Here is a 72,089-nt window from a genome sequence, read left to right as displayed (position 1 = left end):
GTATTTTGGCTCGATTATTTCAATCTCTCAATGATCAAAACACTTTTCATATTTCAAACCTTTACATATTTGAAATTGAAGACAACCTTTATGGTTAGGACTCTTCAAAATAAAATGGTCATGCAATTAGCAAGTGATTTCAAAAATAGACATTACCTTTATGACCATACTTTAATTTTTTGAGCCTAAGAATTGTAATTTTTTGACAATCAAAATATCTTGACAAAAGAAATTCATGGCTAAATAAAACATCGTCTACACGGCTGAACCGATTTCAAATTATAAAACATGACATGCATGACAAGAACCAATTTTCAAAACATCACATATAATACAACATTTACGGTTGTATGAGCTTACAACATACTTCACATTACATAGTGATTACGTTATATTACATCACAATACATCACAAAAGCATATTTTTGAAAAGATACACCTAAGAAAATATAAGAATCTACTCCAACAAAGCCGTGGCCAAAGATCTCCACTAGAGGGGAAACACCATTGAAAGACACATGATCTCATCCCTTTGATCAAAGGATAAAGTTCAAACATCATCAACGCAATATTCTCCTTAGATTAGCTATCCTCATCATCACAAACAGTACATGATTCAGCGGCACCACAAATATAATATAGCAGCCTACGTCTGGAACAATGGTCCTTTTATGGCAACACTAATCTTGCATCCAATTATGAAGCCAAAATGTTTCTTTACAATGCCTTTAAGCACCCTTGAAGGTCAGTCTTTCTTAAGGGCAACATCAGCAAATTTTTCATGCACCGCTGAGAAGTAAGAGACCCTAGTCAAATATCTAGTGGTAACAACAAAAGAGCAGATGAACAGTATCGAGCCATAATTCCTTATAGCAGTATGAGGAATTTCAGATCATGCCTAGAGATGCATTATTCTAAAGAACATCATGAAAATATGGTAGGATCACAGCTCGACTTCTTCAGAAACAATCTCTCCAGCCGCAACGACATCAACAAGCCCCTGTCAATTGCCATTATATTTTCAACAACAAAACCTGAAGTGAAAAATACATCAATAGTAAATATACATGATGAGAAAGAAGAAAGGGGCATAGAATTACCGAAGTATGTATCCGTATCCTCAAATCCATCATCATACTTCCTTGGCTATGTCTTGTTATTATCACCAAGCTACTAGAACCATAAGGGCAGAGAAATGCAAGGCCATGAATGAAGACAAGGAATAGAAGAAAAAGGAAAGAAAGGATGTAAGAAGATAAGGAGTTCTTGAAGAAACCTCTTCCATAGGTTCATAAATCTTCATCCTACCAGCAATGGTCTTCCCCTAAATTGCTTCATTATGATAGTTGGACCTATGGAACTAGTAGTTGGGTTAACAAAAGTATCATTTTGATCTAAATAACCATCATCGGATGGTCTAGATTCATCACGATTAGGATTCTCGCTAGATTAGACTTGGGGGCTTCCATCACAGTGTTATTCTCATAATCCACTCATCTGGATATCTTCTCCATGAACCAAACAACTATTAGATTTAGCATCTCTGGACTCCAGCGGCACATCAAATTATGCAATACAATCTTATAGCAAAACAATATCACATCACCAATGATATTGGCTTCATGAAGGGGTCAATAGAACACTTTATTGTCAATCTTTCAAGCTTAGTCAATTGGGCCAATCACTAATGGGCCTATAAGGACCCATAAATCAAATGGGGGCTAACAGAAGCTCTTGCCGCTGGATACAAAACATCAGTAGCGGCTAGAGCCCATACAAATTCGTCACTAGATTATCTCTTCGTAGCACCCACTTTAGAGGTGCACTAATTGGATTATCCTTCTCAATTACTATTGAAGGACTCGTATCACCTTGCCAGCGGCTCCAATTCCACCAACAACTAAAATCTCTTTATCAATACAAATGCAAAAGAAAAACTCAATCAAGAAGAGTTGAATCAGAAAAGAAGGATGAAAGAAGTTTGGAATGAGATAAAAGGGTTTGTTCCCTTAGTCTTAGAAAAGAGGAAGAAGCTCTCTCTTTCAAGTTCACCACCTCTCTCCCTCTTTCAACCCACGCAACACAAGCTTATGGACTCATTCAAACTCACATGTCGAACCAAAGGCAGGCTGATCACACATACTCAGGGGGCTAAAAGGTTGAGGTACATTTTTTTCACTCATGCCAAATGCTCTAATCCTATTTAATCACTTCTATTTATTCACCAAAAATACCAAGATATCACCCATATATCATTTTGGGCCTCCATGAATATTTCTCATTGGCCCACAAATATTTCCTATCTCATTATCTATAATAGGCCACCATTTTTCAAAAAAAAAAAAAAAACTCGCACGTGTGATCCTGATATTTTTCTTTCAAAAAAATATAGTATAATTTGATCACACGTGACTCGGGGGGCTAAATGTTAGGGTACTTTTTTTTTTACACCTTATTCTATTTGAGTACCACCTATTTATACCACTAACAAGTTATTGGGTTTTCCCAAATATTTTTGCTCTATTATTCCATTAATCACAAATATTTCATATCTCATTATCTAAATTGGGTCATGATATAAACTATCACAAAAAGCCCAAAAACTCATATTTTATCCAATTTTATTATCATTATTTAGCTAAGCCCAAAGCCGGCCTTATGAACCCAATACACACATCATATTTTATATGATTTCCTTGTCTCCGAATGCCCCTTAGTGTTGGCTACTTCCCCCTTTTTATAGTGTCATTCTAGGGTTTGGGACACCACTGATTTCCCTCCTTTTGACCCCTGGGTACTAGAGCCCTTGCCATGCCAGCCATTCTAATGGCTGGCCCTTTCCTTGTTTCTCATAGTAATTTTCTTTTAGTACTGCTTCCCTAAAAGTCACTAGCTAGATTTCCATTTCGGGACGTCCTTGGAGAGCTGGCCTTACTCCTCCCTTCTTTCAAGGTTTCACTCATTTTAGATTCAACTTTTGGCTGTCCTCCTTTTTTGTTGTTTTTCCTGAGTGAGTCAAATCTATCTCTGTTAGGTTGAAGGTTTCTTTGGCTACTTCCCCCTTATGGTTCTTCTGCCTAGGTTTCTCGAGGTATTTGCCTTTTGTTCCAGAGTTGTTGTTCTCCAAGCCTTCTAGTTCTTCACTGCATCGCTAGGTGCTTGAGAATGACGTATCTGTCCTTTGTTCTTTGTGTTTCTGGGTCCCCCTTTTGAGCCGTCCCAATCTTGTTCTGGTGGTGTTGCATGTCCCGAGGATCCCGAGCTCTTATTAGTCTCTGGGGATCTCGGCCCTGTTTTTCCCACTGGGCTCTCTTGGATCTTCTCATCTCGGCAAGTTGGGCCTTTCCTTTCTTTCCTTTGTTTTATGGGCCCTAATGCCTGCTTCAATTCTTTAGCTTTACCCTCTGTCCTTCTTCTCATTATTTTTCATAGGGTTGGCCCATTGTGCTATTTCTTTGGGCCTTGGTGTTGCGATTTTTTTTTAGACCTTAGCACACTTCACAAAAATTAATAAAATTACATCAAAATTTCTCAAAATTACATTTAAATCCCGAAACTCTTCCAAATTTACATATTAACCCCAAATTCCAAAAATTATTTTTCAACCCAAAACTCCAAAAATTTGCCAAAAATCACATTTTGACCCTCCAACTTTCATAAAATCACACTTAACCCAAAACTTTCCCAAACTTACATTGTAACCTTAGACTTTTTTAAAATTATATCTTGACCCAAAACTTTCAAAATTACATCATAATCCTAATCTTTCTCAAAATTACATCTTGACCCTAAAACTTTTCCAAATTACACATTTAATACAAACTTTTGTAAAATTACATTTCAACCATTAAAAAATTTCAAAACTTGCACAAAAATCCCTAGAATCCTAAAAATCACACTCAACCCCAAATTTTTTTCTAAAATTATAAGAAGGCCCTTAAAGTTCCAAAATTTCATAAAATTCTCTAAACTTCTAAGAATTGCAAAACCAATCCCATCTTCCTAATGATTACTATTGTAATACCCCCACATACTTTTATTTGAGGTTATCATTAAATTTTATTTTATATATAATTGATGGGCCATAGGTTTTCTTTTTATTAGTAACTGCAGCCCACTACCCTACTAAGCCTACATCTCTAATACGAACTATAGGGTAGAGGAAGAGATAACCAGGGTTTTCATAGAAAGGGTTTTATCAAAGAGGCTAAGAGGATTTTCCTTGGAGTTTAAAGCACATACAAGTGAAGAGGCAATCAGATTGTTGAATTGATAATTTATTAGATTACAATTTTACACTGCTTCAATTGTGTTGGAATCCTAGGTTGTCACTGTTCGGACCCTAGAACAAAAGCCGAAATTGTTAAATCCATGTATAAGGCTAGCGTCACTTTAAGGTCTATAGGAACTTTTGGGTTGTTGATCTATGCGGTAAGGTTAATTATGATTTGCTAGAGAATTTGCACCCGACCTCACACATGTTTCACTAGCTAGCTCTCATTTTGTCAAAGTCCTATTTTCTCTTATTGATAGCCTTGATAGTCTATGCCTAGGTGTTGACTATTTCCCTAACACAATGAACCATTAGGGTGCAACACGTATACAACTCTTTCAAAGCATAAGGGCATACTTGTTTCTTTTATCCAAATTTTAATTTCAACTCAAAATGCTTAGATATTAAATAAATTAGGGTCAATGATATTAAGTTCATGAACAAGTCATATTAGTTTTGGCCCATGGTTTTCATTGGGATTATATATTAAATCCTAGGTTTGCCCATAGTGTGCATTTTTGATAAATTCAAGGAAACATATTCTTGGGTAGAGATGCTTTGCATTAGTGTTATCTTTTAGTTCAGCAAAGTATAATTTTAGTGAGTCAATTTGTATAATTCAATAAGATTTATATTTTGTGGAGGATATTAAGTAATTTCTATGATTGACTATAGGTTTTATTTAAGAGAGTTTTGATGCTTTTTGGAGGTTGTTTTGACTAGACTTTCTGAGTGATGCAAGTGAAGTAAGTAATTATGCATAATATGCACAAGCTTTGTTCTTTAGGTTCTTAGCAGTTAAGATTTTCAAAAGTTATATTTTTTTAAGCTTACATTTTTAAAAGTTTATCAAAAAGCATTTTTACATCATTGAAAGAGAAACTTTGGCCTTTTGTTTTAAAAATAATTTTTTAAAGAGAAATTTCGAATTTTAAATAACGTTTTGAATGTCTAAATCTCATTTAAAAGATGATTTCTAAACTAAACTATTTTCCGAAAATAATTGAGTTTCAAAGTAAGTTTTCTAAAAAGGTTCTTGTTCTTTAAATTTGTTGAAACCAAGTGATTTCAAAGTCATATTTCTATTCTCCAAATGGTATTTAAAACGTTTCTTTTAGCAAATTGAATTTTCAGATTTACTCAAGAATTGTAATATATTTATATAAACTCCTCAGTTTCTTATTCATTCCCTAAGAGAGTTAAGCATCCTTTGATTCGGTTTCAATTCAACATTGTGATATTCAATATGTCTCTATATCTGGAATAGTTATTAATATTAAGAAAATTATTCTATTTTGTATATATTTTGTTTTGTGATATGTGACTTAAAATAAATGATTTTAGAATTAATTAGATATATGTGTAAATCCGCTTATAGGATTGTATGTGAGAATATATGTGTTGATCCCTCACCAGCAGGGGTTAGATGTTGGTATCCGCTCACAAGATTGTATGTGAGAATATGTGAATATGTGACAAAGCTAGTGGCAATTCCAACCTATAAGATACATTGCCCACTCTATCCATGATCTCAAAAGGACCAATATACCTTTGACAGAACTTGACTTTCTTCCCAAACCTCATCACACCCTTTGATGGAGACACCTTTAAGAATACATGATCCCCAACTTGAAACTCTAAGTCTCGCCTTCTATTATTTGCATAACTCTTTTGCCTACTCTACGCAGCTAGGAGTCTTTCACGAATTAACTAAATCTTCTCCATAGTTAATTGAACTAGTTCTGGACCAAGCAACTTCCTTTCACCCACTTCTTTCCAACAATGTGGTGACCTACACTTCCGGCCATACAATGCCTCAAAAGGAGTCATCTCTATGCTGGAATGGTAACTGTTATTATAAGCAAACTCAATTAAAGGCAAGTGAGTCTCCCAAGTACCTTTCAAGTCTAACACACAAGCTCTTAGCATGTTTTCAAGTGTCTATATCGTTCTTTCTGACTGCCCATCAATTTGAGGATGAAAAGTTGTACTAAAATCTAACTTGGTTCCCATAGCCTTGTGTAAACTGTTCTAGAACTTAGAGGTGAAACGTGTTAAGATTAGTGCCCTTAAATCCTATTGAATGATGTTATGTATGTTATTATTTATGATATTATGTATGACTTAATGTTGTGTTTAATAAAGTTGTTTTATTATTATCTAAAAATAATGGTAACATGAATATTGGGACATTATCATATAGTCCATGAGATGCATAGTATGTGATTTATGTGAAAAGTCACAGAAGATATAAATCACAAGTTCTTTGTAAACTTAGAATTGTAGTTCGTAGTTGGTGATGAAATTGGGCATTTCATCTGTGAAAACTATAACATATATCAACTAAGATAATTTTTCTTGATCATAGAAATGTAGATTTCTAGTTGATATGTTAATATGTTTTAAGAGTTAAAATATACTGAACTGGACCGGTGTGAGATTTATTAATCTCCTAACGACTGTCAAGTGAATAATAAACTCACGACTTACATTTACATGAACTCTTAATCCTGAGATGATAATGGACATGATCATGAGATGTAGGTTGCTTTGATATATCATGAGTGGGGTTTAAAGAAATGATCAAAAGCTCAGTATGTTGGGCAACCACATTTAATGTTGATGGAATTCATAGTCTCTTAACGGAGATACAAAATATTCCCTTGAGATAAGTTTAATGGGTTTGTTATTCAGAATGTTAGGCCTAACTACTTTAGTAAATAGTTACTAGAGTATATGTTTATGAAATTGGATTTTATAAATATATGATGAATAACTTAAAGGATTAAACCCGGTACTCAATGATAAGATGTAGTAATTTACAAAGTGGCAGTTTACATTCATGACTTTGTATTACTACGAAAATTTTATGAAGGGGTTGCATGTACAATAAAGTCTTGGGATATAATTTATAGATGAGGCCTAGAGTACAACTATATTTATATAGTGGTATTAAATATAGTTAATGGTAACTTTGGACTTGTCAAGAGTTGACAGAAAAAGCCCAAGGCCCATTGAGCTATTGTCTTATTAGTCCCTTTTTGGTCCCACTCCAAGCCACACACTTAAACCCAATTGAAAAGACCCAAAAGACTAGCCCAACTAGATAATCAGTTAAGTGCAAAGGGAAAAAGATACAGAATTTTTCTGTAGAGAATTGTAAGGACATTATTGCGAAGTGGTGTAAGAAGTGTTAGACATTTTTTGACATTCTCCCTTTGGAACTAATTGAGAGACCACACATCTTGGGTGTTAGTAGAATTGGAGTGAAGATTAAAAGTGTTCCTAAGTGCTTCTGATCTTCGGTTTTGAAATTCACCGCTCCAAGGTACACTCTCTTGTTCACAAATTCTGAAACTTATATAGTACATGTTAACTTTTATGAATAAAGTAGATTTGTTATTTTTCCACTGTGTACATGCATATTTCCATCAAAACGAGGGTCTCTATCAGAAACTATAGAGACAGGAACTCCATGCGATCTCACTATTTCCATAACATATAATTGAGTCAATCTATCCAATGAAACGTAGTTTTCATTGGTAAAAAATGGGAAGACTTGGCCAATCTATCCACTATTACCCATATAGCTTCATGACCCTTAACTGACTTAGGCAATCCAGTCACAAAGTCCATGGAGATATGTTCCTACTTCCACTCTAGAATACTGAGAGGTTGAAGTAATCCTGTAGGCCTTTGATGTTCAACTTTAACTTGCTGACAAATTAGACACCAGGATACAAAATCTGTAATCTCTCTTTTCATATTATTCCACCAATACACTTCTCTTAGATCTTGATACATTTTTTGTGCTACTTGGGTGAACAGTGTATGCAGATTTATGAGCCTCCTCCATAATTTCCCTTTTTAACTCAGCATTATTGGGAACACATAATCGATTTTTGAATCGTAAAACACCATCACCATGAATTTCAAACTCAACTCAATTACCTTCCTTCACCTCTTCCATAATCTTTACCAAATTACGATCAGATCCTTGAGCAATCTTCACCTTTTCAACTAAGGTAGGCTGCACTCGGAAATGAGCAAGGAGTACCCTTGACTCATTAAATTGGAAAGTATTGTACAATCATAGTCTTTCAACAACTCAATCCATCTCCTTTGCCACATATTCAATTCTTTTTGAGAGAACAAATATTTCAAACTTTTATGGTTAGTGTAAATCTCACACATCTCCCCATATAAGTAGTGCCTCCATATCTTTAATGCAAAGACCACTGCTGCTAACTCCAAGTCATGAGTAGGGTAATTCTGTTCATACATTTTTAGCTGCCTAGAAACATATGCTATCACCTTTCCATGTTGCATAACCACACAATCAAAACCTTTTTGTGAAGCATCATTGTAAATTACAAACCCTCCTGAGCCCGTTGGCAATGTCAAAACTGGAGCAAAAACCAATCGGTCTTTCAATTCTTGGAAGCTCTTTTCACATTCATCTTTCCACAAGATTTTAGCATTCTTTTGGGTCAACCTAGTCCAGGGACCCGCTATACGTGAAAAACCTTCAGCCAACCTCTTATAATAACCTACAAGACCCAAGAAACTACAAACTTCAGATACATTTGTTGGTCTAGGCCAAGTTACCACAGCTTCCACCTTTTTAGAATCCACAAAAATGCCATCCTTAGATATTACATGCCCCAAAAACCTTACCTCATCTAACCAAAACTCACACTTCTTAAACTTGGCATATAATTTTTGCTCCCTCAAGACCTGCAACACCATCCTCAAATGTTCTACATGCTCCTCTTAAGTTTTAGAATATTATAAAATATCATCAATAAAAACAATAACAAACCGATCCAAATAAGGCTTGAACACACGGTTCATTAAATCCATGAAGGCAGCAGGGGCATTTTTCTCTACAAAAAGAACAGGAGCACCCCAAGGAGGTACACTGGGTCGAATAAATCCCTTTTTCTAAAAGCTCTTGCAATTGAAATTTAAGCTCCTTTAACTCTACAGGTGCCATACAATATGGTGCCATAGAAATAGGTGCAGTTTTTGGCACTAAATCAATGGCAAATTCTATCTCTCTATCAAATGGTAACCCAGGATGATCCTTAGGAAATACATCAACAAATTCCCTCACAATAGGAATGTCATCAATCTTATTCCCTTCCTTCTAGTTATCCACCACATATGCATGATAACCTTTACAACCTATCTAAGTAACTTATTAGCATGAATGGCAGAAATAACATTAGGCACGAGGCTCTCTCTTGACCCATGAAATACAAATTCAAGTCGACTCGGAATACAAAACACCATTTCTTTCTTGTAACAGTCAACATTAGCATGATAAGCTGCTAACCAATCCATGGCTAATATTACATCAAATTCTTGAATTTCTAAGAGAATCAAATCAGCCAACAACTCATTTCCTCCAATCTTAATCGCACAAGACTTACATATAAACTCAGCAACCATAGTTTCACCCAAAGGAGTAGAAACAAAAAGTTCAAAGTCCAACAATTTAGGCACACAATTAGCATATTTCATATAAGCACAAGATACAAAGGAATAAGTAGAACCAGGATCAATAAGAACTCGTGCAGTATGAGAAAATATCGGAATGGTACCTGTTACCACTGACTTGGATGCCTTAGCATCTTGCTCAGTAATAGCAAACACGCGTCCTTGGACTTTTGGCCTTTGCTTCGCATTAGTAGGCTTAGCCACCAACTCACTCTTCATGGCTGGGCAATCTTTGATACAATGACCCATTTGACCACACTTAAAACAAGCCCCGCTTTCACGATAGCAAACACCCTTATGCTTCTTACCACACTTTTGACAAACCTCTATTACCTGTTGTACCATTTTAGTCTCTGCATCTGTTGTAGTCTTCTTCTTAAATGGCTTATTGTGTTCATTCCCTCTATGAATCCCTTCAGTCTTAGGCCTTTTGTTATTCTGACTCCTAATCCTCTAATAGTCTTCACACTCTTTCCCAACAACCTTTGCAATTTTTACAACCTCAAATACTTGGTCGTAGTCCCCTCTGAAATTTCTTAGCCTTTCTAACATCATTAGCCACAATGTGAAGGGCAAATCGAGACAACTCAATAAATTTAGCCTCATACTGTAACACTGTTTTATTCCCTTAAATGAGCTCCATAAATTCCACTTCTTTCTCATCTCGTACACTTTCTGGAAAATAATTTTTGTAAAAGGCCTCAAGAAAAATACTCCAAGTCAATATCTCATCTTCCCCAAGTGGCAAAGTCTTTTTGGTAGATCTCCACCAATGCTTTGCTTCCCCTTTCAGCATAAAGGAAGCAAAGGAGAATTTTTGCACTTCAGTACAACCAATCACATCAAAAATTCTCTCCATTTGCATTATCCAGGATTCCGCTTTTGTAGGATCAGGGTTGCCCAAAAATGAAGGAGGACCTAATTTCCTGAATTGCTCAATAGTACATCCTTCAATCTCAGCATCTTTTGGCTTAACTTTTCCACTAGTACTAACATGCTTCTCCACCACCTCAGCAAGACTTCTGATAGCACTTAAAACTCCCTCAAGACTCTCAGATTTTGGTTGAAGACCAGAAGGGGTAGAATTGCAAGGTGGCATTTTCCTATAACCAAATAAACAACACCTTAAAGTCAAACAAATCACAAGCAAAGTCATGATATACAAGATATACTAAACCTTGTACTATTATAATATTCTAAGCATATAAGCATATAGCTTCTAACAATTATCAAACTCCCAAAGCTACCTTTTGCCTATGAATAATAATTCAAGCCTATTCCTCCACATCTTATAAAAATATCATAACTCCTAATCGTCTACAGAATCATAACCTAGCTCTGATACTAACACTATTGTGAGGGTCCTTTTTTTTACGGTGTCTAGGCCCAAACTTCAGCAAGGACCTCGGGCTCTCTTGTTGTAGTTCGAAGGGACTGGGCTTGGCTCACCGTAGCTAAATGGACTATTTACAAACCAAGTAGTGCACAAGGCAAGGCTCCTACAATACGCATACACTAGCAAGTGAGAATATATGTATTGCACAATAAGAAAATAGCAAAGGAAGGCAATACAATAAAGAAATTAAAAATAAAAAAAAATTGTTAGGGATCCTCAAATCAATAAGAAATACTCCATTAGTTTCCTTAATTATGGATTACAATGTGCTCACTAAGTCATGATACAAGGTCCAAATAAGCTCAAAACTTACAGACTTAGATAGCTATCTAAACCTTTAAGACTTGCAAAATTTAAATCCCTTTGAATCCAAGTATTATCCTATAATGACTGTTTCTGGGATACCGGGAGATATTTCCTCATTTTCTCAGAGTTTTGACAGAGTTTTATGATTCTATTATGATTTCGCTATTGTTGAATCATGCCTTTCACTATTGCTGCTTCTTCCTTTTATAGCGTCACCTCAGGGCTCTAGGGTACCACTGGTTCCTTCTCTTTGCTTTCTTGGATAACAGAGCCCATATCATGCCAGCCTTTGGTGGCCGATCCAGTCCTTGTTTCTCATAGTTCTCTTCTTTTGGTGCTTTTTCTCCAAAAGCCCCTTACTGACCTTCCATTCTAAGGTGTTTTCGGGGGAGCTGACCTTCAACTTTGCTTCCTCCAAGGTTTCTCTATCTTCCTTTTTTTCAGACTTAGCCTTTTGGCCGCCCCTCATTTTTATCATTTTTTCCCAATGAGCCAAGCCCTTCTCTACCAAATCAAAGGTTTTCCCAGCTACTTCCCTTTATGGTTCGTCTTTTTGGGTTTCCCGAGGTACCGGTCTTTTGCTCATGAGTTGTTGCTCTCCAAGCCCTCTGGTTCTGTGCTGCATCACTGAGTGCTTGAGAAGAACATATCTGTCCTTCGTTCCTTGTGCCTTTTGGTTCCCCTTTTGAGCTGTCTTAATCCCTATTTGGCCATGCTACACACCCTAAGGATCCCTAGCCCTTAGAAGTCTCCAGAATCCCGGCCTAGCTCTTTCTACTAGACTCTCCATGGTCCTCTGATCTTGGCAGGCTGAGCCATTTTCTTTCTTCCCTTTATTTCATGGATTCCAAAACCTACCCCTTTATGGATCTTAGGCCTCAAATCCATTAGGCCTACCACCCTTTTCTTTTTGTGAGCCCAACCCCTTTTTTTCTCAATTTTACTTTCCATGGGTTAGCCCAATGTGCTATTTATTTGGGCCTTGTGTCATGATTTTTAGACCTCAACATTTAGCCCCTCGAGCTCGTGGGTTGCCTATAGCCCGCGCATGAGTAATACAGAGTTTTAGCTTCCGTAGGACTTCCTTCTTCGTTTTTTCAATCATCCTCGGGTTCCCTTCTCTCTTCTTTTCAGGGTCCTCACTTCTTGCTGATTTTGGGTATCTTGGTATTCTTTGCACATTGCGCTTCCCCCTTTTGTAACTCCCCCTTTTTGCACGAGATGTGACAGTTAATTTGTTAGAGTGAAAAACTTACTCCACCCACTTTTCACGTTCCCCATAACTCCCATTAATAACTACCAATAACTTTCTTCTTGAAATTAAATTTTGGCAACTAGTGTGCCTTTCCATACATCGTCTTCTTCCAACTGCTCTTTGTGTTATTATTGCAATTTTTTCTCATTTTCCCTTTACTTCCTTAACCTTTCCATCTTTAAGCTTATCTTCTTTCTTACAGTCAATCTGCTTCTTTGTCTTCCTTTTCCGTGTTCCCCATCCCTTTGACTTTACTATTTCCCAGCACACTTGCCGCTCTGATGGCTTCCTCTTCCTCTCGAAAAAGGAGGGAGCGTACTCCTAGCCCTTCTGAGGGCGAGGGTTCTTTTGATTCTATGCAGGGCGAGTCACAAGGAGTCATAGAATGCCCAGCCTTCCCTTTACGGGACCCCTGGTACACCCAGTCTATTCTTCCCTATGGTGTCTCACGGTGAGTTTTCCCTGGGTATTCTCTAGCCAGGCAAGTTTTGCCGGTTTCGCTCAGGTCCCAGATACAAGAGAGATTTTGGACCTCTAGATTAGGCGGGGATCTCAAGAGGTGGTCTTCATTTTCTTCGATTTTGTCCCTATAAGGATCTCTGGTTGGCCCATTTGGGTGGATAAGGAGCTTGCTGATAAGGAGTTTGTTGGCTATTTGGAACGCGTCGGGAGCTTCAAGGCAGTGGCCATTTTCAAGAACCTTGAAGGTTTTAGAGATGCTAAGGGCCTCAGGCATTTGGTATGCCGTTGATGCCCTTCTCTTCATACTTTCTTCTTTTCTGTTGGTAAACTTACCATCACCTTAGAGGATGTGGTTAACAATTTCCTTCTCCCGATGTTTGGAGATGAGAATCCCTTTGATATTAGTCTTTCCGACGAGGATCTCGAGGTGGAAGACAAATTGTTTAGCCATTTTGGTGGGCGTACTGCTTCTCCTAGTGGGAAACCGGCCAGAATGGGCAAGTGAGTTATGAATCTTTCATGAGAGAAAGACAAGGCAGTTAGGCGAGCTGGGTTCTTGGTGCTTTGGCTTAGTAAATTTTTGTTTAGTGAGTTCCCCGGGTATGGGGTCAAGTCCGTCTTCTTCCCATTAGCCATCAAATTGGCCTAGGGTGCTCAGTATCCTCTAGCACCCATGTTCTTGGGCCACGTTTATTCCCAACTTGATCAGCTTCATGGAGACGAGGTTGAAGGCTACTCTTGCTATGCGATCACCTCATCCTTCCACTGTGCCCTTCTTCAGGTATTCATGTGGGATCGCTCTTTAGTTACTTTAGCAAAGTGTAGAAATTTGAAGGTTGTAAAAGATAAGTTCCAGGGATCCCCTGGTGTAATTAAAGGTCTTTGCGGTAGTTTGACTAATAGCCATCTAATTATTTTTCGTTGGGCTAGTCTGAAAGGTGGCAACCTCAACCTAGTTAATCTTTTTGATCAGGCAGGGCATTTAAGATGGCGCTCTCCTCGGGAGTTTGGCCCCGAGTTTGCTTGTGACTCTATTCTAGCTTCTTTTCTCACTTCTCCAGGGAACACCTTTGATTTGCGCCAAGGTGACGAAGGTAGTTTGGCTTATTTAGCTTGTGTTAGCCCTTCTTGGCTTTTGGTGCCCTCCTCCAATGGCCACAAATACACACATTACTCAGCACACTTGGTACTCCGACAATTTGGCTTCGATTAAGATGTCCCTTTAGCTTTCAAGGACATAATACCTTCTCTCCCTTCACTGGACCCATTCCTTAGGCTTCAGGCCTTCTCCTACTAGTTGTGGAGAAGTCCTCGGTTTATAGTTCCCAACTCCCAGAGGGGAGCCTTTGCTTCTAATGGTTTTGTTGGCTATTGGAGATGATTACGAAAATCCTTTGTTGATTATATTGGTCCAGGCAAAATTGAGAGAGTTCCCAATTCTGATATTCTTTCTACTCCCACTGCTAACAGGTGCCCATCCCTTCCCACTACTGGTATTGTATCTACTGCCGTAAGCAGCAAGATAGGGTTTGCGGAGTGGCCTACCTCTAGGGGTGGTTGGATGTGTTACGCACAAGATTTTTCAGAAACTTGGTCAGGTGGTGACCTCATTGTTGGTGCTTCTTCTGGGGGTGCCAATTAAAAGAGGGACAGTAGAGGCAATTGGTACCGCTACTCCCATAGGTAAAGGTAAAGAGAAAAAGCTCAAACAAGAAAAGGTCAAACAAGCTGAACTTAAGGAGGGTGTTGAGGGCGCCAAGACTGGCTCTAAAACCAAGAAGAGAAAGACTACGAGGTCCCAGAAGCAACTGGTGATTTTTTAGGAACCCGAGAGAGTGAGCTCCCCTGTAGTGGGAAAAGAAGTTAGGCGTTCTTTAATTCCAAAGTCTCTAGTGAAGACTAAGGTAGAGTCCTCTCTCTCTCAGGTTCCTGTGAGTTCTTTAGCCCAAGGTTCTTTGGGATCCTTTGATCTTGTACCCTAGTCTTTCCTGGGACCCTCTGGGCGTACCCGTAGCAAACAAAAGACCATTGGAGACTCTGTACAGAGAGAGAGAGAGAAGGGCAAGGCCTCTTTCCTTCTTCTCTCTTTATTTTTGCAGTAGCTTGCCACTGTTGTTGTAGTGTCTTTCTTTTCCTCTTTTAATAGATTGTTGGGGACATATTTTTATGTAATTGGCATATCCTTTGACAAATCGCACTTTACTTGTATTTGGGTAAATCTAAGTAGGTTCAAGATAATCATTACAAGTGGTTAAATTGAAGACATGAAGATTACTCAAGAACTGCTCAAGAAAAGTGCAAACAGCAGGTCTCGATACCTCCTTGACAAAAGCTCAATCTGTCGAGATTCATTAAAGCTCGACAGATGTCCCAATCGATCGAGCTTATGGATTTCAGAATATAGCCAGCAACGTTTTTACTCTAAAAGGCTATTTGTTTATGGGTTTGTATAATTCTTATTGGACTAGGAAAACCCAAGGTTTGTGTAAACCTAATTGGAATAGGAGAGCCCATTGAGCTCTTATTTAAAGGAGGTGGAAAAAGAAAAACCTAACCCTAGAGAGCTTCATAAGGTTTTCTTTTTGAAACCCTAGCCTCCTCTTATAGAAGAAAGAGTTCGTGCTACGTTTCTTGTACACCTTTGGGTTTTGTAACCAAGCAAAGTCTCTTACACCAACATTGAAGATCTTATTAGTGTTTCTATGTGAAGCTGCTATAAATCAACTATAACAATCAAAGGGTTGCTGTGGAGTTAGTCACGTGCTGAGATTCGTACAAAGGAGTAAGCCGCGTACTAGGATCCGCGCATCAAATTGGTTAGTCATACTTGGGAGCCATGCATTGAAAGGAGAAATTGTCACTACAGAATAAGTCCAATTGGGTATTGGGGTAAGGGTTCAACTGTAGGTTGGTAAGGTACTTGGGATTCCTTTACTTGTAACCGCTTGTTGTGATAATAGTGAAGTTTCAGGAATGGTGACCTTAAATTCACCCGGTGGAGTTTTTGCCGTGTAAGTTTTCTCCATTCGTAAACAAATCACCGTGTCATTTAATTTTCACTGCATACTTAGTTTAATTGGTGATTTGTTTGTGCTGTCACGCGTTTGCATGATAATTTGATTAATTAATAAACTTAGCTAATTAATCCATCACAAGGGGCCAATTCATTTTTGGCCTATCACTGATAAATGATTGTTTTATTCCTTGCAGTCTAAGCGCAAGTTAGACCCCAAGAAAGACAGGAGTCAATCGTCTGGTGATGACGTGGTATGGCCTTTTTCATGCCTTTCTCTGTTTGTTTCTACCCCTCTTTGGTGCCGTGTACTTACATATATTTTTTTGGAGGTGGAGGTACCCCCTCCCACGACTGGCAGGACTTTGGAGGAAGAAGTGGTTACTGCTCCTTCTGCTGGTTTTCCAGGTGTGGAAAAGGAGGCCCCTAGTGGTGGTATAACTGAGGAAACTGGGCAGCCAATGCAGGGTGTCCAGTTTACTCTGTCTTTTGTTCCCCTGGCTACTCAGGATCCTAATGCTTCTCAGCCCCCTGTTTCCCAGGATCCTTAACTTAAGCAGACTTTCATTCTCACCAAAACTGTGTCGCCTATTCCTATGTTAGGCAAAGAACCCTTAAGGGGTGCGTCTCCATCCATACAAGTAGGTGAGCCCCCATTCTTCTCTTATAAAAGGCTTAGTCTTGTTTTTTTTTTTTCCTTTATTATTTTTTTTTTTTAGAGTTCCCATTTTTTTTCTTCTTTTAGGTCAAACCAGTGCTCGATCTGCCCCTAAGGCCGCTTCTTCTTTAGAATCAGAGGGTTCTGAAGGTGCGTGTTACTCTCCTTTTACTATGCTTCCCCCCCCCCCCCCCCCCCCAACCCTTTGTGCTTTTCCTTTGCCTTTTCCTCCTATGGCGAAGCCCCCAGCATCCTTTCCTTCCTTTAGCCATTTCGCTAAGGTTTCCTCACCCTTTCTTCAACATGCTATGTGTTCTCTCATAGAGTCTTCTAAGAAATCAGAGGAGCAAGAGGAGGAAGCCCCACCATAGGAAGCCGATATAGGTTTTTTTTTTTTTTTTTTTTTTTTTTTGCTTTTCTTACTTTACCTTTTATTTCTTGGCTCTATCCCCCCCCCCCTTTTTTTAAACTATGCCTATTTTTGCAGGTGTTGAAACAGGTGTTAGAGATCTTGAGTTCATGGTTCCTGAGGTGGCTGTGGGATCTACTCAGATTGCTGAATCTCAACCAAGGACCCCTTAAACTACCCAGAAGATTAACAGTTCTCTAATCCTTACAAGTAGAGATGCAACAATGGGAGAGGCTCTCGAAGTGGCTATTTCAGATCCTGACTCGGGGTTCCCTACCTTCTTGGCCCACTTTGATCTTTTGGAGTTCAATAGCCTCCTTGCAAACCACTTTCATCACTTTGGGCCTTCCTACGGCAATTTCTTGCGCTTCTTTGTGCCTGTGGAGGGCCTGCCATTGCTGGAGGGGTTGCTCAAAGTCCATGGAGACTTTACAAGTGGTTTTAGAAGAGGTGTGTTCCTGGGCAACATCCTGTTGGAGTGAGATTTAAAGTAACGGTCAAAACATCAGTATGTTGGACAGCCACATTTAGTGTTGATGGAACATATATTCTCAAGATGGAATTCATAATCTCTTAACGGAGATATAAAATATTCTCTTGAGATAAGTTTAATGGGTTTGGTTATTCAGAGTGTTAGGCCTAACCACTTTAGTAAAGCGTTACTAAAGTATATATTTATGAAATTAGATTTCATAAATATATGATGAATAGCTAAAAGATTAAACCGGATACTCAAGGATTAAGATGTAGTAATTTTCAAAGTGGCAGTCTATATTTTATGACTTTGTATTGCTACGAATATTTTATGAAGGGGTTGCATGTACAATAAAATCTTGGATTATAATTTATTAAAAAGGCCTAAAGTGCAATTATATTTATATAGTGGTATTAAATATAATTAATGGTAACTTTGGACTTGTCAAAAGTTGACGGAAAAGCCCAAGGCCTATTGGAGCTAATGTCTTATTGATCCCTTTTGGTCCCACTCCAAGCCACACACTAAAACCCAATTACAAATGCCTAATAGGCCAGCCTAATTAGATAATCAGTTAGTTATAAAGGAAGAAACATACAGAATTTTTATTAGTGCTATAAGAAATTGTGTGTATGTGAGAGTGAGACATACTTTCATTCCCCCTTTAAGAACTGATTGAAAAACCACACATCTTATGCGTAAAGTGGAATTGGAGTGAAGATTAAAAGTATTCCCGAGTACTTCAATCTTTGGTTTTGAATTTCACGAAACCAAGGTACGCTATCTTGTTCTTAAATTCTGAAATTTACATAGTGCATGTTATTAATCATGAATGAAATAGACCATTGTTTGTTGCTTCCGCTATGTGTTCTGTATGAGATACAAAACAAGTTTTTTTTTCCCTTCAATTGGTATCAAAGCCAGGTTTTCATATCATGTTTGTATAACATGTAATTGAGTTTTAGAATTTAAGAAAACCGTTATCTTTGTGTTTTTAAATTTCTGCATAAAGTTATTGTTGCCAATGATATATAGCTATTCAATTGGTATTGAAATAACTGTTATGCTTTTTATTGCTATTCAATCCCATATTAACATTGCAAGTCGGCACTATTAAAGATGTTTGATAGATATATATATAATGTGCCGTGGCTTATCATTGCATTCAATAACTGCCAAGTGCGTAAGTTTGGTCATTGCATTGCTTGGACTATTATGTATCGTTTGGCATATTGTACGGCTATATGGTTATTGAATGGAAGTTATTGAATGGTTATTGCTTGGATTCTTTTGCACCACTTGGCATGATATACACCAAGTAATTGTCATATGCCTTGGAAAAGTGAATTCGTATTTTATAGATTAGGATTCTAACAATCTGGAAGTGATATATATAATATAATATAATAATCATATATTACATATATAATCCGTATATTATATTATATTATATTATATTATATTATATTATATTATATTATATATATAATATAATATAAGTTTTCTAAATGTAATATGAGTTTATATTACATTATATATATATTTATATATATTAATGCTAGGATTATAAAATTTATTCCTAATGAGATTAGGATTATGTGTTTTCAAAGTGTCTAGCATTATTATGTTTTTTTTTTTTTAAACCTTTAATTTAAAACATCTAGTGGGAGAGAGATACAAGAGTTGGATCTCACGGCCTCCATTGACGGTTTATAGTAGAATGATTAAGTATCTCGCCTTGGCGCATATGTCTTGCTCCTTTCAGAGGGTGTTTAATTCATGGTACTACAAAATATACTTCTTAATGATGGATGGTATGTGTTTTTACATTAAGAATGACCACGCTACCGTGAAGTTACTTAATGACTCACATAGAATTTAGTCAATGGTATACACTAGACTAAGTTTAATATTAACCTCATTTCGGAGCTATGTCATTATTACTTAGAGGCTAAAGGAAATACAGCATGTTATTAGTATTTGCTAAAAGTTATTATGATAGCACTAATAATGAGAATAGTTCTCAATCAATTATAGTGTTTATAATTTACTTGCTTCCAAGGAATTTTAAACATAGGATCGGGTTGTCGTTACATATATTATTTTATGGTTTTATTAAGGTTCCATATTATATGTTTATATGCTAAATTGATAATATCCAGTTTACTTATTATATTCATGTTTATTTTTAGATTTTATCATGGCATCATTTAGCTCACTTATTGCTATTCTTAATCAAAACAAACTGATTGGACCAACGATGTTAACTGGAAAAGAAATTTGGACATGAAGAGCACAAATATGTGCTTACTCAACCATGTCCGTGCTTTCCTTCATTAGTGTTGGAAAATACAAGAAAATACTTGTTTGTATTTCATACAAAACATGCGCAGTGGAAAAAATAACGGATATACTTCATTCGCAATTGATAACATGTATTATGTAAGTTTCAGAATTAAAGAACAAGAAAGCGTACCTTGGTGTGGTGAAATTCAAAATCAAAGATCAGAAGCACTTGGGAATACTTTTAATCTTCACTCCAATTCCACTTAATGCCCAAGATGTGTGGTCTCTCAATCAGTTTTCATTAAAGAGAGAATAGGAGAGTGTCCAACACTCACATACAAACCATTTCATTCCTTGTATAAAAAACACTTATGAAAAGGTCTCATCAAAACCTTCTATTCAATTCTGTATGTTTCTCTCCTTATATATAACTGATTATCTAATTGGACTAGCCTTTTGGGCCATTCCAATTGGGCTCTTGTGTATGGCTTGGAGTGGGACCAATAAAACATATCAACATACCAACTAGAAATCTTCATTTCCATGATCAAGACAAATCATCTTAGTTGATATGTTATAGTCTTTACAAATGAAACGCTCAATTTCATCACCGACTATGAACTAAACTTCTGAGTTTACAAAGAACTTGTGATTTATATCTTTTGTGACTTTTCACATAAATCAAATACTATGCATCTCATGGATTAAGATAATGTCTCATTAGTTCATTTATAGATAGTCTCATATAATTAAACAATTTAATTATTTATGACGTGTCAATAAAATGGATTTTAGGGCATAAACCTCAACAATTAGATGCTCTTCTTGAGAAAAAACAACGATATGATCGTTGGTAGAAATCTAATAAGATGGCTAAGTGCTATATCTTAGCATCTATCTCAAATGTTCTACAGCATCAAATGCAGGATATAAAACTAGCTTCGAACATCATGCTAAGTCTGAAGGAGATGTTTGGTGAGCAAAGCCATTCTGCAAGGCCGTTCTGAAAGGCCGTTCTGCAAGGCAAGAAACCATGAGACAAATTTATAATACCAAAATGGCTGCAGGAAGTTCAGTGAGGAAGCATTGTCTTAGGATGATTGTTAATCCAAACACATTAGAAGTTTTAGGTGCTGACATTGATGGAGAATCCCAAGTGGATATGATACTCCAGTCACTACCGAAATCATTCAAGGAATTTAGACTTAATTATAATATGAATAAAAATATGTATTCTTTGTTTGAATTAATGAATGAGTTAGTAGCGGTGGAAGACATGCTTGGTACTTCTAGTGTTGAAGCCAATGTGGGTGAAACTTCTACTTCTCAACCTAAGTCGAAAGACAAGGGTAAGAAGAAGAAGAAGAAGAATAAGGACTTCACCAGGCAAGATGGTAAACAAATTGCCTTAAAGGTTTCCGACAAAAGAAAGAAAAATAAAGGAAAGTGTTTCCATTGTGGTGAGAAAGGACATTGGTAGAGGAATTGTCCAAAGTTCAAAGCTGCCAAGAATAAGGGTATGAAAAGTTCCTTTCTTCTTGAAATATGTTTGGTACAGAATCCCACAGATTCCTGGTATGTGGATTCAAGTTGTACTAATCATGTCTGCAATTCTTTGCAGGAGTTTCAAGAGACCAGAAAATTGAATGAAGGGGAATTGTTTCTTACTTTGGCTGATAGGAGCAGGATTCCAGTTGTAGCTGTTGGTGTTGTTAATTTATACTTTGAGTCTAGGGTTTTAATATTGGAAGACTATCTATTTGTACCTAATGTTCGTAGGAATTTAATTTCTGCAACATATTTAGGTAAACATGGATATTGTATTATCCTAAAGGACAATGTTGTAATAAAGAAGGATAAAATATTTATCTGTTCTGGCAATATTGTGGATGGTCTTTATATTTTAACTCTTGATAAGCATGAATTATACAATTCTAAATTAGATAGTAGTTGTCATGTAAAATCATTAAAGAGAAAGTTTTCTTTTACAAATGATGCATATCTTTGGTACTTGTGTTTGGTTTATATTAATTCAAATAGGATTCAAAGACTAATCAAAGATGGACTTTTTACAGCCCATGGACTTTGATGAATTTCTTATTTGCGAATCTTGTTTCGAAGGTAAAATGACCAAATGACCTTTTAATGCAAAAGGTAGAAGAGCCCAAGAGTTGCTTGAATTAGTTTATACAGATGTATGTGGTCCTATGTCAACCCAAGCAAAAGGAGATTATGAGTACTTCATCATTTTTACGGATGATTACTCAAGATATGGTTATGTGTTCCTAATGAGACGGAAGTCCAAAACCTTTGAAAAGTTCAAAGAGTTTAGGGTTGAAGTTGAGAATCAAGTGGGTAAACGCATAAAGGCCATTCGATCTGATTGAGGTGGGGAATACCTTCTTAGGAATTTCAAGGATTACCTAATTCAAAATGGAATTGTCTCCCAATTGACTGCACCTAGAACTCCTTAACAAAATGGTGTAGCAAAAAGAACGAATAGAACTCTTTTGGAAATGGCTAGGTCCACAATGAGTTACTCAACTTTACAAATTTCTTTTTAGGGATATGCCTTAGATACAGCAATACATCTTTTGAATTTAGTTCCATCAAAATCTATTCTCAAAACACCCATGGAATTGTGGAGTGGGTGTAAGCTTAGTATGAGATATCTTCACATTTGGGGTTGACCAGCACATGTACTAAAAGGGAAGTTTGATAAGTTGGAACCAAAATCAGAAGTATGTTTGCTTGTAGGTTATCCAAAAGAAACTAGAGGTTATTTATTCTATAGTCGAAATGATAACAAAGTTTTTGTTAGTACAAATGCTAAATTTTTGAAAATTGACTATATGAATAATTTTACTCCTAGAAGTAGAGTTGTATTGGCTGAAATGAATGAATCTGTAAATCTACAACCATTGGATAAAACTAGGGATGATGTGGCTGTATTGGATACACCATAAGATACTACTCATAAGATGTCTAGTACACATGTGCCTCGTCATAGAGGGAGAATTGTTCGGCCTCTTATAAGATTTATAGGTTTGGGAGAAACTTACGAAACTATCCCAGAAGAGGCTGAATCGAATCCCTACACTTATGAAGAGGCAATAAATGATATAGATGTACATTATTGAGTCAATGCTATGAAATCTGAATTGGATTCCATGTATTCCAATCAAATTTAGGATCTTGTAGAGGCGCCTAATGACATTAAACATGTTGGTTGCAAATGGGTTTACAAGAGGAAGAGAGGGATAGATGAAAATGTTGAAACCTTTAAAGTAAAGCTAGTGGCGAAAGAGTATACATAATAAGAAGGTATTGATTATGATGAAACCTTTTCACCAGTAGCCATGCTTAAATCTATCAGAATTCTCTTATCCATTGCTGCTCATTATGATTACGAAATTTGGCAAATGGATGTCAAGATTGCATTTCTTAATGGCAATCTTGAAGAGGAAATCTATATGATGCAACCAGAATGTTTCAAGAGCATATGGTATGCCATTTATGCACTTAAGCAAGCATCTAGGTCATGGAACATTAGATTTGATTAAGCAATCAAGTCATTTGGTTTTGAACAAAATCTTGATAAACCATGTGTGTACAAAAGACATCAAGATAAAGTAGTAATGTTCCTAGTGCTTTATGTTGATGATATTCTACTCATTGGGAATGATGTAGGGGTAATGTCATCGGTTAAAGTTTGGTTGTCAAGCCAATTTGATATGAAGGACTTGGGTGAGGCTAACTTTATTCTAGGGATCAAGCTTTGGCGAGATCGCAAGAATAAGATGTTAGGCTTATCACAAGCTGGATATATAGATAAGCTTCTGGAATGGTTTAGCATGCAAAACTCCAAGAAATGATTTCTTCCTTTCAGACATAGAGTTCCTCTGTCTGATGACCAAAGGCCTAAGACTCAAGAGGAAGAAAATATGATGAGACAAGTTCCTTATGCTTCTACAGTGAGAAGTCTCATGTATGCCATGCTTTGTACTAGACCTGATATCTGTTATTCAATTGGTATGGTCAACCAATATCAATCAAATCCAAGACAAAAACATTGGCAAGCTATATAGCATATTCTCAAGTATCTACGGAGAACGAGAGATTATATGCTTGTTTACCATAGTGAGAATATGATTCCCATTGGCTATACAGATTCAGATTCTTAATCGGATTTAAATTTCAGAAAATCCACATCAAGTTGTGTATTCACCATGGAAGGTGGAGCCATAAGTTGGAGGAGTGTTAAGCAATCTTGTATTGCAAACTCCACCATGGAAGCTAAATATGATGCTGCTTGTGAAGCAACAAAGGAAATTGTTTGGCTCAAGAAATTCCTTTCTGATCTTGGTGTTGTGAGAATGGAACAAGCTCCTATCACATTATTTTGTGACGATAGTGGAGCGGTTGCTTAATCCAAAAATCCAAGAAATCACAAGAAAGGAAAGCACATTGAGAGAAAATACCACATCATCTGAGACATTGTTGCTCGTGGAGATGTAGTGGTAGCAAAGATTGAAAGTGCATATAATCTAGCAGATCCCTTTACCAAAACCTTGCCTCAAAGGACTTTCGAGTCACATTTGGAAGCAATGGGAGTTAGATTAATGCACAATAGTCTTTAGGACAAGTGGGAGATTGTTAGGATTAGTGCCCTTAAATCCTATTGTATGATGCTATGTATGATATTATGTATGACATTGTGTATGACTTAATATTGTGATTAATAAAGTTGTTTTATTATTATCTAAAATAATAGTAACATGAATATTAGGACATTATCATATAGTCCATGAGATGCATAATATGTGATTTATGTGATTTAGTCACAGAAGATATAAGTCACAAGTTCTTTGTAAACTCATAATTTATAGTTCGTAGTCGGTAATAAAATTGGGCATTTTATCTGCGAAGACTATAACTTATCAACTTAGATGATTTGTCTTAATCATGAAAATTGAGACTTCTAGTCGATATGTTTTAAGAGTTAAGACATATTGAACTGGACCGCTGTGAGATTTATTATTTTCCTAACGACTGTCAAATGAATAATAAATCTCATGACTTCTATATGCATGAACTTTTAATCTTGAGAGAATAATGGACATGATCATGAGATAAGACATATGCATGATCTAAAGTAACGGTCAAAACCTCAGTATGTTACGCAACCACATTTAGTGTTGATGGAACATATATTCTCAAGATGGAATTCATAATCTCTTAACGGAGATATAAAATATTCCCTTGAGATAAGTTTAATAGATTTGGTTATTCAGAGTGTTAGGCCTAACCACTTTAGTAAAGCATTACCAAAGTATATATTTATAAAATTAGATTTCATAAATATATAATGAATAACTTAAAGGATTAAACCGGGTACTCAAGAATTAAGATGTAGTAATTTTCAAAGTGGCAATCAATATTTTATGACTTTGTATTATTACGAATATTTTATGAAGGGGTTGCACATACAATAAAATCTTGGGATATAATTTATTAAAAAGGCCTAGAGTGCAATTATATTTATATAGTGGTATTAAATATAATTAATGGTAACTTTGGATTTGTCAAGAGTTGACGGAAAAGCTCAAGGCCCATTGGAGCTAGTGTCTTATTGGTCTTTTTTGGTCCCACTCCAAGCCACACACTAAAGCCCAATTGGAAAGGCCCAATAGGCCAGCCCAATTATATAATCAGTTAATTATAAAAGGGAAAAACATACAGAATTTTTATTAGTGATATAAAAAATGGTGTGTATGTGAGAGTGAGACACACTTTCATTCTCCCTTTGAAAACTGATTGAGAGACCACATCTTGGGCGTAAAGTGGAATTGAAGTGAAGATTAAAAGTATTCCCGAGTACTTCAATCTTTGGTTTTGAATTTCACCACACTAAGGTACGCTATCTTGTTCTCAAATTTTGAAATTTACATAGTGCATGTTATCAATCATAAATGAAATAGATCTTTATTTGTTGCTTTCGCTATGTGTTTTGTATGAGATATAAAACCAATTTTTTTCCTTCACTGAATCCTTTTGAGTGAGCTCCAGGGTTCCCTCTCTTACCTTCTTGTGAAAAAGCCTACGGAGGGTCCAGTAGTCCTTGGTGGAGTGCTTGACATAATAATGAATTTTGCAAAACAAGGGGTTCTTCCTTTCTTCCTCAGTTGGTGGCCTGGACACGGTACATGACCTAACAATTCCATCCCCAATTCATTTGTCCAGGACATGGTTCAATTCTTCTGTGGTACATGGGATTACTGGTGGTTCCTTGAACACTTTCCCATCAGGCCTCTTCCTTTTTTCTCCCATTGATGCTATCATGGCTTGAGGTACTGGCACCCTCTTTGTCCTCATGGTCTGTGCTGTCCTTGTAGTTCTTTGCAAAAAGTCTACAAACTGGGTTATGCATAAATTCTCAAGGTTAAGCCTGTAATCAAAGATCATGTTGGACATGCAAGTTTCCACGAGCTCCTTCTTTTCATGGTCTCTATAGTAGTCCAGGGAAATATCTTCAAATCTCTTAATGTATTAGACAAGATCCTCTCCAGGCCTTTGCCTCACCATTTGAAGGCTTTGGAAGGTGACCTTGTCTTCACCCGGGTAATATTTCGCGCAAAACCTCTCCATCATTTTGTCCCAAGTCTTAATGGACCTAGGCTTCAGGGTGGTGTACCACGTATATGCTCTGTCCACTAAGGATTTAACAAACTCCCTTAGGCACAGCTCTCTACCCCCTGCGTAAGGTCCCATAGTATGGATAAACCTACTCACATGTTCCACAACACTCCAATTTCTTCCATTAAAAGGATGGAATTTCAGGGGTTCATATCCTTTAGGATACAGCTTCCCAAGGAGTTCTGGCGGGAATGGGGGATCCCAAGAAAATTTCTTGGGGATCCTTGAGAGTTTTTCCCTTTTCTGCTTCAAGAGGGCATTGATATCTGTTAACGTCAGATACTGGGGGTTAGCTCCCCCTCCTATTGTTGACCTTCCCTCAGGTTGGGCTCTGTCCTGGTTGACCCCAAGGGGGATGTTATCCCTGATTTCCTGAGTCCTACCTTCTTTGAGGAGACGAATCTCTTGCTACAAATCCTTTAGCATCTCTGCCATTCGAACTACAGGGTCTGGTTCTTGTCCTGTGTGCCTTTGTCCTGATACAACTTCTTGTTCTACTAGAGGCACCTCATTTCTTTGTCTAGATTCAGATGCCGCAAGTGGCACATTGATACCTTTGCTGTTCCTTACTCTCGGAGACATGCTCTACGAAGCGACTGCTTTTTCCCTGCTCTTTACCCAGTCCCCAGCAGAGTCGCCAAAATGTGAGGGTCCCTTTTTTTACAGTGTCCAGCCCAAATTCAAGCAAGGACCTAGGGCCCTCTTGTTGTAGTTCGAAGGGACTGAGCTTGGCTCACCACAGCTAAATGGTCTGTTTACAAACCAAGTGGTGCACAGGGCAAGGCTCCTACAACACGCATACACTAGCAAGTGAGAATATATGTATTGCACAATAAGAAAACAGCAAAGGAAGGCAAGGTAATAAAGAAAAAAAAATAATTGTTAGGGATCCTCAAATCAATAAGAAATACTCAATTAGTTTCCTTAATTATGGATTACAATGTGCTCACTAAGTCGTGATACAAGGTCCAAATAAGCTCAAAAATTATAGACTTAGATGGCTATCTAAACCTCTAAAACTTGCAAAGTTTGAATTCTTTTGAATTCAAGTATTATCCTATAATGGTTGTTTCTGGGATACTAGGAGATATTTCCTCATTTTCTTAGAGTTTTGACAGAGTTTTATGATTCTATTATGATTTCACTATTGATGAATCATGCCTTTCACTATTGCTGCTTCTTCCTTTTATAGTGTCACCTTAGGGCTCTGGGGTACCATTGGTTCCCTCTCTTTGCTTTCCTAGATAATAGAGCCCGTAGCGTGCCAACGGCTTTGATGGCTGACCCATTCCTTGTTTCTCATAGTTCTCTTCTTTTGGTGCTTTTTCTCCAAAAGCCCCTTGCTAACCTTCCATTCTAAAGCATCTTCAGGGGAGCTGACCTTCAACTTCACTTCTTCTAAGGTTTCTTTATCTTCCTTTTTTTCAAACTTAGCCTTTTAGCAGCCCCTCCTTTTTGTCATTTTTTTCCCAGTGAGCCAAGCCCTTCTTTGCCAAATTGAAGGTTTTCCTAGCTACTTCCCTTTATGGTTCGTCTTTCTGGGTTCTCCGAGGTACCGGCCTTTTGCTCATGAGTTGTTGCTCTCCAAGCCCTCTGGTTTCGTGCTGCATCACTAAGTGCTTGAGAAGGACATATCTGTCCTTCGTTCCTTGTGCCTTTTGGTTCCCCTTTTGAGCTGTCTTAATCCCTCTTTGGCCATGCTACACGCCCCAGGGATCCCAGGCCCTTGGCAGTCTCCGAGATCCGAGCCCAGCTTTTTCTACTGGACTTTCCTTGGTCCTTTGATTTTGGCAGGCTGAGCCCTTTTCTTTCTTCCCTTTGTTTCATGGATTCTAAAACCGTCCCCTTCATGGATCTTGGGCCTCAAATCCATTGGGCCTACCATCCTTTTCTTTTTGTGAGCCCAACCTTTTTTTCCTCAATTTTACTTTCCATGAGTTGGCTCAATGTGCTGTTTCTTTGGGCCTTGTGTCATGATTTTTTAGACCTTAACAACTGTCACGACCCAAATCCATGGAACATTGAATTAGATGCATGACTAACCTACTGAACTTATATAACCCAATAAACATAATTGATCCAAAATAAATTTAAAATTCCATAGAAACAAGTACTTTTAAAAACCTCTTACAAAAATATAAACTCCACAAAATCGAAAATAATCTCCACTATGTAAAACATGAATTACAAAATAAAAGTAACTGAAATTCTATAAGTCTTCAAGTAATACTTAAGTCGCCTACAACTTCCACGCTCTACCTTGCACCTTACTAAGTGATCCAAAGGTTCTATATTTTTATGAAACGACCTAAGGAAAAGTGTTAGCCACATATGTATTATATTCCAAAAGGACTAGTCACAATTGAGACTCCTTGTAATTGTTAATAAAGTCTAGTTCAACCCAGTAAATACCCGATGTGGGACTCATCACACACCCACACACATCACACACCCACACACATCACACAATCAATCAAAATGGGGCATCACAATCTCCTCCACTTAAATCCCTAGCGTCCTCATTAGGGCCTACTTTGTGGGATAGTGTCTTCGAGTCCACACGGGGTTACCGAGCCGGCTCTGATACCATATGGAACAAACCTGAAATCACCCATATAATATTAAATTGAAAATGAACAAGACAATTACAATTTCAATACTATTTCAAACCTCATTTCGATTTATCTATTGAAATGAAATATTTCAATACTAGCGTATCTTTTTGAAGTTTCTAGTAAAATCCTAAATACCAATAAAGTTATATATATATATATATATATATATATATATATATATATATATATATATATATATATATATATATATATTACAAAATTTATATCTTAATTTTGTATGACATAATATTATAGCATATCAAATTATTAAAAATCTATTAAGTACATTCTTAGTATCATCATTACATAATAGTATAAAACTCTGCTACCATCCAAAAGTATAGCCCCTGTAGTAAGGATGGATGAAACTGATTGTTTTTGATATCCTACGTGACAAATCCAAAATAATGGAGTATTAGAAGCAAATACCACATTCTCTTATGCCTGAAACAAATACCAAGCATAACAAACTACAATGGAAACGTGATTCATTTTACCAACCAAAAAGAACCAAATTGTTGATGTTCAATTGTCATGTACTTCAAGCATTTTATCATGTAAGTGTAACATCCATTGGGGAAAAAAATATCAACAAAATGGAGCTCCAACAGAGAACAAGTCAAATAGATATCCAATGGCATGATGGAAAGTTAGCAATACTATTCCTCATTGTTAAATAACAGTTTAATGACAAAAGAATTTATAGCTTAATTCCCATTTAGCTCCAAATCTCTCTCTCTTATATATATATAAAAGAATTCCTATTCTTGGAGTTTACTCGTTTGAGATATGGTCCAACGCGATATAGTCTTTTAGTTAGGGATGGCAATTTAAATCCGACCCACGGATACCCGGTCTAGCCCGACCCTAATGGGCCGGGTTTTACCCGGTCCGATAAACAATAGGGTCGGGTATGGATTTAAAAAAAAAAAACCCGAAGCGGGTCCGGGTCGGGTTCGGGTTTTATAAAAAAAATCCAGACCCGACCCGGAACCCGACCCGGATAAATACCCGGTTAAATACCCGGTATATTACATTACTAAAATACCCCTTATATATATATATATATATATATATATATATACATATATATTCTGATTTTGTATTGAAACCCTAGTCTCTACTCTCTACTCACTGTCACTGCACACACACTCAGCCAGCCGCCTCTCTCACGCTCAGCCCTGCCCTCTCGCCAGCCGCCCTCTTGCCTCAGCACACAGCCCTCTCGCCTCAGCAGACAGCCCTCTCGCCTCGCCTCGCCTCGCATCGCCTCGCCTCGCGCCTCGCCTCGCCTCGCGCCTCGCCTCGCATCGCCTCGCCTCGCCTCGCATCGCCTCGCCTCGCGCCTCGCCTCGCATTGCCTCGCCTCGCCTCGCGCCTTGCCTCGCGCCTCGCCTCGCGGCCTCGCCGTCTCGCTCGCCTCAGCCCGCAGCCTTCGCGGCCTCGCCTCGCAACCTCGAAGTCGCGGCCTCGCCTCGCATCACGGTTTTTGTGTACCCGTGGCGTTGAATCATATCAAGACCAGCCCGAGGAAAAAAAAAAAAAAAAAAAGCTTGATTGTGATGTAAATTTGATTGATTCTTTCAGAGGTAAAGTAGTGATTTTCTTTTTTTTATCAAAATCCCATGCTTCAAATTGTTGTGATTGTTCTTTGTATAGTGGGGTGGGAGAGTTTCTGATTGAATTGAATTGTAATTGTATTGGATGAGTTTGGTTTTTGGATTGGGAAATTAATGGGTAACACGTGAGATTGATGGGCTTCAAAATTTTTTTTGTTTTTGGTTGGGCCAAATTTGGGCCCAATAAGTTAAACGGGCCCCGTGGGGCCCGCGGGGCCCGGCGGGGCGGGTCTGGGCCCCGAGAAAAAAACCCGATTATTATTCGGGTCGGGTCCGGGTTTTGGGTCTTGGCCCGCGGGTCGGGTCCGGGTATGCAAAAACCCGGCCCGAACCCGACCCGTTGCCATTCCTACTTTTAGTACGATAATAACTCTTATGCTTTGTGGTCTAATGCTAACGGTGAAAAGGTGAGTGCTTGGGATGATTTTTGGCTTCCTTCTGGTCCCCTTCGGCACCGGATTGAAAGGCATCTTGCTGAAGAAGAGGACAAACTATCAGTGAAGATGTTGCTGGACAATAGGAGTTTCATATCCTTTAATCTCCCTGAGAGCATTTCACAAGAAATTCAAGGCATTTCAGTCAATGTTAACCCAAATCAAGAGGACGTCCTTGTTATTTGGATCATTTTCTCTTAAATCAACTTATCTTATCGCTAAAGGTTTAAACTTACTGAACCTTGAGATTAATCCCAGCCAATGGGTGTGAAAATCCAGTACGTCGCCAAGAATCAAATTTTTCCTCTAGCTGTGTTCATCGCAGCATCTCCACCCGGGAAGTTCTTGGTTCAAGAGGTTTTAACCTTGATACGACTTGTGAGTTGTGAGTTGTGTGGTTTGGCTCCAGAAACTATCCTTCACACCCTTCGAGACTGTGGGATGGCGAGGAGAGTTTGGCATGACCTGGGCATAGGTGAGGCAAATCTGGAATTTTTTAGTCTTCCCTTAGTAGACTGGTTAGAGACATATTGTAGTTCTGCTGATTTCTTCCCTAGACCCCTCATTCCTTGGAAAATCCTGTTTCCCCAAACCATTAGAATCATTTGGCTTCAACGAAACGAGGTTGTTTTCCAAGCCAAGAGTACGGAGATCGGTACGTGTGCCCTCTGCATTAAGATAAGTGCTGAGTTCTATGCTATATTGCCAAATAGTCTGATTAAGCCGAATAGAATCCAGATTCAGGTGAAATGGAGCAAGCCCGAAGAGGGATGGGTAAAATTGAATACGGACAAATCCGTTTATGGGAATCCTAAGAAGGCCGGAGGAGGCGGTATCCTTTGGAACAGTGCAAGGGACTGGGTTGCTAGGTTTGTGAAGAAGTTTGGGAATATCTCCAGTATCATGGCGAAGCTTTGGGCGTTTAGGGAAGGCCTCGTTATGGCCAAGCAATTGGGAATAGAGAATATTTGTGTAGATCTAGATGCTGAATTTCTTGTATACCTTATCACTAAACTGTCCATTGTAAATCTTAACTTAGAACCCTCTTGTCTAATTGCAGGAACCTAATGAAGTTGTACCCTAACTGCTCTATGAAACATGTATATCGAGAAGCTAATAGCTGTACTGACAGATTAGCTAGGATGGAGGCTGAGCTTACTTCAAACCATCTCTTTTTGTATAACCCACCGCTTGTGGTGGTTGATTTGCAGGCCATGAACAAAGCTAGCCATGTTTGTAATAGACTTGTTATTCCTTAGTTAATATCATGCGTCATATAACAAAAAAAAGTGTGGATCCCATGGTTTTTGGTAACTCAATTATGAGTTTTGGATCATATCACTCAAAACACTTCTAAACCAAACAAGCCCTTAGCCATCGGGCTCCTAGCAAGCTCAGGGACAGCTTGAATTATACATTGTATTCATATATAGCGTGACTGAATTATATGCTTATATGCATATATAACGTGATTGAGGTCAAAGTTCCTTTCAATAGTTTACTTTATCCAGCACTTTTCTTTTATAAGTTAATCTGATGGTAAACACTGTTTTAACACCCTTCAACACACCTGAAAAATATTCAATTCAATATCTCCAAAATTGATATTTTGTGTGCTTTCTTTGATAGGTACTTATCACAGAGGTAGTCAATCTAATTGTATTCAAAATTGATATCAGAGAAACAGAGATAGTCAATCTAATTTGTAATTACTAATTTTGTATTGTGTCCATTTGACATTTTTGCAGTACTGTAGAAGAAGTTGTACCATAGTTGGTCTGCAGAAGAAGCTATGCCATTGTAAAAGTGGGTGTTTGCAATATGTTTAAAAGAAAAAATAGATCAAATACAAAAAATGTAATGGTTTGTTGATAAGGGCTTCAAAATCATTTTCTTGTTTATTTGATTTACTTGCTCAACACAGCCGCTCTATCATTACCTGACACATTGCCAAAAACTGATATATGCAATATATGACTAAAATGTTAATCATTCTTCCATAACAACTAAAAAAACAATCATTGTTACCTGGCACATTGCCAAAACTTGATATATGCTATGACCAAAATATTAATAATTCTTCCATAACAGTTAACAACACAACCACTCTGTCATTACTTGGCACATTGCCAAAACCTGATATATGCAATATATGACCAAAATGATATTCATTATTCCATAACAACTAATAGTACACCCATTAAAAAAATAAAAAATAAAAAACAATCACCTGGCACATTGCCAAACTTGATATATGCAATACATGACCAAAATGTCATTCTTCCATAACAACTAACAATACAATCACTGTCATCACTTGGCACATTGCTAAAACTTGATATATGCAATATATGACCAAAATATTAATAATTCATTTTGATATTCAAAAAATCGAATTTTGATATTCATTTTTTTTAAAAGAAGGATAAGAAGAAACAAAATTTGAGTGCAAAAAGATCAATTATATTGGTAAGAAGAAATAATAAGTGGAAGTTATTGGATAGAGTTGTAGCAGTAAGAATAAAAGACTCTACTTTTGAAACTTTGATATCCCTATACTATATATGTTATTCAGTCAAAAACAAGCAAAGAGGATATACGAAATTGAAAGGGAAAATGGAAAAGAGACAGACCTCAGCTTGGTACTCAAAATTCTCACAGGGAGTGTCAGCTGCCTCTTTCTCGGCCACAACGGCAGCCTCGCACCACAATGCAAACTGGTGGTTTCTTCTCTCATACTTCCACTTCAACCCAGAAGAAGAAAAGCACTTTCTGAGACCATTTTGTGGCACAAAGGCAGTTGTGAGATTTAAAACCCTGTTCTTATTGCTGTTTCTCAGTAAAAATGAGGAGGTTGAGGGAAGTGAAGCAAGAGATGCAGTAGCTAGGCTTCTACTCAGCACTGAAGCCATTGAAAACCCCTTTCTTCTAAATTCTCATAGAAAGTAAAAGGTGCTAAGTGGCAAATTGACAGAGAATTGTTAAGGAATTTCTCCTTGTTCTTCTTTTCTTATCCAAATTCTTTGGTTTTGGTATTGGTAAGACCATTTATAGAACTACCTATGCTAGAGTTGTTGATTGTGTTTAAATATATTTATAGCTACAATGCACATTCAAGAAATGAAAACTAAAACAAGCTAATACCTACTTAAATGCAATCACAACATCAAAACCCACTTCATGTGAATATGGCAAAGAGACATAACACAAATTAAAAGGCAAATGAACTTACCAAACACTTGTAATTTGAACTCACACACGTTCTAGCTTTCAATCCCACAAATTGTGAAAAAACTGCTAGAACAATTACATTAATAAGTTCAATCTCACCTGCTACCTCCATCATTCATCGCATTAGTTCTTGAGTCAAATCTATCCTTTGGACGGGGTTTCTGTAAATTTATCAAACATAACTAATCAAGACAAAATCTGATTTGTTCTAAAGAACTAAAAGCTTGATAAGATGAATTAGAGTTGATAGGAAAACTACTAGGGGCTTAGGGAATGAATAACGGGGTCCCTATAATAATAATAAAAAGAACAAGTCAATCATCCATTGATTGTACAATAACAACTCAAAATAGATAGTCAGTCATCAATAACTTGCTATTCATAATGGGTTTTCAGATTCTTGCATAAGCAATGAAGCTTCCAAGGATTAATAAAGTGCCTAAAAAGGATTTAGCTTTCAAGGGAAGTATCACACCCGTGTTTTCTAAACAAAAACTTATCATAAATCTCTCACAGCTTGAACCATCATCCAACTCAAGATACAAAGTTTACATTCTACAACCATCTTTGAGATTGGAAACATGAATTCGTGATTCAGCCAACAACTGACAGAGTATCTATTATAAAAAATGCAAGTCAGTATAAAAAAAATGCAAGTCAGTTTCATTCTCAATGCTCGGTACCATATATTGCACTTATGCTGATAATTAAATGGTAAGACCCTTCTACATATTCAATCTCAAGAATTATTTCATAAAAATTAACAAAATTCATTATCAAAGAACATTTGATGGGAACAAAAACAAGCCGCAAAGCACACCCCAAGACACTTACTTTATTAGCTTGACCATCCTTTGTAGTAGACTCTGAAACAAAACACAAAGCCATCTAAGAAAGATACAAAAACCTATACATAGGCATATACACAGGAAGAGGGAGAGAGAGAGAGAGAGAGAGAGAGAGGGAACCTTGGGGGTTTGGGGAGAGAGAGGAAGTGAGGGAGAATTTAAATATTCACCCTAAAATTTTCCTAGGAACCAAACATTACAATTTATAAACAAAACATGAAAACACACCGATTTTCCTCCATTGAAGAATCGAGACAAATTAGGCAAAATGATCTTCGTGTCACAGTGGCGATTGAGCTCGAAACCCTAGAAATTTGGGGAAGATTAGATGAGGTAGGCGAAGCATTGAGGAGTTGATGGAAGACTTCGACTTCGATTTTGTGAGCGACGATGAGATAGAGCCACCGCATTGAGAGACCAACAGCTATCCAATTGCCAAGACCTAGAGCTTCGAAATTTCCATGATTGAGAGCTATGGAATTAGCTTTGAAATTTCTAAGTTTTGTGTGAGAGAGATTTGAGCTACAAGAGAGAAAATGAGAAACTATGAGAACTATCTATAAAACTTTGATTTGTTCTTTAGCATTATATAAGTTCAATGTTTCTAATTTTCAACACTGACAACCATAGATAAAAGATGTAGTTTATCTTCTATATTCGTCAAGCCTATGGATAAAACTTTTATTCAATTTTTTTTTACACTTATTTCAACAGTTGTGCCAACTGTGGAAATAAGTATGGTTAATTTCCTTATTTTGATCAACAGTTGAGTACAACCGTAGAAACTTAGGGGTTTTATTAACATATTTTAGTAACTGTAGATAAAAAAAAAAAATGTAGAAAAAACTCAAGTTTGTTGCAGTGATTGATGTCGACATCTGCAAATGAAACTATAGACAAATGAGTTGCAAATAAGCCTAGTAAAAGGACAAAACTAAAAACCATATAACCAAGTAGAAGGACAAAACGAATAGAGTTAGGTAACCTATGGCTTGGAGATACTAGTAGAAGGATAAAACCATAAACAATGGTTGTGGATTGCATACAACATTGACAGAGTTGGGTAACCTGTATGTTGTGTAGATAGCACCCCAGGACTTAAATCAATAACAGTAAATAAGCGGAAATTAAATAACAAGCACACACAAAGAACAAAAAAAATTACTTGGTTCGACAAACTGCCTACCTCCATGGCGACGACGGAAAAATTTCACTATAAAAATAGGGAGATACAATAATGCACAAGAACACTCTCAAGAAACCAAAATCGCAATTACACCCTAGAACTCTCTCACATAAACAATAAGATTAGAAGCTGACTGCCTCTCTTTTCTCTATTTTCTCTTATGCGGCTTGTACATTTTTAGATCCCTTAAAACAAAACCAAATTAACCTAGTTATTTAGCCAAGTGTTTAACTTAGGTAAAGTATGCAGATCTAGGTTAACACATATAAATCATATCATATAAAGCAGCGAAAATATAAAGAACACAATGATATGATGACGCAAGAAAACCAAACCGGTAAAAAACCTGGGGAGGATTTAACCTAGCTATCCTTAAGGTAAAAATGAAGTCACTATGAAAGAATTGAAATTTATACAATAGCAACTTAGACCACTAACATCCTATTGCTACCTTGAGTAGGAAACTTACTACCACGACCACGTGATAGCTCTAAGTCCATAGACTACTTCTTTCTTAAATTCTCAGCAAGCACAAGCACTCCCGCTTGTATATCTTTAAGCTCTTGAATCTGCAACTGAATTGATCACCAAGCTCTTAACATCAATCTAGATCTTGATAACCCTCTAGATCTCACAAGAGATTCATACACACAACATAAAGAGCATAACAAAAAGACTTTAGAAAGCTTTTGGGTACAAACCCTAGATACAAAAAGAGGCACACTCTTCTCTCTCTTAGAAGCCTTTAAAAACGTGCTTAGGGTTTTCTTTATATAGTGGGAGAAGTAGATCTATAACCCTAATCCTTACCGAGCTTGAATTGCTGTTTGGGCTTAATTAAAATTCTGCAGATACGACTTTCGATCGGTCGAGCCTGTCTTTCAATTGATCGAACCAGGCAGTTTCTGAAATCTTCTTTCTGTAGCTTGTATGTTCTTGTGTGTTCACGATTTTCCAATTGTTCTAAACTTTTAGAACCTAAAAATCTCCCTTTTGGCAATTCGTGACAAAACTTTCATATAAAATGAAATGCTCAAATACAAGAACAACCCAATACAATAAAATGTCCAATTACATCACAAATCCCAATCTATGACTCCTAACCTAGAATTTGCAATAAGAATGTAGAAGGTCTTGATCAGAATGTACCTGTCTTTCCTGAAAACACTCAAAAAACACATCTCTACATGTGTGGAAAGAAAGACATATAAACAATAATATGAAACAGAATATAAAAACAAAAGTAAATTATAACTCTCCCACTAAGTTAGATACATCAAAAAGTTTTTATATTCCCCCCCCCCTTTCAAAAACAATATTATCTCTCCCTAAACAAGATCTCACATTTTATCTATTTCTCCCCCTTTTTGTCACGTGTTGACAAAGACAACTCAAACAAAGAGTAAATAGAAAACATACGCAACAAAAGTCAAGAGAAAATAGGGAATCAAGGAAACAAAGGAAGAGCAACAACTCCCCTTAGGTTTTAAAAACAGATTTCTCCCCCTATAAAAATAGGAAAAACAAAACATGTTTTAGGAAAACAATTTTGGGGAAAATTTAGGAGGTGGGGAAATTAAAAACACACAAACCTAACTTAAAAAAATTGAGGATTCCCTTGAAGAAAAATATTCTCTCTTTCAATAAATGCAAACTTGACACTATGTGACCCATAAACAGTTGCATGAGTAGAGAAAATATTTGCATATTGATTATCCACCATATCTCTTAAGAAAAATATTTTTTTGTAGTTCACACATAAAAATAGCATATACTAAAATGTACAAAGGACTCAAAAATTAATCAAACAATTTTTAAATCAAGTTAAGTACCCTATTTAGCAAAGTGTATGCTGTTATGTGTGAAAATAATGAGAGATATGACTGCAAAATTGCAAGATGGATATAAAAAACAATGCAATGCATGTGAATCCTAAACACAAATGATGCATAAAAAAAACAGTTTGGTCAAAAATTTAGAAATTGAAAAATTTCAGTTTTAATCAATCGAGCATCGATCGAATATCAATTGAGCTAGGCAAATTCAAACCAAAATTTTTATAGCAATTTCGATCGGTCGAGAGACAGTTTTGATCGATCGAAAATCTGAAAAAATCAAATTTTTGAAAAACAGAGCATTGTAATGCAGAAACTCCTCAAAGCATAGTGTTTCATGAATGAAATGGATGAGTATAAGATTAAAAGTTTTTCAAAAACACTAGAATTCAACCCAGATTTTCAAAAGAAAGTTTTTAATCATCAAAAACACAAATTTTGCCAACCCTTAACCATATTTTGCATCAAACACCATAGAATACATAATCTTGGATGGCCAAACCAAATTCACACATAATATCATGTACCAAGTTTAATAAAGAGTAACTTGTATAGTGTGTGCAACTAGCAAAAACTTGAGATACATGTGAGGTGATATGTAGATAGTAATCAATCACAATTTCTACAAAATTCATCACATAAAGTTGAAAGAGACTATCACTTAAAGAGTTGCATCATATAACTCTCACATCTCCTAGAAAACAAGCTTGCAATCATGTAAGTTTTTATTTTACCTCATAGTGTACACACCAATTTTATTAGATTTGGAAATTACTAGAATAGCCAAGATAATGTACATACCAATTTTATTTCATTGTGAATTGATTATAGCCCAAGAATGTACACACCAATTTTAGCATTAATCCAAGGCTACACCTTATGTTCTTTTTGTGCATGTGCTACACTTTCTCGTGCACAAAATCTTATGATATGCACTAAGGTGTTCATGATTGGCTATTAAACAATGGTAAGATGGTTATTTATACATTTCTCATTAAGTTCAAGTCCAACAATCAAAAGCATGTGACTTCAAGATTAAGATCAAGTGATCAAAAACTATAAGCATCTCCCACACAACATGCATTATTAAGCTCAAATTAGTAAAGTGCAATAAAATAATCTCATCTAAGCTAAACAAGGTACACAAGCATGTTATGTAAAGATAATATGGCCAACCTTGATTACAAATCCATGATATGTAATACAAAACACAAAAATATTTTTGGTCTAAAAAAAAAATAATGACCAAAAACAAAAGCACAGATTATGCTAAATGAATAAAATGCAAAAAGCAATGCATGAAAGTGCTAAACTAAGCTACAAAGGGTACACAAACAAGAAATATCAATTTCTTAATTAACCCATTAGTACATGTGCAAACTAGTACATACTCATACAAAATTAGAAATAACTTAGTACTTATATAACACATACTATTCAAGTTTCTCCACAATATCAAGCATGTTCTAAATCAAGAGAGATATATTCTAATTCATGTAATCCTCAAAACAAATAAAACAAGACACAAAATAAAATATTTCTGTATTTTTCAAAATTTTCAATGTTTTTGGATTTTTGAATAATCAAAACAACCTAAGAAAATTAAACAACTAAAAACTAAAAGAAAACATGTCCACAATTAATTGAAAGAATTAAATCAAGGACAAGTAAACAACACTCACCTTAGAGAATCCTTTCTCATCCATATAGCACGAGTCTTCGGCTTTGTAGGTGAAAATCCATGAGAAGCAGAGTGTATTTGAGGGATTACACCAATCTTCTGAGAAAGACTGAAATCCTACGAATTCCTTTCACAAGCTAACAAGTTTAAATTTTTCAAAAGCATATGAAACAATTTATTTAGACTTATGGCAGGAGAAATATCATCACATATCCTAGATTGAAACACATAATTTTTAAATTTCAATTTATTACAATTAGAATGAATGTGACTGGAGACACCACAAAAGTGACAAACAAGAACAAATTTAAGAACATCACTATTCCTAACAACAAATCTAGCCTCAAATTTTGGTTTTTACCTCAATAAAGAAAAATTTGGTCTAATATGACCAATAACATCACAAAGGTGACAGGTAGGTACAAAAACAGATTTCTTATGCTCTCTAACAGTAGGTTTAGACATAGGTTTAAAAACTTCAGCGCCAATATCAGAATTTTTACCTTTGTCCAACCTAGCAAAATAAGTCTTTTCTTTATTATTCCTCTTGAAATGAGAGATATAAACTTTTTCAGCTTTAGGCTTAAGAGAAACAGAAACGCTTCTGTTATCAACAGTAAGACTTCTGTTATCAACAGTAGGCTTGGTACTAGTCAAATTTTCAATCTTAGCTTTAGATTCAACTAACTCTTGTTCCAAGCTTTTCATCTTCTCATCTTGAGAGGAAATTTGATTTCTCAAAAATTCATTCATTTTATTAGATTCATCTAATCTCACAATCAATTCCTATTTTTCAAGATTAGCCAATTTTAACTCTTCTTTAAATTTCTTAGCAATTTTCATATATTTCAATAATGCCTTACGGATAGTTTCATAGGCATCAATAAGATCAACAGAAACAACAGTGTCCTTTTTATTCAAATCATTACAATAAAAAACAGTAAGACACTTAAAATTATCCATGATAACAGGGATCAAGGATCAACTCTTAGATCAGAAGATCTAAACACTAGAGCTAACCTGTTCTGATACCACTTGTACATTTTTAGACCCCTTAAAACAAAACCAGATTAACCTAGTTATTTAGTCAAGTAATTAACTTAGGTAAATTATGCAGATCTAAGTTAACACATATAAATCATATCAAACAAAGTAGCGGAAATATAACGAATACAATGATATGATGACCTAGGAAAACCAAACCGGTTAAAAACCTAGGGAGGATTTAACCTAGCTATCCTCAAGGTAAAACTGAATCCACTATGAAAGAATTGAAGTTTACACAATAACGACTCAGACCACTAACATCCTATTGCAACATCGAGTAGGAAACTTATTACCACGACCACGTGACAGCTCCGAGTCTACGGACTACTTCTTTCTTGAATTCCCAGCAAGCACAAGCACTCCCAGCAAGCACAAGCACTCCCGCTTGTATATCTTTAAGCTCTTGAATCTGCAACTGAATTGATCACCAAGCTCTTGACATCAGTCTAGATCTTGATAACCCTAAGTGTATGTGAAGGCAAACACCTCTAGGTCTCACAAGAGATTCACACACACAGCATAAAGAGTATCAACAAAAAGACTCTAGAGAGCTTTTGGGTACAAACCCTAAATACAAAAAGAGACACACTCTTCTCTCTTTTAGAAACCTTTAAAAACGTGCTTAGGATTTCCTTTATATAGTAGGAGAAGTAGATCTGAAACCATAATCCTTAATGGGCTTGAACTTCTGTTTAGCCTTAATTAAAATTCTGCAAATATGACTTTCGATCGGTCGAGTTTGTCTTTCGCTCGATCGAACGAAGCAGTTTCTGAAATCTTCTTTTTGTAGCTTGTATGTTCTTGTGTATTCATGATTTGCCAATTGTTCTAAAATTTTAGAACCTAACACGACTGCACTTACTTGGTTATTAGGAATTATCTCTATTGCCGTAACTAATAACATATATATAGGGATATATGTTAGGTCGGCTGCCTTGGACCCCTAATACAACAAGTATTTGGTAAACTTGTGTTGACTGAGCTTGGCAATACAAGCCACACGGCCCACATCAACACTATAGCTTGGAGACACATTGCAGTCTCCTCTGGGCTGAATCTTGCTACCAGCGGTGACCAAGAACTCTTCCCTTGCTGTAAGAGTAATTTGCCCTCGCCTATTAATAAATATATTTAAATTATAGCTTTCTTCATCCTTTTATTTTTTAGTCATCTAGATCAGCACTATTGTTGTGCCAAATTCCTCCATACAATTATTTTTATAGTGAATCTTGTTCAATGAATTATGCTAAATGTTAGGACAAGAAACTCTGTTGACGGCTAAATAATGGATTCCTAACTCCCTATATAGCTAAAATAAGACCATATTTAACTGCCCAAACTTCAGCCAACAAACTCGAAGTTTGCTGATGCAGGGCATTTAATTGAGCCAAGAAAAAAAGACATCCTTGATATAAACTTACCAATGTCCTGAGAATATATATAAACTCCAAATCAAGTTCTTGATATACTATGAACTTCCCAAAATAAATTAAAAACAGAAAAATCGAACCAAACAAAACCCAATTGCCAAACCAAAAAATAACCAAGATCTCATAGTCTGCTTCTCCATTTTGCAGTAAATGGAACCACCAATTACTGTAAATAACAAACAAAATGTTATGACAAAATTAATTGGGTCTCAAACCCCAAAAACCCACTAAGTCTAGTCTTCTTTACTTCTAGAACCCCAAAACCCCACTGGCTTATATTTCCACTAGGTATTTGTCTTTTTTCCCTATGAAGAACATGAAGCACTGGGTTATCCACCCAATCACACTAAAATATCTAAATCCAACCATTTTTCTCATCTGGGTTTGTCGGTGTGTTTGCATTTTTCATATTTATAGAATCCTTCACACGTTTCTCAAAACCCATCTCATAATATTTATCAATGAAAATGTTATGTGCAGAAGGAAAGAAGATTATGGAGACATTAAACACCCATTAACGCACAATTGATAAGATTTCTTCAAACTTGGATTTGCAATCAGAACTGTGGAATTTCATAGTTCAAGCCGTAATGTTTGATGCGTGGGTTTTGTGGTGGTTGCTGATAGCGACAAAAGCGACTTGCTTCACCTTGGAATGCTCTGATAAAGATGAGAACCACCGAGAGAGAAGAAAGAGCAGTGGTATTGAGGACACAAAGAAAAAGAAAAGAGAGAAGGAGGAGAGGAGGGTTTGTGAACTGTGTAGTCTGAAGAGAGGCAACCATAAAATGAAGGAACTTTCTCTCTCTTCAAATAAAATGAAAATACTTTTATTTATTTATTTATTTTTATTTTTTTGAGAGAGTTTCAACTTATGACGTATCTTTTATACAGTCATCAGAAACTTTACCAATTGAGCTAACTAGAACCCACGAAAATATCTTTACTTAATTTGTCATTTTTAACCAAAAAAAAAAACATATATACATATCAAATACACAATTATATATATATATATATATTTACATTTCTAAATATGTTATTTGAAACATGGTTTCAAATACATTTTTTACATTATGAATACTTTAAACACGTATTTTTTCAACACTTTTTAAATTAGAATTTTCACATTATTTTAAACAACAATACTTTAAATTTGCTACCAAACAGACCCTTAAGCTTTTTTGGGTCAAGTGGTGTCCCCATATCTATACGATTATTTAAAGGGTTTCCCTTATTTGGATTCCTCATTTTTTTGTTAAAAAATGTCCTTACACTCTTATGTTTAAGTAAAGACAAAACTAAAAGACAATTTGGTAAAAATATAACTCTACTCCCATTAAAACATTGTTTAAAAAATAGAGCCACTATCTTATTAATTTTTAAATTGTCTTATCCACTTATAAATTAGATTTCAAAATAAAAATTATATATAAAATAAATACATAGGTTTTTTTTTTTTGCTACAAAATAGGACCAATAAGACTTATGACACTTCTGGTTGTATTATGCGTAATATTAATGAGAAAATGTATAAACCTCAAATTGGAATGAATGAAAAATTATGACTTGAAAAAAAAAAAAAGCCTCATCATACACACATGAAGCGCGTGTGATGAGGCTAGTGTTTTATTAACCACTCTTGAATGCTCCTCAATGTGTTATCTCTCCAATAAATGGTATTAGAGTCCATGATGATGTGTAGTGAAAGTGGCGAGGTGTTCAAGGTCAATTTCCTAGCAGGGACAAAGCAAACCTGAAAGGTCCACATAGATGATCTTGGAGAAAGGCCCAACAAAAGAGTATTGCCAATGGTGCTAGATCATGGTGAAGCAAGCGGTTTCAATGAACAAGAATGTGCGACCAAGTTCCCATGGATGAGCATCTAGGATTGACGTATGGTTCCTATGGATAGCGTATGAAGGGTCCATGGATGGCGTGCTAGAGATGGTAAAAGCCCATAAGCAATGGGGAGTTAGTAGGATTTGGTTAAAACCCACAAAAAGGCAAAGACTCACACGTGAGACATGGGTGGCACCACTTAGAGCCCAGGGGTTCAAAATTCAAATGAACCCTTTGATTTAGCAAAAAAATAAAAAAATTTATATAATTTTTTTAACCCCCTTAAAATAAAAATTTGAACATCCTAACTTTAAATTTTTTTTGAAGCCTAACTTAAATAAACTTGAATATGATGCCTCTTAATAATAATTAGCCTTTTTAAACACAAAAAAGGCCCAATAAAAAATCAATTTGATCTAGAATATGGAAAAAATAAATAAATAGAAAAAGCGTAACAACAAAACTAGAAATTTATTATTCTTAAACCTTAGAAAACGCCTATTTAGATCTTAACAAATTTGAAATAACTCAATCAAATGGGAGATGAATGAATAAATGATTGCTTGGCTTACATCGAAAGAGATATAGCTTGTACAATTGATAATGAAATATCATGCAATGATTTGAAAATATGAATCCAAATAGAAAGCAATTGTAAATCTTCAAGTATTTAGGTTTTTGTTTTGTTTTTTATTTTTATTTTTTATGTCAATATGTTCTAGTTCTCTTTTTATTTTAGATTTTGGAAAATTTATGTTTCTTATTGACTCCTCTAGAAAATAATCTTAAAGTTGTCACTGACGTGTTCAAAGAAAGATTGTTGGAGATACACGTCTAAGTGAAGTCTCATATTGAATTACACTAGTAAGAGGGCGTGGTTAATATGATATAGCTAGCTGGGCACAAATTCATAAACTGAAGCCTTTTGGGTTAAATAATGTTCCTATATATTATATTAACTATTCATTTGGAAGCTCCCGAATGTGTTATCTCCCTAACAAGGAAGTCATCCTAATTCTTCGAACAATTCTAAGTTTTCTATCCTCATTTGGGCTATCCAAAACCCAAATTGTTTTACATTAAAAAGTTTATCAAAATAACTTTTCCATCTCACTTTATTTCTCTTCTTTTACTAACACTCTCTTATCTTCATCTTTGATGCATCGAACACCGCTCAAATCTCTTGTTTTCAATGTCCAATAATTGAGTAGAAATACAATGTCCAATAATTGAAATGACGGACAAAAAGTCTTGAACTTTAGATTTAATAGGTTAAATATTCTTGCTGAAATCTAAAATATTGAGTTTCAGCAAATGTGGACTAGAGTTCTTATATTTTATATTGTTGTTATGTAGTTTTCATAATTCATATGGTTGGGTTTTTGGCTGATTTCATAAGCTTTTTCATTGCAATTATCACATTACTGGAATGTGTTGAATTTCTGAATTCATCATCTACGCCATTATGCTTATTCAATTGATTCACATCACCGATTATTTTGTTCTCTACTTCTTCCAACCAGTTATTTTTGGGTGCATTTATTACAACTCGTGTACAGATTTTCCATAGATGTAAATGTGTTTACTTTCTAATGATTTTATATAGATGGAATGTTGCCAATACATTTACATGTGTACTGTGTATACACAGTGTTTCTCCATCGGACATTGTGTCTACATGGATGGGAGAGTGAAAAGCAAATCTCAGATCTTTTCCAAAAGGCTCGTAAAAAAGCTCCGTCCATTATTTTTATTGACGAAATTGATTCCTTATGTGGCCGAAGAGGTGAAATCTCTGAAAATGAACCATCTCGACGAATCAAATCAGAATTTCTTGTACATATGCAGGTATTTTGTTTCCCAGGAAATAGATTTAGAGTGATTTGTTACAGGCTTCATTTTTATATATTATATCGGGGTCAAGTAGTTTGTCAAAAACTTTATTTTAGTTTATTACTATCCTGTTCTGTTCTGGTATGAATTTTTTACATTTTATGATATGAGCTGCACGGCATCTCATTGAACATTTTTATACTTTCAAAATGGAATTTAGGGGTTTGATGAAAATTTTGAACTGATATGTTTAATATGGGTGAGCTAACTTTAAGGTATTTAAGCTTAAGTTGTTAGGGTTTGTGCCTTAAAATCTAATTTATTAGCATGTTATTAATAATTAAATTGTTTAATTATATGAAACGATTTATAAATGAACTAATAAGATATTATCATAGTCCTTGAGATGCATTGTATATGATTTAGTTATAGAAGATATAAATCACAAATTCCTTATAAACTTAAAATATAGTTTGTAGTCAGTAATGAAATTTGGCGTTTCATTTGCAAAGACTATAGCGCATCAACTAAGATGGTTTGTCTTGATCATGAAAGTGGAGACTTCTAGTTGATGTGTTGATATGTCTTAAGTGTGTAAGACATATTAAACTGAACCACTGTGAGATTAATTATTCAATTAACAACTGTCACATAAATAATTAATCTCACAACTTCTAATTTCACAGACTCTCAATCCTGAGAGGATAGTAAACCTGATCATGAAATGTAGGTTACTTTGATCTATTAGGAGTGAAATCTCTTTTTATAGAGACAAAATATCCCATTAAGATAAGTTTAATGAGAAATTATTCAGAGCCGACCACTTTAGTAAAGAGTTACTAAAGTTCATATTTTATGAACTTATATTTCATAAATATGAATAACTAAAAGATTAAACTGGATACTCAAAGAATAAAATAGTTATTTACAAAGTGACAGTTCATTATGACTTTGTTCACTATAGATATTTCATGAATGGGTCAAATGATATCATATTAGAGTCGTAGGATATAATTTATTAATAAGGCCTAGCGTGCAATTATATTTCTATAATGGTACTAGTTATATAATTAATGATAACTTTGGGTTTGTTAAGAGTTAACAGATAAATTTGAGACCCATTAGAGTTAAAGCTTTATTAGTCCCTTTGGTCCAATCTCAAGCCACATACTTAAGCCCAATTGGGCTGGCTTAAAAAGCTAACCCAATTAGATAATCAGTTATTTATTTAATAAGAGTTATTAAATAAAGTAACTGCTAAGACAGTTATTATGTACGTATGATTAAAAGAAGAGAAAACAGTTTTTCTCTACAAGATCTTAGAAATATACTTTTCTAAAGGAAAATCAACATACACAAGAACTAATTGAGAGACCACTCATCTTGGGCACATAATTCAAGGTTATATGTTATCTCTTATAAAAGAAGTAGATCATTGTGTTGCTTCCGCTGTGGGTATTGTATGAGATGCAAAACCAGTTTTTTCCAACAATTGGCATCAGAGCCAAGTTCAATATTATGTTTGTATAACATATTGATTGAGTTTTTTTTTTTGGAAAGAGAGAGAGAGAGAGAGAGAGTTTCAACTTATGACGTCCACTTCTAATGATAACTCTTTATTATCAGACCAAGACACCAATCAGTTTTTGCTGTACGTGGAAATTAAACTCCAGATTTCTTATTCAACCATTAAAAACTTTACCAGTTGAGTTTTAAAATTAAAGAAAACCGTTTTGCTGGTGTTTTATGTTCTGCAGTAAAGTTTTTGCATAATTGTGTCCTTGATCGTGATCTTTTGTGAAAGACATGGTTTGAGATTTCAGAATATGAATGTAACTGGAATAGCTGTCAAGTGCGTGCACTTCGTTTTGCACCAGTTGGATATAGTTGGTATTTTGTCATAGTAGTTGTTTTTTATTCAATTATTAGTGGTGCCGTTAACGTATATCTATCTTGGCATGATATGTTCTTTTACAAATGTATATAGTGGACCCCTGTGGCATATTCAATCTGCCGTTAACATGCCTTTGTTTATATGTTTGTTAAAGCTTTATAATTAACATTGCCAATTGCTTTTGATTTTCGCTGGAGGTACGTACATGCATGAATGAATAGTTTTCATTCTTGAATCATAAACTTGTACTATTGCTAGTCTTGCATTATATATTTATAATCAAACAGTTTATGTTAAGTCTAGAATTAAAGTATTTTTGTTTACTAGTTGAAATCCTATAATGAAATTTATTCCTAATGGGATTAGGATTTTGTTTTCAAGGGTTTCTAGCATTATTAAGGTTCTTGATCTTGACCTTAAAAACCTTAATGTTTGATCTATAAATCTTCTTTTATGAAGTCAAAAAGCGTTTTTGATGGAAAAAAAATAAAAACAGTTACTAGAAAATTTTGAAAAAATTTAGTTTTACAAGTCTCAGTCGATTGGGAATTCCTTTTGATCGATCGAATGTTCTTTTCGATTGATCGAATAGGAATCAAAAATCAATCGAATGAGGCAATGGCTTTGTGACGAATTTCTTCACTTTTTCAATTGATCGAGAAAAAGGGTTGACCGATCAAAGGTACTGAATTTTGAATTTTCACTTGTTTTTATCTAAATGTTAAAATTTTTAATAAAAGCAAGACTGTGTGTGATGAGATTACACACAATTCTATATAAAGTGATTAATTTTTTTATAGTCCTTAAAAGTTAAGGACATTTATTAATCATTAACTAACTAAGAGGCCTAATGAGATTAAAGATATTAGTTAAATGGAACTCTTAGTCCTAAATTGTTTAGGACTTATCTTTTAAGAAACATTCTAATGAGATTAGAATCTTTGAATGATTAAAAGTCCTTGATTTATTTTAATTAGAAGTTTTAATGCAATTAAAGCTCTAATTAAAATTTATATAGATTCTAATGAGATTAGAATCCTAAATCAAGTAAGTTAAGGATAGAGTTCTTTATAACTAATTTTCATCCATTAGAGAATAAGGAATTCTAAAAAGTGTAGGACTTCCATTTTAGTTAGTGATTCTAATGAGATTAGAGTCTTTAACAAATGCAAGGTTATAAATTGTGATTAGATCACAATAATCAAAAGAAAACCCCAAATAATAGGTGGGAGTGTTGGATTCAAAATAACCCCTCTTGTTAATTTTATTGTAATTTAACTAGATACCTTGTCTTAGCCTTGAGCTTTGCATTGCATGCGAAGGTATTTATTTTATGGATTACATGATAAACTTCTTTGTGATTACGCGAATGTTTGTTACGCTATTATGACATGACTTAATCAAATCACATCGAATTTAAACAATTAAACACATTTAATGTGTAGGGTTAAAATTGTAATGAGATAACAATGATTTTAAGACAATCCACTTGTTTTAAAATTTCTAGTGAGAGAGAGATTCAAGGGTTGAGTCTCACAGCCTCCATTGCCAGTTTATAGTAATGTGATTAGGCACCTCGCCTTGGCGTATATGCCTTGCTCCCTACGAAGGGTGTTTAATTCATGGTACTACAGGTTAAACTTCTTAATGATAGATGAAGTGTGTTTTTACATTGAGAACGACCACGCTACTGTTACTTGGTGACTCAAATAGAGTCTAGGCAATGGTGTACACTAGACTAAGGGTAATGTTAACCTCCCAGTAGAGCAATGTCATTATTACTTAGAGGCCAAGGGAAGAGTGGATAATTATTTTTGTTTGGTAAGAGTTACCATGATAGCATTAATAATAAGAATAATTCTTGTCTGATCATAGTGATTGGTATTACCTTGCTATCAAGGAATATTAATTGCGAGATTGGGTTATGGTTGCACCTAATATAATACGGTTTTGGGGTTCCATATTATATGGCCGTTGATGCAAAATATAATGTCCTTGTAATTATGTTTATAATCTCAAATTAATGTTTTCATATATATATATATATATATATATATATATATATATATATTTTGTTCTCAAACTACTATTTTAATTAAATCACATTGACTAATAAATAATTTTGGACATTGTGCTTAAAAGAGTTGAAGTACATAAATATGTTTCGATTTAGCATCTATATCTATATCTATATAATAACAGAAACTGAGAGAAAGTTAGTTCCTACATTTAAGGACATGTTGACATGTAGGAAAACTGCCAATCTAAAAACCTGCCACGTATAAATTGAAAAACTGAAATGTTATACTGTTTCGGCAGCACCAAAACACCACTTAGGAAAAAAGCCTCCTTAAAAACTTGCCACGTTTACAATTAAAATGTCAAAAGTCAGACTATTTCGCTAAAAGACGTCTAGAAACTGAAACCTTAAACATTGCATTAGAATTTTAAAAAAAGAAAAAGAAAAAAAAGAAAAAGAAAAAGAGAAAGCATCCTTATTTTTCTCTCTCCCAAAACAAAAAGGAAAAAGAAAAATCTCTCTCTCAGAGAACAATGGCAAGCAGCATCGTCGAAGGAGAGGAAGTTGCGGCACCGCTGATGTCACCTCCCAACAGGTTTGTCTCTCTACTATTTTCTATATCTATTTGGTTGCCTAGAAAACAATGGAAAGTAAAACCAAAACCTAGAAAAGATAAAAGAAAAACCTTCGAAATCGAATCAAAAGACCACACCTTTTGCTTTATCGAAATCATTAAAAATATTGATCTTAATTTTGCACTTCCGTTTCTAATCTTAACAAAATAAAAAACTGGAAAGGTTGTGACTTTAAAACATCAACCGTTTCAATTTCATTCTTTGAATTTTATTTCATTTTTTTTTCTTTTCTTGCTTCTTTCTTTTATTTTCAATCCTTATATGATGGTTTTTGTCGAAAGGTAGAGACAAAGTTATGTTCTGTTTTTTTATTTTTGAAATTTAGGCATTAATTATGATTTACATGTGGGTATTATGGTTCAGTCGGTTATGATTTAGGTTTTTTGGTTAGGAATAGTTTTTTTTTGTGTGGGTATTTTGGATGGGAATCGAATTTGCATACTTGGGTTGTTTTGATTTTGGATTAGAGTTATGTTCTGTTTTGATTCCATGAAATTTCAAGTAAAATGAGTCACAAGTGCAAGGAAAAGATTTGAAAATATATCATAAATTTAAGAATCAAAGAAGACAAGAAATAGAGAAAATATACTTCTGCTTGGAAGAATTTCATCTTCACAGTTAAAATTAGAGTTGCAAATTTTTGAATATGACATTTTTTTCCCCTGAATTTGGGGATGAGATATGACTTTTCTTTGGTTATTTTAGTTGTATTAGTTTTGATTTACATGTTTGAGTTAGATTAGTTTAGATTTACATCATTTGAAAAGGCTTCCTATCACAGCTTTAAAACATTTTGATGGTCTCTGAGTATAAATACAACAGTAACTGCTTAAAATGGGTAAATTACATTTAAAAGGATTGCCCATATATGGAGAAAGAGAGAGAACAGAGTTTTTCATCGGACCCCAAGAGAAAGGGAGAAAGATCCAAGGCCGGCCATTGTCCATTCCCTGGACAGCAAGCACAGAAAGAAATTGTTAGGTCATGTACCAACCACCAATCGACGGAACCACATTGGTAAATTTTTTCTTTTTCCATTTTTCAGATTTGGATATGAAATGTTACTTTTAATTGATTTTTTTTTCCTGTTGGATAGGTTTAGATTTGATTCGTTTTTGTTTTGGGTTTTAGGGTTTTCTATCAAAATGTTTGTAGATATGGTCTCCATCGTTTTCCCTAACCCTCCCCTGCCAAGAACATGTTTGCTGTGATTGGACCGGTCTTTCTCCAAAAGCTTTACCGGTAAAGTTTCCAATTTTGGGTTTTTTACTTGCCAGTTAAATATGATTTAGGCTTTTGGTATTTCAATTGGCTTGATACACCGGCTTTGGTTCTTGATTTAAATTCATAAATTAGGGCTAAGAAAATAGGATCTTAACTGAATTGTTATTAGGAATTTTTAGTTTCTAGAATTTGTTCCTTTGCTTTTATGAATTTCAATTTCATATTTTGTTTTTATTATTATTATTATTTTTTGGCTCGCTATCTGGGTCATTAGAGAAGAAGATGGGTTATTAGAAAAGAAGAGAAAGGCAGTGGAGCAAACTCAGGTCAAGAAGGGAGAAGGTTTTTATGGTGATTGTTGGATAGTTGGCGTTTTACATGCCCAACAACGATGGTTATTTGATCTTCTATGTGGCTTTTCGATTGGTATAACGTGGACTGTTTTTTTTTTTTTACAAGATCAATTTTTTTCCTTTCGTTTCTCAAATCCCCTTAAACTATTCGAAGATTGCTTCTTAATTCTAATTTTTTTTGTTTTGGTTTTAGTTGAGTGGAACCATGAAGGCAAGCGGATATAGAAGATGTCCATGAGGCCAAACGTAAGAGAGAGTTTGAGACACAAGCAGCATGACAAGCATTGGAGATTTGTTGCCCATCCAAAATGAGGTTTGTCAGATTTGATCAACAAGGCTAATATTGCAAAATTTGCATCTGAATAGGATTTCTGTTTCTTCTTTAATATGTCATATATTCTGGGTTGCACCGACACGCCATGTTTGGCATCGTGTCGGTGTCCAACACGTATCAGACACCGGAACCGGTACGATTCACCAGACTCCGGTGTCCAAGCAGTGTCTCTTTTTTTTTTCTTTTTTTTTCGCTTCTCCGACATGGCTCCGACGCGGCGCTGACACGCCAGCAGTGAAAAAAAAAAAAAAGAGAGAAGAAAATCACAGATTTTGACAGATGGACTTACCAATACCATTGATCTTGTGATATACTATAAAACAACAAGTCTGAGAAGTCATTAGACCGAAACCCACATCTCAGATTCTCAATTTCTCACTTCTCAACCCACTCACCCTCCCTCTGACCTCTGCCCGCTGCCACTGCCGCTGCCCTCTGTCCATCGCCAGAGCTAGATCGGGCCGATCGGCGAGCTCCATAGACGTCGCCGCCGTGCCCTGTCCCTTCTGATCTTTCTCTCTCTCGGCGTGGACAACGTTAGGTCCGACCTCTTTTCTTTAAGCTTCTCTCTGTTTTTTTCTTTCTTTCAGATATTTGGCCTACGTTTGGGTGAATGGGTTACTTAAGTTAAATACTCACTTATTATAAGTACAACACGCTTTTTTTTTTTTTTTTAATCCCACTCTCACTGTCATTGTGTGAGAGTGGGATATAATATAACGTTTATGTTGTTCCTGTCATTATGTGTCAAATATAATGTTGTTAGTTGTTACTGCCATATAATATAATATTGTTACTGCTATAGTTTTATTAATTTATTAAAGTTAAACTTAAATATTGTATATGATTTTACTAAAATGAATACTGAAATTATAAACTGAAAATGAATATTGTAGCTTTTGAATGTAGCCTATTTAAACTTTTGGTTTGTACTCTAAACATTTTATGTGTATTATTGTACTACTTTGAGTGTTAGTTTACTTATTTGTAGTTCTTACATAATTTAAATTCTAGACATAAACGTATTTTATGTCTAAAAATATTTAAAAATATGCCTAAATATAAAATTTAATTAATTATTTAATTGCCGTGTCCACGCCGTGTTGTGTCCTTGTTTTTCAAAAATTGCTGTATCGTCATATCAGTGTCCGTGTCGTGTCCATGTCCGTGCATCATAGCAAATATTTGAGCTTTGAGTCCCAATATCTATTTATCTATTTTTTGTTTAATGATGCGCTCTACCTGTTTGTTAAAAGAATTTAGTCAATAAAATTTTCAGAAATTGTTGTTTCCTTTGAGGCATGAGATTATTGGAACTAATTTTGAAGTACCTTTTACTCTTTTGCTATGGAATAGTTGTTTTAAATTTTAATGCATTATCCTTTCTTATTTATCCATTACTATGAATTTAGTTTCTTGCTCTTTTCCTTTTGATGCATCTTAATTTGTGATTATAATATCTTGCTATCTTGGAGGGTTAGTAATGTTGTGCAAGTGTGTTCCACTAGATTCACCAAGTACATTCTCTTGTTTGTAGGATTTCAATTTTTTCTTTTTTTGTTCAGAATTTTAAAAATTGTTCACTGAGTGAATTCCTAAATGTTGCTTAATGTCATTTTGTCTTTGTAAGGGCATCAAAAATCAAACAAAGAGGTACTTAAGAAGATTTTTGACATTGTGAGAAAGATAGAAAGAATTCAGGTAATTTCAAATGTAGTTAATTCACATTGACAGAATTAGAAATTTCATTTTTATTCATTGCACCTTACAGCTTTCTCAAACTTTCATTTTTAGGGGTCATTTTTCTTAATTTATAGTTTTACTTGACACTCTGTTTTTTAAAAGGTCAAAAGTGGTCCTCAAATGCATAGATAGTGTTGATACTATAGGATTAAAATGGGGCAAACATTTTGTGCAATGATTGCATAAGACATGGGACTTTGACAAAGTGATCCTCTCTTCATTAAGCTTATTTTTTTTCCTTTTTTTAATGCATTTTTTTTAATTATAACTTGGTGTTGTTTGATTATAAGTTTGAAGAAATTTCAGAAAAACAAATTCCGTGCATTGATTGCTAAGGCACATGTCATTTTCTACCAAAAAAATTTATTTCATATCGAATTAATTATCAAGTCTGAATTGGTTGGAAATTTGACATGCATGTTAAGAATATAAAGAACATACAATCCAGTGGTTTCATGTTCTTTAGCGTTGCAAGCTTATCACTTCCTATGTATTGTTCTCTCTCCACTTCAATTGTTCATGGAATTTTGTTTGTGGTTGTGGGTGATCAGCTTTGGTGTTTTGGGATGCTGTGGCTGAATGGTTGGCCTTTGGTTTGCCGGCATTTAAAGGTTTTTTTTTTTTTTTTTCCTTTCTTTAGGTTCTAGCTATTTAAGGTGGAATATTTATTTTTCCATCTCGGTTTTGAAGCAAAATTGGGGTTTGGATAGTTTGGGTTTTCTTTGACTCAATTAATTAAATAGCTACTGTTGTATAGGAAGTATAGGTATTTAGGTTCCTTTCTACTTTGAAGGCCTTGATTTGGGGATTTTGAATTTGATCTTATTATTGATGATAATGTGTGATCTGTGATAAAAAAAAATAAAAAAATAAAAAAAGGAAAAAATATACACACATACACATTAATATTTGATGAATGTCAACTTTGGTGTTAGTTTGCATCTTGGTTCTTTTACAAAAAGGCCATCAATTTTGGTTTGTTTACTTCTATTTACTTTCGACTACTTAGAATGGTCCTCAGCCACATGGTAAGGTTGTTTTTGCTCGCTTGGTAGGGACGTAAACCTATTTGCTGCTTTACGTATAGAAGATGTTTGAGAAAAAGCCAAGCCCAAAGTAGTAGTAGAAGTAGGCGAATTATTAACATGTTGCAACTACTTTTCGAACATGAATTATTCATTACAATGGAGAGTTCACTTCTTGAATTTTTACAATTATATAGTTCATGTAAAATTAGAAAGCTTTTTTTTATGTATAAATTATACTTTCATAAGAATATTGCCTATGCATTGCATGGGTTAGTGACTATTATTTCTTTGTTGATTGGTTATTTGCTAATAGTACCCTAGAAAAGGAGGGGGAAAGGATTCTTTCAGTGTAAGGCCTGCCAAAATAAGTTCAAAAAGCTGGGTGTTTTGGGCTTGCCAAACATACCTGTGCAAAAGTTTTATTAACTATATATGTAATTTAGTCATGAGCTATAGATGTAACCATGCATGTTGAAGTTATAAGATAGTCATATTTAATTTGCTCGCCTTTTCTTTTTATCAGGGAGGATTTGATATGATCTGTAGTGGGAGAGACAAGATTGAAACTCTAGAGCAGTTAAGATTCTTTTTTTTATTTTTTATTTTTTATTTATTGACTTTCTACCTATGCGCTAATTAAGACTAACTGATTGCAACTGGATATGATTTTCAGTTTAAGCAAGTTGAAGAAACAACATTGAAGCATATTTGGATGGGCATTAATATGTTGTTACTTATGTAGTAAGCCACATCAAGGGCAGTTTCTACTCATTATAATGTCTATCAATATTGTATGCTTTGTTTGAGAGCTTAAGTTGTGTTGCAAAGATGTTTGTACTAAAAAATTGTTCATTTCCCAGCCTTTGTATTGATTAATAACAGCAACTAGATAAATGTGTGGCCTATCAAAATGCCACATGTTGAAGTTATCATTTCTTTAAACTTTAAAGTTCACCTGATAAGGCCACATGGAGCAGTTGTAAGTTATTAATGAAAATAGAATATGGAAGCACTAATATAGGTGAGTGAGTTATGGGGATAATTTGTCATGGACAATGGGAATTAAATTGCGAGAACCATGATTGGGGTTAGGGGGTTTGGTGTCATGGTGAAGAATAAGTTTTTATTTAATTTTTTGGTTATCTTATTTTCATTAGGAATAGGATATTTTTGTGATAGCTAAACGAGCACCCTTTTCAATATTAATTGTTTAGTAAACCGTACCAATCAAGCTTTATACTCAACAGCGAAAATTCAATTCCTTAATTAAAAGATTAGTGTTTTTCTATAAAAATTCAATTCCTAATATATTTGAATTGTCATTGTAAATATGAGACTTTTTTTCTTCGTTTGTTTGTGTTTGGATTTAACCTAAGTTTATGGGTTGTGTTTTTGTTAATTGTAATTTAAGTTTCATTGATATTTTTTCATTTAGTAATTTAATGTTTTATATCAAAAATAGGAATTTTTGAGATTGGAATTCAATGTACAATCAAAAAGGAAGAAACAAAGAATTGTTTAAATTTTCATTTTCCACCCTGAATAAGTATTAAAATATCCCGTACATTGTGCGGGTTATATGCTTGTATTACTAAAAGCTGAAACGTAAAATTTAATGTTGCTATACTCACGTTGAGTCACGTCAGCAGCCATGTCATTTCTATCTTCTTTTTTTATTTGTCCAAAAATTTTAAAATAATTTTTATCAAATTATAAAATCCTAATAGATATAAAATAAATCCCAGCCCTATATTTACATAAAGCCTTCTTCTTATGCAGTTAATTCCACAATAAAGCCCAAACTCAAAGCCTTTTCAACCTAAACCCTTACTTAAACCCTTTATATTCACGGTTTCAAACTTACTATTTATCCTCTCCCTTTCCCACTTTTCAGATTCCTCCCCCTTCCCCAAATTTATTTTCTCACGCAAAACCCTTTGTCTCTCCCCAGTTTTACGGTTTTAAAAAAATGGTCTTTAACAATAGTGCTTCAGCTTGCTAATGCTAGGCTCTCTCTTCCAAAGACAGCTTTAAATCTTCAGACTTTGGCTTTCTAACGTTAACCTCTCTCTCTTCCTACCTACATCTCTATTCAGTTTAGGTATCTATAAATCCCAATTGCTCTTGACCTCTATTCTTCTGATTGTTCTGCATAGATTAGATTAATAATATTGTTTCTTTAGATTGCTGTTTTTTTTCTTTTTAAATTTTATTACTATCTCTTTTGTGTTGTGGGTCATATAAGGGCTGTTTGTTTTTAGTATTTGGGGTGAATCTTATCCTTTGTGATTTCAATGACTATGTTTGACTCTGATTTCTTCGTGTAATGCTGTGGGGTGGATGATTGTTATGTTGCCTTTTCTTTCTACTTGATTTTTTTTACAATGTTCACAACTAGATTACGAAACTAATTTATCACCGTGCTAGCATGAGTAGACGGAATACACCAACTGTTATATAGTTTAAAGCATATTGGGCTGTTCATTTTCTGCAAAATACTGACATTGTAGGTTTCAGAATATTTATAAAAGGTAGCTTTGTGCAAATAATTGCAAGTTTTAAAAATATTAGAACTGTTAGTTGTGTCCTAATTTGGTCTTAATGTTGGCATTTTTCTGTTATTTTCAAAACAGATGTTCAGCAGGTGATCTTTGCTATGCAATCTTCTAACTCCAAAATTTTAAGCTATGGACTTTTAGTTGCCGCTATTTTAATATTTTATGCTCTTTCTAACTCCAAATTTTAAAGCTATGGACTTTTAGTTGCTCCTATTTTAATATTTTATTCTCTGTTGCCAGGATTGCATTCGTGGAAATTCAATTTCATTCCAGCCAAGCTAAATAGGGTTGCTGTAATGTTAGCTAATTGGGCAGGATGAGGTTATCTTCATTTTTGTGATTTCTCTTTTATGTACATTGTTACAACTTACAACATTATGTTCAAAATCCTAAATTCCTTGATATCCATCTCTCTCTTTTCGTGTCATTGCTTTGGTTTTTAAATTTTTTTTTCATAATAATAATGATTCTTTTTTTGGTTACTGAGAAATTGTAGGAATCAAATAATGAATAATTTTGGGGGTTTTATTTAGTGTGTTTGGGTTTCAAGAATCTTTATATAGCTATTTTATTAGTTGGTTGGTGTCAATTTTTGTTCATGGTTATTTTGTTCTTGACTTTGTGTCTTCTGGGTATTAAATTTTCAGAATTGACTTGAAGAATTTGGATCCTTCTCTAATGTTGGACGATTTTTCATGTATGAAAAATTCCAATCTTATCTTTCTTAAAGTTTGAATTGTCTTTGATTGGTATGGATTGTAGTGACTCCTCCCAATGGATTTCCAAATCATCCACACAGAGGTTCTGCATTCATTGTTGTTTTTGATGTTATGTACATTCATTAATCGTGACTCATTGTGTATATTAATTCAATATATTCTGATGTGATTTTTGTTTTATAGGTTTTGAGACTGTCACGCACATGTTACAAGTATACTTTGTCTCAAAGAATTTCAATTACTTGATTATTATCGGGTTTAATTTTAAAAAAACTAAAGTTGAGTTTTTTTTGATTTTAGGGAGGCATTACTCATCAAGATTGTGTAGGCCATAAGTGTACAATTGGACCCAGTGATGTCCAGGTAAGACATATCAATTGCTGACTTCTTGTTGATCAATAGGAATTAGAAAAATTATGTCAGAGCTTTATTACATGAAACTTATTCCTCTTTGTTTCATATATTTTTCTATGCAGTGGATGACAACAGGTAGAGGAATTATTTACCCTGAAATGCCTACAAGAAGAGAAACTCAAAGAGATTATAGCTTTGGGTCAATTTATCCTCCTAAGACAAAATGTCAGAACTTTTCTTTCTGCTGAAGGGGTTCTTAACATTAGTTCTCAAATCAACGATCCCATCAAAAGTTTATTATCTTGGGGTGAGTATCTGTGTCTACACCTTTTAGAAGTGGTAGTATATTGTTCTATCCCCATTAACATCCATGACTTAGATTGCTACCAAAAGACAAAAAAAAAAGGGCTTTAAGTGGATAATGTTTGGGTTGGTTGAAAAGTTCTTATTATAAATAAAATTACTGGAAATATGTTATTATTCTATAAGTTTAAGCCTGTAAATTTATTTATATAATCGTTTCTATGTGAATTTGTGATCAAAATGACTAATGTTTTGGTAATTGATAATTCTCAAAGCTTGTATTATATATTCTTTATATGTCTTTATTGACTTCTTTAAGTTATAATTTTGTTTATATAGAAATGCTATCATTTAGATGTCTTTAGAATAAATAGATTATGGTATTGAGAATTTACTTTTTGAACTAAGTACCTTATAAATCTTGGGGCTTTGAAGCGAATTCCATTATAGTTTGTCAGAACTCCATTATATATGACCTATTATCTATGACTTTCAAAGAAAAGATTTGTGAAAGGGTCTTGGCCTGTTTGATGTTTTGTCAATGGGTATCATAACCTTAATCTAAAATCTAATTGGCATATACAAGTCAAAAAATTAATAGATGATGAAATTAGGCCAACAACATCCCAAAGAAGCCATGGATGAAGATTAATGTGCGCTTGACAATTACTAAACCCAGCAACACAAGCACTTATTTTTTATTGATTCTTTTGAAGGGATGAACAAAAAACAATGGTATTCTTAAGGTAGTATCTGATAAGATGACTGATATTTTGGTAATTAAAAATTAACAAACCTAGCTGCACAATCACATTTATTGATGGAATCATTTATATTATTTTGTGAAATTTTTGCATTAAATTTTCTTTTTAGCTATGTACTAATTATAACAAGTAGATATGTTATCTAAGAATAAAAAAATCTTATTTCTAATCTGAACCCCATAGAAACTCACAAAGACAAACTCTCATTTTGAGGTAGAGTTGGCTTCTTGATATGTACAATTTATGTACAGTTGATCATGAATTTATAAATATATAATGAGTGCTTCATCAAATTGATGGTTCTTTTCAGGTGTGTGTTTCCAAATACTTTCAATTTCTTTGGTTTTTTTTTTTCCTCCAGATTTACTGTATCTTCTAATATACTTTACGAATTCGAGAATGGTAGTGCACATTTAGCTGGAAAGAGAAAAAAGGAAAAAGAAAAGTTGTGCACATCACTTTTAAGGATTCTAAAATCACATGCTGCTGAATACAAATTAAAATTGAAATGTCATATTTACATTTTTGCATGTACCAAATTAAAATTTTCATATTGAGTTTCCACATACTAACTTGATTACTCATATGAATATTAAATTTTTTATTTGATGAATGAATGCTCATGCATTTTGGTAGTACTTGAGAAGAGTACTAAAGATTCATAATAATATCACTTAACTGTTTAATATTGTTATTGTTGATGTGGTGCTACTTTAAAGTTTAAAGTAGTGAGAATGAGAATTTGAATTGTGCATTATGATCTATAGAACAGATGGGATTTGATGGAAGTGAGACCACTCCATAAACATTTTCATGCATGATAGCTTAGTGGTTGACTTTTTGTGGATTGTAGAAAGGATTCATGTCTAAGATAAATTTGAAAGCATATTTTTTTTAACTCTTTTCTTTCTCTTTGCCAGTTAAACATTAAGTTTGGGGATATAAAACTTTTTTAAAATATTAAATTACTACTTTTCAGATTTTAATTTTGAAGTTAGATCAAGAGCTGTACTTATCAAGTTAAAAAAATGATCAAAGAGATTCATATTGGGAAACTAATTCAATTCCAGGTTTTTACATTCTGTGTTAAGTGTGTGCTCAATACTTGATATATTCATTTTCTTATTTGACATGGCAATGTTTTAGATGATGATTTACAAAACGCATGCTCATATCTTTTGATTTTCATGATGGGAATGATGGATAGTATGTAATTTAAAGTTTTTGGTGTTATCATTAAACTGAGTTACTAAATTCAACTGTGGATTATTGAAACTGAAGAATATGATTTTTATTTTGATGATTGGACATTTTTATGTGGAGGTCTTTGTTATTGTCGAGGAAGTTAATAAGTTATTTTCTTTTTCAAGGCATATAAGCTGCATTTTTGGGAGATCTGGGGTACCATGGAAAAGAAAGAACACTGCCAGAGGTTGAAAACAACTTTATGTTGCTCTTTGGGACCACGATTTAACTTTTCTTTGAGGTCAAAAATGAGATTACATTATACAAAAATACAATTGTATATAGTAATGAAGATTTTCAACCATGAGAAGTGGAAGCATACAAGCATAAACTAATTATTTTTGTATTTATTTGTATATGAGTTTTTGATGCTATGTTATTGCAATTTTAATATAGAAATTGTTATATGAACCTATGGAATAGCCCTCAGATTATTGTAAACTTTGATTTATTTGTTCAAATATACTTTGTAGATTACATATATAATATTATATCATGATTAATATGAAATTAATTAAAATTTTATTTCTTAGCGCTTAAAAAAGAAAACAAATACGTATAATACATTAAAATAAAATTGCTGAATTTCTTGTGCATAGCACGGGTTAGCGACTAGTTGTCATAATTTCTGAAACATGATGCATTTTTGGAAGATAGCTTATGATATGATCGTAGTCTGATTAAGATGCTCAAATGTTACATTGGCTTCTATCTCAATTGTGCTACAGCATGAGATGCAAAAGTTAGCACTAAGTTTAGACTTTATATTAAGTCTAAATGAGATGTTTGCTATGAATCATATTGAGTGCTAAGAAAGGCTTAAAGAGTTTCAATTCTATGTCATTTTATGAAAATATTTTTCATCTTCAAATGAATTGGAATTCTTGGATGTAGAGATTAATTGTTAATCTCATATGGATGTGATCCACAAGTCATTATTAGAATCATTTGATCAATTCATATCGTTTTGAAAATAAATAAATTCTTTTTTTATTATCTGAGTTGATAAGTGAGTTTTACGCAATGAAAGACATCCTAAAAGCAAAGGCTATGATCAATATGACTTAATTCAAATTCTAAGCCTTAACCGAAAGGTAAGGGTAAGAAGAAGAATGATAATACTAAATAGTTGGGCAAGCTAGTTGTCCTAGGAGTTGCCAAAAAGGAAATTAACTCAAAAGCATGACCTAAAGGAAAGTGTTTTCATTATGGTAAATCTAAAGCATTGTCCAAAATTGTAATCTAGATGGAAGTTTACATGTTTTAATTTTAAAGAGAAAGTTTCCATCCTTCAATAATGTATGTTTTGGCACTTAAGTCTAGGTCTTGTTAATCTAAATGATATTCTAGACTAGTGAAAAATGGGCTTTTAGAACCATTAGTTTTTTGTTATATTCCCAGTCTACAAATTCTATTTAGAGGATAATACGACCTAGGGCTCCTTTATTGTAAAGGAATATAGTTCCAATGACTTCTTTAAGTCAATGCATACATGAAGGAGGAATATGACTCTTTTAGAAATGGTAAAGTACATGATAAGTATTTCTATTTACTTATTTCTGTTGGAGATATACTCTAATTATTACTATACATTTTCTAAAATTGATTCCAAAAGATTGTCCCTAGGACATTTGTCAATTAGTGGATTGGGTGAAAATCTAGAATATGATATTTACACTTTTGGGATGTCCGGCACTTGTGCTAGAAAGGAAGTCTGACAAATTAGAATAAAAAAGTAGAAAAATGTATGTTTATGTTGGGTATCCAAAAGGAATTGCAAAAGATTATTTTAGTAGTCATAAAAATAACAAAGTGTTTGTAAAGTACAAAAACAAAGTTTCTGTATAATGACTGTGAATAATCTTAAAGCTAAACTTAAAATTGTTCTAGAAGAAAATGTCAAAATTTGTTGTAGGACAACTATAAAATACATTTAGAAATGAGATGGTTGTATTAAATATACCACAAGACATTATTCTATAGATAACTAGTACACTGATGCAATATCATAGAGGGAGGATTTCAGACTACCTGATAAATTCATACCTTTGGGATAAAGTTTTGAAGTCATCCCATAAGGATATGAATTTGATCTTCGGATCCTATATAGAGGCAATAGATGATATGAATATGGATTGCTAGGTCAAAGTTATATAAATAGAATTAGATTCTATTTATAGTCTAGAACTTGTAGAGGCGCCTAATGACATTAAGCCTATTGTTTTTAAATAGATCTACAAGAAAATGAGATTGATAGAATAGAAGGTGTAAACCTTTAAAGTCAAGATTAGTGGCAAAAAGATTTATTCAAAAAGAAATAGATTGATTATGAAAAGATTTTTTCACCAATATTCATATTTGACTCTATCTAGATTCTCTTATCCATTATATTTTATTTGGATGAAATATGACAATTAATATCAAGAAAGCTTCTCTTAGTAACAATCTTGAGGAAGACATCTATATGATGTAACTAGACTAGTTCATAGCAAAGAACCAGTTGTATTTAGTATGCAAGTTGCTTAAAATTCATTTATGGACTAAAGCAAGCATCTAGATCATACAATATCATCTTTGATCAAGCAATCAAATTGTTTGATTTTGATCAAATAGTGAAATGCCTTATGTGTGTAAAAACTAATAGAGTAATAAATCTCTTAATTTATGTTGAACACATTCTAATCATTTAGAATGATGTATAGATATTGTCATCAATAGAATTTTTTGTTGTCAAGACCAGATTGATATGAAGTACTTGAGTGAGACTAGTCACATCCTAAGAGTTAAACTTTAGTAAGATTTAAAAATTAGGATGTTGGGTCTATCTCAAACTGTTTAAATAGATTAGATTCTAGCCAAGTATAGCATGTGATACTTCAAGAAAGGATTCCTTCCTTTCAAGTTTGAAGTTCTTTTGTTTAGGTCTATAGTTCTAAGACATATAAAAGGAAGAGCATATGAAGACAGTTCCTTATACCATGTTAAAAGGAAGTCTCAATTATACTATGCTATATACTTAGCCAAATATCTATTTTGCAGTAGGCATGGTAGGAAAATATCAATTAAAATCCATTATTACTTAACTTAGTAGGAGTAAAGCATACACTCAAGTAACTTAAGAGAACGGGAGATTATATGCTTGCTCACCAAAGTGAGGATTTGATAGTTACTAGTTACACAACACTGACTTGTAGTTTGATTGTGATTCATGAAATTTGACTTCAGTATATGTATTCACTCTAGGTGGTGAAGATACACATTAAGCGTAAGTATTATCTCATTAGAGAGATACTAGAGTGTGGGATGTAGTAGAAAAGATAACTTATGCAATAAATCTGGCTGAAACTTTTTTCCAGACCTTGCCTTAGAGTGACTATGAGTTACTTTAAAGGGAAATAAGTGTTAGATATATGCAAAGTTGTCTTTGACGGCAAGTGGGGGATTGTTAGAGTTAGTGCCCTAAAATCCAATTTACTGGCATGTTATTAATGATTAAATTATTTAATTATATAAGACTATTTATAAATAAACTAATGTGACATTTGTTGGAAAAACACATGGACAATACGTGTTTGTATCTCATACAAAACATGCGGAGCGGAAAATTAACGGATCTACTTCATTCGCAATTGATAACATGTACTATGTAAGTTTCAGAATTTAAGAACAAGAGAGTGTACCTTGATCCGGTGAAATTCAAAACCGAAGTTCAGAAGTACTTGGGAACACTTTTAATCTTCACTCCAATTCCACTTAATGCCCAAGAAGTATGGTCTCTCAATCAGTTTCTAAGGAGAGAATAGGAGAGTGTCCAACACTCACATACAAACCATTTCATTCCTTGTATGAAAACACTTATGAAAAGGTCATATGAAATTCTGTATGTTTCTCTCCTTATATATAACTGATTATCTAATTGGGCTAGCCTTTTGGGCCATTCCAATTGGACTCTTATGTGTGGCTTAGAGTGGGACTAAAGGGGACCAATAAGACACTAGCTCCAATGGGCTTTGGGCTTTTCTGTCAACTCTTGACAAATCCAAAGTTACCATTAACTATATTTAATACCACTATATAAATATAGTTGCACTCTAGGCCTTATCTATAAATTATATCCTAAGACTTTATTATACATGCAACCCCTTCATAAAATATTCGTAGTAATACAAAGTCATGAATGTAGACTGCCACTTTGAAGATTACTACATCTTAATCCTTGAATACCCGGTTTAGTCTTTTAAGTTATTCATCATATATTTATGAAATCTAATTCCATAAATATATACTTTAGTAACTCCTTACTAAAGTGATTGGACCCAGCTCTCTGAATAACCAAACTCATTAAACTTATCTCAAGGAAATATTTTGTATCTCCGTTAAGAGACTATGAATTCCATCTTGAAAATATATGTTCCGTCAACACTAAATGTGGCTGCCCAACATACTGAGGTTTTGATCGTGACTAATAGATCTCACTCCTGATAAATCAAAGCAACTTACATCTCATGATCAGGTTCATTATTCTCTCAGGATTTTGAGTTAATGTAAATAGTAGTCATGAGATTTATTATTCATTTGACAGTCGTTAGGAAAATAATAAATCTCACAGCGGTCCAGTTCAATATGTCTTAACTCTTAAAACATATCAACATACCAATTAGAAATCTTCATTTCCATGATCAAGACAAATCATTTTAGTTGATATGTTATAGTCTTTGCAGATGAAAACCCAATTTCATCACTGACTACGAACTACATTTTGAATTTACAAGGAACTTGTGATTTATATCTTCTGTGACTAAATCACATACAATGCATCTCATGGACTAAGATAATGTCCTATTAGTTCATTTATAAATAATCTCATATAATTAAACAATTTAATTATTTATGACATGCCAATGAATTGGATTTTAGGGCATAAACGCCAACAACATTATCATAGTCCTTGAGATGCCTTGTATGTGATTTATGTGATTTAGTTACAGAAGATATAAATCACAAGTTTCTTATAAACTTAAAATATAGTTTGTAGAAGGTAATGAAATTGAGTGTTTCATCTATGAAGACTATAACGCATCAACTAAGACGATTTGTCTTGATCATGGAAGTGTGTAAGACATATTGAACTGGACCATTGTGAAATTAATTATTCAATAAACAACTGTCACATGAATAATATATCTCACAACTTCTAATTTCATAAACTCTTAATCCTGAGAGGAAAGTGAACCTGATCATGAAATATAAGTTACTTTGATATATTAGGAGTGAGATTTAGTTTAATGATCAAAACTTAGTATGTTTGGTAACCATACGTAGTGTTGAGGGAACTCATACTCTCAAGATGGAATCCATAATCTCTTATTATAGAGACAAGAAATATCCTCTTGAGATAAGTTTATTGGGAATTGGTTTTTTATTAAAGAGTTACTAAAATTCATATTTTATGAAATTAGATTTCATAAATATGAATAACTAAAAGATTAAACTGGTTACTCAAGGAATAAAATAGTTATTTACAAAGTGATAGTTCATTATGACTTTGTTCACTATGGATATTTCATGAAGAGGTCAAATGATATCATATTAGAGTCTTGGGATATAATTTATTAATAAGGCCTAGCGTGCAATTATATTTTCATAGTGATACTTGTTATATAATTGATGGTAATTTTGAGCTTGTCAAGAGTTAATAGATAAGTCTGAGGCCCATTAGAATTAGAGCTTTATTAATCCCTTTGGTCCCATCCCAAGCCACACTAAAGCCCAATTGGGCTAGCCTAAAAGGCTAACCCAATTAGATAATCAGTTATGAATGTTCAATAAGTGTGTGAAACACCTATGAACATTTAGACCCCCAATTTACAAATTACCAACACAAGCTTATTATTAAACAATGTATGTGCAGAATATGAAAATAAGCTAAAACAAAATTGGTAAACTAATCTAAACCGAAATTAATCACAACCACAGCAGCAAATAAAAGGTAAAGATTAAGAGAAGAGAGATGCAAACACAAAGACAACACATGGATGTGTTATCGAAGAGGAAACTGAAGTCCTTGGCAAAAACCTCTCCGCCACCCTCCAAGCAGTCAATAATCCACTAGAGAATAAAGTTGGGATACATGAATAGCAGAAAACCCTCCAAGCCTAATCTACCTAGTGCACCTAAGTCCTCCAAGCTTCTTGCTCCAACTACGTTACGCTGAACCTTGTCTTCTCTAGCTTACCAGATTCCGCAATAAGCCCATTGCATCAACCAAAAGGAATTGGTCCCTTCTTAACTGCTTCCCAAGTACCAAAAAGCCTCCTCACAGATATGGGTATGATGAGGTAAGGATTTAGCTAATGTACCTCTCAATGATGTAATAATGGAAAGGATGAGAGCAGAAGAATTTGAAGAACCGAAGGATGAAGATTGTGGATGAGTCAATCTTGTTTTTATTTAGGGTTTCTCTCTCAAAATTCTCTCTGGAAGCTCTCTACATTTTATAGGTATAAGGGTATTTATAGTAGGGTATGTATAGAATGTGAAAAGTTGGTTACAGCTAAACAGGGCATTCTAGCGACTCGAGTTTGCGACTGGAATGAGTCGCGAGCTAACTACCTGGCCAGCTGGAGGTTTTGTCTTGTAGTGCGATAGCTAGCATGACCCTTCACCTCCCCCTGTATGCTTCACATGTGTGCCATCTTTGGCAACTCGCCAGTTGCGAGCCAGTCGCGAGATCCAGTCGCGAGGCTTTTCTTGAATGCACACTCTTGAGCTTTTCTTCACACTCTCTCACACACTACCTTTACATGATTCCCACCTAAATATAGGGTTTCTAAATGCTGAATTACAAGCAAATTTGGCATAAAATAATGCCAGCAAAATGATTGAATAAATTCAACCTTACAATCTCCCCCTTTGGCTATTCCGTGACAAAACCCTAAAACAAACTCTAGAGTTAACATGTGAGTTGGGAACGGTTGAACAAAACTCACTCACACCTCACTCTAGAATCTGTGAAGCTCTTGAACCATATGGACAAGTATTTCCTGAAAACAACAACATAATACGATCATTGTAAGCAGAAAATTTGAAATGCATATGGAGCAAGCACAATGCGATTAAGCAATAAAGAATAACAGCAGTAAAGCACGCCTTGACCAAAAAGAGCAATCACTATAAATAGTGACCACAATGATCATTCCCACAAGGAATGAACATCCGAACATGTAAGCTTAAAAGCTCAATGCAAAGTATCATTTGCATATCCAACACTCAACTGATACAACAACACAAGGTAATTGCATCAAGGATATAAGATCCAACAAGGGCATAAGAGTGATATACTAAAAGAAATGCATAACATTAACTAAAAGTTCTGAGCTACAAAGCTAAGGTACAAAAAACAAGTACTAAATAACAACTTAAATATATAAACCAAAGTATTTAACAAAGTGCTATGCAAACCCATATTAAAATAATCTAAACATAACAACAAAAACCATAAACAACATAAAGTAAAATGCTTAAGGTTTTGCTCCCTTTTGCTCCTTCTTAAGAGCTATTTCTCCCCCTTTTTAACCAGAATGGCCAAAAGGCTACTGCTGGGTAGTGAAACTGTCAAATTTTGCTGAAAGAAGATTCATCTGCTCTTTGATAGTAGCCAGTCTGTCAGATTGCTCTTTCTGGATGTCACAAAGCCCGTCAATCCTTTCGAGAATGATTTGAAATGCATTAAAAGGTACTGTAAAAGATGATGAAGCTCAGCTCTGTTTGCCACGGCCTCTTGAGCTTGAGGGTTATTCTCCAACTTCTGCCTCAGTTTCCATAGGTTCTCCTTGATCTTGATCACCCTCCTCTTCATCACCTGGAAGACGAACTTTGATCTATGTAATGGTTAGAGCATTGATAGCTGAAGGAGTGGACATGAGACTAATATCTTGAGGAATTTCCACACCTTTTGCTCGAAAGAGTCGCATGAGTTGACTAGGGAAAATCAGCTTTGCCCTTGAAGAGGTTCTTGTTTCATCAGCAATAATGTAGAAGATATGAGCACTAATATCAATATAAGTGTTCTCTCGAAACTCCATGAGAAAAATTGCTCTTGCATTATTGATGGTGGTCAGCTTCTTTACTAGGTATAGGTTGAACATCATAATGTATGTGAGACATCTAAGGTCTGGTGGAAAAGCAGTAGTATTGAGGCATTTTCCTTCTCTAACTCCACCAATATGAGATTGAACAGTTTCTATGGAGACCATTCTGTCCTTGTAGTGTGTGAAATCATGGTCTAACTCCTCAAAGCCAAGAATTTCATTGATGTCCTCCAAGTCAATATTGAACTCATGGCCTCTTATCTAACAGTTGATTTCATCTTCTCTTAAAATTGCATTGGCATAGAATTTGTAAGGACATATGTGTTTCACTTGTTTAGAACATATGTCATTTATTATTTATGTAATTGGCTAATCCTTTGTCAAAATGCACTTTACTTGTAATTGGGTAGATTTAGGATGAGGTTAATGCTTCAAGAAACAGGGTTTCAAGATCAAGTGTTAAAGACATGCAAGTCTATCCAAGAAACAAGTTTAGAAGTGCTCTTCATTAAAGCTCGACAGCTGCATCTATCGAGCTTTAAGAAGCTGGTCTAGCCCCGAGGCTCGACAGCTGCTCGATAGCACCTCGACACTTGTAACTGTCGAGATTTAAGAAAAACATATTCCTAGTTCTGTTTTGATTCTAATCCGTGGATGTGTCTTTGGGCCTTCTTTTCTCCTAACCCTAGACATATAAAAGAATTATTTTAAGGGCCGTCAAAGTGTAGCAAGTTGCACAAGTATTAAGAAATCCTTGTTCATGCAAATTGTAACTTAAGATGAAGTTCTTGCCCTAGTTCATCTCTCTTGTGAAGAAGTTACTGTGTCTTTGCACTGTTGGGTTTTGTAACCAAGCATCTTCTTGATCTTCATTGTGTGGAAGCATCTTCTTGATCTTCATTGTGTGAATGAATTGAAGAACTTTGCCGCCAACAATCTTCTATAGTTGGTGATTGAAGTCGCGTACTGAGATCCGCGCAAATTGGTTAGTCACGTACTTGGGAGCTGTGCATCGAAAGGAGAAACTATCACTACAGAACAAGTCCAATTGGGTATTAGGGTAAGGGTTCAACTCTAGGTTGGTAAGGTACTTGGGATTCCTTTACTTATAACCGCTTGTTGTAATAATAGTGGAGTTTTGGGAGTGGTGACCTTAAAATCACCCGGTGGGGTTTTTGCGGTGTAGGTTTTCCCCATTTGTAAACAAATCACCGTGTCATTTATTTTCCGCTGCATACTTAGTTTAATTGGTGATTTGTTTGTACTACCATGCGCTTTGCATGTTAACTTGATTAATTAATAACTTGGCTAATTAATCAACTTAACATCACAAGGGGTCAATACGTTTTTGGCCTATCAGAATTCTTTGATCATAGGTTCACATACCATGGGCAGATCACTAAGGAGCTTGTCCCAACCTCTACCCTGAAAACAACCTGGAATGAAGTAGTCCTTCAAATCAGCCAAATCCACAAATCTCTCTTGGATGATAGGAGCCTTCGAATAAAACTGATTGTATCTCTCAAAATGTTTGTTAGACCTGAACTTTGTATTGTCCATTTTCTTTCTCTTCTCAACCTTTTGTACAGTGGTCTTCTTCTTTGGAGTCATCTGCACAAACACAACAGCAAAGACCACAAAACTAAACACAACATATGGTAACACCAAAAGTTAGTAACAAATTAGAATCACTGACAAGGACAAAGAGGTAGACCAAAGATTTAGTCTACAGGATAGTTCTAGACATGAAAGAACACTCAGCAACAAAACACAGTAGAGTAAAAAAAATTTCAAGCAGATCACATTGTGAGTGTGTGCTCAAAAACTTCCATAAACAACTTAGGGCTAAATGCAAAACACATAACCAGTGATGCCAATCACAATCAGTGTATACCAAGGACACCCCACAAATATTATATTTCATAGAAACCCAAAAAGAACACAAGAAAATGTCTATGAGACATTTTACCATGGGTATGATATGCAAAACACAATACAGATTAGGTATCATACTCAAAAATTGAGACAGGGGAACATGAACACATGTATAACAAGCAGCATATTATCAATATCAACAAAACCCATTCAATAAAACTCAACAAAAATATACCCAAATTATATTCGAAACACAAGTTTTCAAAACTCATCAAAAACCCAAAATCCAAGAAATTAAAGGGCATAAACTTGAAATACTCTGAGAAAAATGAAAAACCCATACCTTTTCTTGAAGCTTGAAGTTTGAAGATGATGAAAATGGTGGATTTTCAAGTGAAACACAGTGAGTTTGTGAGAGGAAGACAATGAACAATCACAATGTGCGAGGGAAAACTAAAAAGTTTTTGAAAACTGCCCTGAAAATAACTCTCATTGTGCAAAACACACAATTTTCGCGACTGGATTGAGTTACGAACAAGTCACCAAAGCAAGCTGCCAAAAACCCTTGAGACAAAATTTGAAAAAAATTTGTCTATGTGTTTTTCACGACTAGAAATT

General features: G+C 34.8%; 1 protein-coding gene and 1 long non-coding RNA gene across 9 annotated transcripts; one reads left to right on the top strand and one right to left on the bottom strand.

The window, feature by feature from the left end:
* Positions 1-20,811: 20,811 nt before the first annotated feature.
* Positions 20,812-36,205, bottom strand: LOC142617986 (heat shock protein 90-5, chloroplastic-like). Of its 7 annotated transcripts, XM_075790966.1 has the most exons (6): positions 35,707-36,163; positions 35,465-35,496; positions 34,730-34,791; positions 34,033-34,171; positions 29,653-29,732; positions 28,803-29,332 (listed from the first exon to the last, which is right to left on the bottom strand). In XM_075790966.1, the coding sequence occupies exons 3-6, from the start codon at positions 34,747-34,749 to the stop codon at positions 29,254-29,256; spliced, it is 318 nt and encodes a 105-aa protein (XP_075647081.1). In that variant the 5' UTR covers positions 34,750-34,791; positions 35,465-35,496; positions 35,707-36,163; the 3' UTR covers positions 28,803-29,253. The 7 variants fall into 7 exon arrangements, 3 of the variants coding, with proteins under 3 accessions (XP_075647080.1, XP_075647081.1, XP_075647079.1); XM_075790964.1 differs by having other exon boundaries at positions 34,033-34,791; positions 35,707-36,169; XM_075790965.1 differs by lacking the exons at positions 28,803-29,332; positions 29,653-29,732 and adding an exon at positions 20,812-21,051 and having other exon boundaries at positions 34,033-34,791; positions 35,707-36,170.
* Positions 36,206-57,542: 21,337 nt separating this feature from the next.
* On the top strand, positions 57,543-61,820 carry LOC142615146 (uncharacterized). 2 transcript variants are annotated; one of them, XR_012840664.1, is made up of 6 exons: positions 57,543-57,664; positions 58,362-58,442; positions 59,024-59,052; positions 59,141-59,203; positions 59,317-59,501; positions 61,632-61,820. It is a non-coding gene; the product is annotated as an uncharacterized LOC142615146 (long non-coding RNA). The 2 variants fall into 2 exon arrangements; XR_012840663.1 differs by lacking the exon at positions 59,024-59,052.
* Positions 61,821-72,089: the final 10,269 nt, after the last annotated feature.

Source organism: Castanea sativa, chromosome 11, assembly GCF_040712315.1.
Source record: "Castanea sativa cultivar Marrone di Chiusa Pesio chromosome 11, ASM4071231v1".
Classification (NCBI taxonomy): Eukaryota; Viridiplantae; Streptophyta; class Magnoliopsida; order Fagales; family Fagaceae; genus Castanea; species Castanea sativa.
This window is presented reverse-complemented; position numbering and strand designations above follow the sequence as displayed.

Excerpts from the sequence above, each read along its gene's own strand:
- LOC142617986 (XM_075790964.1), bottom strand. The coding sequence starts at position 34,311 with ATGGCTTCAGTGCTGAGTAGAAGCCTAGCTACTGCATCTCTTGCTTCA. Across the intron at positions 29,733-34,032 it reads ATTTTGAGTACCAAGCTGAG|GATATCAAAAACAATCAGTT; the intron begins GTCTGTCTCTTT and ends TTTGTCACGTAG. Across the intron at positions 29,333-29,652 it reads GCAGAGTTTTATACTATTAT|GTTTGTTCCATATGGTATCA; the intron begins GTAATGATGATA and ends GGGTGATTTCAG.